Source organism: Cucumis melo, chromosome 2, assembly GCF_025177605.1.
Source record: "Cucumis melo cultivar AY chromosome 2, USDA_Cmelo_AY_1.0, whole genome shotgun sequence".
Classification (NCBI taxonomy): Eukaryota; Viridiplantae; Streptophyta; class Magnoliopsida; order Cucurbitales; family Cucurbitaceae; genus Cucumis; species Cucumis melo.
Genome location: NC_066858.1, coordinates 17,431,229 through 17,503,317, shown reverse-complemented (window position 1 = coordinate 17,503,317; position 72,089 = coordinate 17,431,229). Strand labels below are relative to the sequence as shown.

At 33.5% G+C, this 72,089-nt stretch overlaps 2 protein-coding genes across 2 annotated transcripts; both read left to right on the top strand.

Moving 5' to 3' along the window:
- The first annotated feature begins 24,465 nt into the window (after positions 1 to 24,465).
- Positions 24,466 to 28,060, top strand: LOC103501546 (aldehyde dehydrogenase family 2 member C4). Its single transcript, XM_008465154.2, has 9 exons — positions 24,466 to 24,758; positions 24,843 to 24,985; positions 25,774 to 26,157; positions 26,364 to 26,453; positions 26,724 to 26,897; positions 26,969 to 27,106; positions 27,177 to 27,314; positions 27,428 to 27,489; positions 27,580 to 28,060. The coding sequence occupies exons 1-9, from the start codon at positions 24,638 to 24,640 to the stop codon at positions 27,851 to 27,853; spliced, it is 1,524 nt and encodes a 507-aa protein (XP_008463376.2). The 5' UTR covers positions 24,466 to 24,637; the 3' UTR covers positions 27,854 to 28,060.
- Positions 28,061 to 54,618: 26,558 nt separating this feature from the next.
- LOC103501694 (uncharacterized) lies at positions 54,619 to 61,675 on the top strand. Its single transcript, XM_051081774.1, is given in 5 exon segments — positions 54,619 to 55,296; positions 55,298 to 57,629; positions 57,921 to 58,035; positions 58,277 to 58,875; positions 58,878 to 61,675. Coding segments are annotated over 5 exon segments (6,522 nt in total).
- The last annotated feature ends 10,414 nt before the right edge of the window (positions 61,676 to 72,089 follow it).

Below are 72,089 nucleotides of genomic sequence, written 5' to 3'. Positions count from 1 at the left end.
TATTTACTAGTTTAATAACATTAGACATGGACGCATTTGAGATAGTAAGTCAAACTGTTACAACAAATTTTCAACGCTTTCGTAATAAAACAATATGCAATAAGAATTTTTTTTTTATGTACAATGTGAATTGGAAAAAACATTAATAAGTACAAAAAAAAATTGTAACTCTACTCACATAATCCTTCCCTCAAACACATCTTATCATAAAATTCTCATAAATCTACCCACATAACCCTTCCCCCAAACATATCTTATCATAAAATCTCCATAAACCTACCCACATAACTCTTTCCCCAAACACATCTTATTCATAATACTATCATAACCCTTCCCCTAAACACCTCTTATCATAAAACTACCTTTCTAAATATTTCCCCCAAACAAGGGTTATGATAAAACATAACCCTAGTTTCATAACACTAACCCTTTCATAACCCAACTCTTCCCCCAAATGGCTCCTTAGTAATTACATGAGATGTAGACACCTAGTCAATTAAGTTCCACTAATGGTTAGTGGATTATTAAGCGTAGAGATTTAAGAAATTAATTACATGCAATTTTGCATGTAATTAACTTATTTAAATGGCAATTTTCAAAATTTTGAGAACTTTTTGGCAAATTTTATTTTTAAAATTTTTACAAAACTTTACCAAACTTTTCTCTCAAACTCAACCTAATTTCCACCTCCAAATTTCATCTCTCTCTAAATTTTCCTTCAATTAACGAGTCCCACAATCTGGTTCTAAGTCCGGAGAATAGCAGGTCAACACTAACTTCATTTGATATGTTTCTTAATTTATTCCTAACTTCATTTGATTAGGGTTCTTTAAGCATGATTAATCTCTAAAATGTTTAGATACAATTAGAGTTTTTTTTTATTCTTAATTCCACTGTGCATATACTGTATTTCATTAAAGAATACCCATCAAATAGAAATTTGTTTACATACAACTATATTTTTATTTATTTGAATTCACATATGAAATGAGTGTTAAAGGTTTTGAAAAAAGTATGTATATAATTGCATTATGTTGGAAAAACAAACAAAAAGAACAAAGAACAAAAAAAATACTCATAAAATGAAAATTTGTTTTTTTAAAAAACATTTTATACTAAGAATTAGTGAAAATAAATATATATTCTTTGATGGTTCTCCAAATTTGAAGGAATTGAATGCACGATTGTTGAAGAAACGTGGTGGCATTTCATTGACTACTAAAATAACGAGGGAGATTTAATTAAAAGAAATCATGAGAGAGGAAAAATACAAAACAACAATAGGAAGGAAAAAACGAAAATAAAAATCATGAAGTTTACAAAGAAAAATTAAGAGTCATCTTCGACCTTTTACTATATTTTGTAATTAGATTCATTTTTTTTCTATCCATAACAACTTTTCATATAAAATTTTGATTTATAGTTTTTTTTTTCTTTACACTTTATTTATCTATGTTAATGCAAAAAATGTAATGGTTTAAATTTTACCAAAAAGGAAAGAAAAAATTTAAAAAAATGTAATCCATATTTAATTCAAGCAAAGATAGGTAAAATTATTGAATAAAAAAATTTAAAAACAAAAATAGGTATGGAAAAAAGATGACAATTCAAAAATTGACACCAGATATCTCAACATATGAATTCAGTTGTGTACCTAAAACACATGCATATGAACTCAAGCAAAACAACTATGAACTCCAAACATAAATATATTGACTCGGACAAAAACTATGCACTCAAACACAGACATATAAACTCCTCAAACACATAAGCTCCAAACACAAATGAACTCCAAACGTCTTATCTCAACTCAATGTCTCAAAGAGCTCTTCATAGAGATGAGATCAAACAACTAACCTAAACAGAAAGTATATTCTAGTTTTTACCTAATGTTTTTTTTTTAATTTAAGCACAAATTAGTATAGTCTAACGAACTTAATAATGCTTGTACTATCAATTTTGATGTGAGGATCAGTTCGGTTTTCCCACTCCATATTTAATATATTGTATTGTTTTGGTTTTTTCAAACATCCACATTTGTTCAATTAAATTTTTTATTTCTAAATAGACTTGAATGAAAATGAATGATCTCCCTCTGATAACCTTTTCGTTTTTTGTTTTTTTTTTTAAAAAAAAATTAAGTCTATTGATACTACTTTTAATTACCTCCAACTTTCCTCCTTTGTCATTTGTACTTGATCAATGGTTAAAAAAACCCAACCAAAATTTAAAAACTAAGAAAAATAATTTTCAAAAAGTTTCCTTTGCTTTTGAGATTGAATAAGATTCAATCATTTATATTTAAGAGAGATACAGATGATTGTAAAACAGACTAGTGGTAGAAAAAATATTTTAAAAAGGGTGAAATGAAACGTAAAAAAAAAAAAAAAAAAATTGGTATAAATAATAGTTAGACCGGGATTAAGTATAAAGGTTATTATATTGAATAATGTTATAATAAACCATTGTATAATGAATGCATTTTGTTGAAGTCAATAAGAAATTTTCTTTTTCTTTTTATTTCTTTAATAAACTGACTTTGCCCTCCGTCGTCCACTTAATACTCTATTTTCTAATAACGTTTTTAATCTCTTTTCTTTTTTGTTCGTTTTGGAAAATATGGCATTTTCAATCTTCATTTACTATTGAAAGAAAAAAGAAAACCAATTATCATATATGAATTTAATTTAGAACTAGTTTAGTATGATCAAGACTCTTTGTTTATTATTATAAATGTTTAGAAAAGTAGTATAGTAGAATATTAAAAGTATATAAAAGGAGAAGAATAACACTAGTTTTTTAAAATAGAGTACACAAGTGTGGCCTTTGTTCTTCAACCATTGAATTAGTCCAAGTTGATAGGCAAAGCCCATTAAGGGCCAAGTTTCCATTCAACGTATGCCTACAAAATTGGTTCTCTATTTTAAATTTTTATGCAGTGTTGTCAATCCAATACAATAAACTAGAGCTAATAATCAAACCCAAATGTCAAATCTACCATCAATTCTAAATAAGCTATGACATTTTATTATATATTTTTAATAATTTTGTTATTTAAAATATTTTTTGGTAGAGTAATAAATTATTAGATGTTCAAGATATTGATTTACAATGGGTGTTGTGTGTTCATTTAATATTAGTTCTTCACATGAAAGTTTTCTGTACTGAGCATGATAATTAATTTCATTTTATATACTTATTTTAGTCCGTATATTTTTAATAAATGGTTAAATTTAATTAGTCATTGAAAAATAGAATGATTTATTCAAATATTGCATTTTCAAAAACTTATTAATAAAATAAGGTTGTTTAAAAACTTATTAAGAATTTGTTGTGATTCAGAAGGACGAGTGTTGCACGTGTCCTATGAAAGAGAAAATGAGATACTCTTGCCACATGTGTACACTCAGTTGATAATTTTTCTTTCTTAATTTTTTTTCAATCTATTTCATTTTGTTTATTTTTAAGTTTGTTTGTTGTTTTTCTCTTCAACGATGTTTCTTTTTCCACTTTTTATCTTATTTTTAAATTTTATTTTATTTTCATTTAAGATGACAAATACTTTGTTAGAAATTTAAATAAAAAATTAAAGAAAATAATCATTAGATATACAAGATTAAAATAAAAAATTAGAAAAAAGAACCATGAGTAAAAATATGATTCGTAGCTGTTGAACAAAAAATTTTGACCAACTACAATCGTGCTACATCATCACAGCAAAATTGTGATGATTATAATTTGATTGGATTTTAGTCGTCAAGTTTCTCATATCCAACCCAGTTCAAGCCCCTTATGAAAAATTGAACCAAATAAATAATAGACCTGAATTCACCAAACAAATAGGCCCGAGTCCAAAACCACTAAGCAAATGGGCCCAAGTCCAAGAGACAAATGGGCCCAAGACCACCTAAAACCCATGGAAATTCTCTATAAATAGAGACATTCCCATTCATTTTAGAGATCTTTTGGTTGGAGGAAGAACTGAAGATTCAAACTTCAAAAAGCTCTTAAGATGTGTACGTTTTTATCAACATCGAGATCATCATCTTCTGAAAGATTGAAAACTTGGAAGATCAAACTTTCCTTGAATTCCAGAAGATTGAAGCTCGAATTGACTTGCAACTACAAATTCCTAAAGATCAAAGATAAAAAAGTTATAAGTTTAAATTGTATTTAAGAGAAAGCATCAAAGGACTAAATACTGGAGATCGAACCACATCGCATCAAATCATCATAAATACAACATCAACATATGTTCAACTCCACGAAACAAATTTCTCCAGAGATGTCGTGTGAACAAATTGGCACGCCTGGTGGGACCTCTCTACATTTCATCTCTTTCTCCTCATTTAAATCTACAAGCAAACCAATGACATCAAAGAAAGTTGCATCTAAATCTTCTATTGCAAGCGACGCTTACATGAGACCTGTCACCTGCAATCGTTCAAAGAGGATCATATAATAGCAGGATCAAGGTTTTGTCATCGCGCAAAGCATCCTTAAGCAACTGATGGAATGTCTTAAAGGTAGGATCATCATCAGAGAGAATCCTTTGTTTGAAAAATCTACTCATGTTTCTAATCCATCAGAGCAAGAATCATACCTTGAAGTGGTGTCTATCATGATGGCAGATGTAACAGCTGAGGCAGCCATGGCAGAGATGGAGAGAAAAATAAATTTCCCAATGAAAACTGTTGAGGAGCGAGATCATGAAATCGCTGCCTTGAAAGATCAAATGAAGGTTTGTGAAACGGCTGAGTCGAATAAAACTCTTGTTGTCAAAGCTGATGATAAAGGAGAAGTTGAGTTGTAGGAAAATCACACGCAACAATCCATCTTTATCGCCTCCCTATCAGTCCAACAACCGTAAGATATGATTACAAGCTCCATAAGAGCTCAGTATGGAGGACCACCACAAACTTCTTTCATGTGCTCCAAGCCATACACTAAGAGAATCAATAACCTGTAAATGCTCGTTGGGTACCAACCTCCAAAGTTCCAACAATTCGACGGAAAGGGTAATCCAAAGCAATACATTTCTCACTTTGTTGAGACATGCAAGAACGCAGGATCAAGAGGAGACCAACTAGTCAGACAATTAGTTCGAAGCTTGAAAGGAAATGCTTTCGAGTGGTATACTGATTTGAAGCCAGAAGTAATTGACAACTGGGAACAACTGGAAATAGAGTTTCTCAACCACTTCTATAGCACTAGGCGTGTCGTCAACATGATGGAGTTGACAAACACCAAACAGCGAAAGGGAGAACCAGTTATCGACTACATAAATCAATGGAGAGCTCTAGATTGCAAAGGCAAGCTCATAAAACTGTCTACAGTGGAGATGTGCACCTAAGGAATACACTGGAAACTTCTCCATATTTTGCAGGGAATAAAACCTTGTACGTTCGAAGAGTTAGCAACTCGCACTCATGATATGAAATTGAGTACTGCCAACAGGAGAGCAAAAGATTTCTTGGTTCAAAAAATGAGGAATGACAAAAATGAAAACAATGACACTAAAAAAATCATAAATAGTGTCATAAATGAGTATATGGTTGTTCATGCGACTCTTTTGAAATCTTTCTCTAAAAGGACATAAACAAATATTGAAAGAAAGCATGATGGCGACAAAAAGAAATGCCCAACTCTTAGAGAAATACAAGAAAAAAGTTTATCAATTTCCTAACTCTAACATTGCAGATATGTTAGAGCAGCTACTAGAGAAGTAACTTATTCAACTACCAGAATGCAAATGCCCGGAACAAGCAGGAAAAGTAGATGGTCCTAACTACTGTAATTACCATCGGGTCATTAGTCACCCTATCGAAAAGTGTTTCATATTGAAGGAGTTGATTCTAAAGTGAGCTCATGAAATGAAGATCGAGTTGGACATTGATGAAATAGCTCAGACGAATCATGTTGCAGTCAAGTTGACTTCAAGTGTTTCACCGTCAACATTGTATTATGATCAAAGGAAAAACTTGATTCAATTTGGGACTTTCGAACCTATACTTGTTTGCTTCCAACAAAAGATCATGATGACATACTCTCAAAACAAAGAAGAGTCTGTTGAGGATGATGACGAAGAATGGATAGTCATGTCTCGTTGAAAAGGGAGACAAACAAATTCAATTCAAAAGGAGTCGCACTTCGATCAAAACCATGGAAAATAAAGCAACCCTCATAAAAAGAAAGGGAAAAGGAACAAGAAGATGTAGAAGTCCAAGCCTATCAAAGAAAAAGACGAGGACTTACTCCGACCTCAACAATCGATAGCTTTGACAAAATTCCTTTCAAGAAACTTCCTTGATGATCATCCAAAGGAAGTATTAAAAGTCATTTCATGTCATGTTGTCAACATAGTAGAAGTTGACAACAACTATGCATCTTCTGAAGAAGTTGACAATTCAAATGAAATTAAGCAAAGGACTTCTGTCTTTGATCATATCAAACCTTCAACTACTCGATCTTCAGTTTTTCAAAGATTGAGTATGGCCACAAAAGAAGAAGAAAACCAATGTCCAACGTCCATTTCCACTCGAACTTTTGTTTTCAAAAGGCTAAGTATCTCCACATCAAAGAAAGATCAAGCTTCAACATCGCTTTTGGTCGTTTAAAAATGACAAGCGATCAACATGAAAGAGAGATGAAAACTTTGAAGGCAAAACGATTTTATGAAGAAAACAATGACGATAAGATTTTAGGCCCAAGTCCATAAAAACTCTATAAATAAAGGAGTTCTCCTCGTTTGGTTCATGGACCAATTAGGCCTAAGTTCATAAAAACTCTATAGATAGAGGAGTTCTTTTCATTTGTAGGAGTGAAAAATTTTTGACTCAGAAAGTCTAGAGAGAATTTTCTGCTCCACTTCCTCAAATCAAATGTAAGCATCCAGCCGAGAGAGAATCAGATGATCAAATTTCAGATATCGAACCACATCACATCAAATCAACATAAATACAACATCAACACAAATTCAACTCCACGAATCAAAATTTTCCAAAAATCTCGTGTGAACAGTAGCAATATTTCAATATTAAAACAAATTAACATAAATAAATTCATAATACACTTCAAGTTTTAATTTATATATATATATATATATATATATATATATATATTGAAACTGATATGAAATGAAAAGAAAATGAAAATAAGTTTTTTTTTTTTTTTTTGTTATTAGTTTTTGATACTTAAGAGGATTAGTGTACAATTTTAGGGGTTTTTTTTTGTATTTTTGTTTTTTGATATTTGATTCGATCAATATTAGTTTTTTAAATTAAAAAGATTGGTTTTGCTATTTTTTTATTTTTCTAATGTGAACAATGAAATGATACAATATATGGTCGAATGTTTTAGTATTAAGAGTCATGCACCATATAAAGTGGCAATACAAAGCATTATATAAGGGGATTATATATTTTAATGTAATATGTTATGTTACAGATTTTTTGGGAGCTACAAAACTATCATAGATAGTTTGCTCAATATAAAATATATGACAAATGGTAAGAACAATCAAGACATACGATAGATGAAGAGCCTTCTCATATGTTTTCACGTTGTATTGATATAAAAAATTTTAATTTACCTTTAACTATTTCTCAATTATAAACAATTGCTGAAAGTACAATCGTAGATTTTCATAAGAAATGATATTAAAATACTATCTATTGCACCTTATCTATTCACACAAAACTCCCAAGCAACATTTTAATTAGAAAATTCGCTTGATGAAACAAATATCAATATATTTAGTAATACTCTACTCCACATAGTATCAAGTCCAAGACATTTTGCTGCTCGACTTAGATAATATACATTATTTGAAGATTAACCAATTTAGGTTTAGTTATGATTTCTAAATTTTTTATTTTTACTTTTTATTATTTTTTAATTTGTTAAAGAACATATTTGTTTAGGAATAGTAAAAATAAATTGGTGTTAGGTCAAATGTTTAACACTCGACCATCTAAAAAACAAATTGATTTTTTAAAAATCTTAAACATAAAATTCATTTTAATTCAAATTTAAAAACACATTCTACAAATTACAATTCTTTTGTTAAGATTGCATAATTGACACATGGTCATAACCTATTTTTATATTTACAACACGTCCTACCATTTGTAACATGTCAAGTGTCTCTAAAAGTCAAAAAAATAATAATAATAATAATAATTTGTGTGTGAGTGTGTGTAAAGTAGATTTGGGCATGAACTTAAATGTAGAACCAAGAGACCAATTGAAGAATATGTTTATGCTAATCTAGAATCAGACGTACAACTAGTGTGCGATGATGAAGAAATGGTAGCTAACAATGAATATAAACACTTTAGAATAGAGACCAATGATGAATTCGAAGAGATGGACCTCGGCATATGGTCAAACGTTTTGCTATTAAAAGTTACACACTATATGAAGTAGTAGAGTCAATAGCAACATAATGGGTCATTTCAATGTAGTCAAAAGAAGGTTGCACACTTGAGTAACGAAATTTCGATTAATGGTTTATCGTTGCAAATTTATCATGTCATGTTATAAAAGTAAAAATAAAATGAAAAATTAACATAAAAATAAATTAAAAAATTTTAAAAGAAGTTCAAAGAAATTTGGTCAATTTAAAAAATAAATTGAAAATTTCATAAAAAGCTGTGAATGATGGTAGGTATTTTTTTGTTAGTGGGAGAAAAATAAATCAGTATTAAATTAAAAGAATAAGAATCAGTTAGAATGCAAAGAGAAAATTATATTATTAAAAACGATGGCGACTTTTTTAATTCAAATCCTTGTTTTTGTAAATTTAAATTCTTATTTCTTTAATTTAAATTCTTAATTTAATAAATTTAAAACTTTTTTTTAATTTAATCCATTTTAATATTCCAATAAATAACTGTGAAAGAACGTTGATTCAATAAATAATATTTCAAAATGCTATATTAATAGAACTTTTCCCGACCAAGAAATGAAAGACAAATTTTCAATTATTAAAAAATACAACGATAAAAGAAGTATAAATAGCGGTACATTTTTTTCCTTAAAAAACTGTAGAAAAGTATTAAATTTTAGAATTTTCCTACGTATTTGTTTTCGATTAAAAAGAAAATTAAGGTAATAAACTTTAAATTAAGAAGAAAAAAGAAAAGAAAATGGATTTGTGCGAACGTAAGTATTAAATTTTTCAAAGAGTTGGAAAGTTTTTTAAAATAGTAAATCGTTATTAAATTAAAAAAAAGAATTGTTGTTTAGGTGGAGTATTCAACTCTTGACCAAAGATAGAGAAAATCAAATTAAAAAGAGAGGGAGAGAGGAAATCAAAACAACAGTGTATTACTAAATAGTTTTAAAACTCCACTGTTTTAATAAATAGTTTGAAAATGTGCAATATTATTCCAATTTTTTTCTTTTCAAAAATAGTATTGATTGAAATTGGTTAAATAGAGTATGAATAAGTTTAACGTAGGAAAAGATATTATGTGAATAGGTGGGTGGCAATTTTAATAGACTTCTCATTAAAGGAAAAACCAATAAGCTTAGGAAAAGTAGTATTTGTAAGATTTATAAAAGGTAGCAATACCACAAAACAAAGCTTTTCAAATTCCTTAACAACTATTCTTTCTTCTTATATACAAAACACATGATTTTGATTTAAAGATTGTTGGACAACTAAAATTCACATATAAACTAAAACACAAAGTAACATGTACAAATAGTTTTTTCAAGGTGTATATATATATATATATATGTAATACATGTTCCAGCTTTGTGCATCATTTCAAAATTATATTTAAGAAGTGAAAACTAAATAATAATAACCACGACGACAACTCTTGAAAACATAAATAGTAAGACGTTTAATTTAGTTTTTTTCTACTTCTAGTTTTTTTTTTTTAAAAAAAAAGAAAGAAGAAGAAAAATTTAAATCAACATAAATTCTAATTTCCAAAGAGGTTTTCTGAACCAACCTAATTTATAATTGGAATTTTTTTTCAAACCAACATATTTTTAATTGCAAAAAGTGTACATTACACACTTAAATCACCAATTCACTTAAAAACTTAAGCAAATCTAATTATATACCACTGATATTTCGCTCATAATGCAGGAGCTCAAACACATGACCTCCCCAAAAAATCTTAAACTAATAGTTGAAGACAAATTTAATTATATCTCACTAACAGAGACTTTCGATTTTTTTATATGAAAAATATTGGAACTTACTCTCATATGATTACTATTTAGTTTTTTAAAATTAAATTTATAACACTTCCACTATTTCCACTTCTATGGTTGATGTTTATATTTTGTTGTCTACTTTTGTAAGTTCTCATGAACATTGAGTTATGAATTATGTTTTGTTTTTTCTTGGAAAATTCAATTGGAAATTAGAATCGTTGCAGTGTTTAGTTAGAAAAGTTGAAAAAGAAAATTGGTTGCAAACAAACATAATTATTAAAAACTAAACTCATTAATATCAAGGTCTAATTATTAAACATACATTATTTAGCATAATAAAGAAGGGAGAAAGTTGATTTGGTATTTGGTAATAGAAGACAAAAGCACTGAATTATAATGTACAAAGGATTATTTAATTTTAATTAATATACGAATCATTTGACTATATATATAAGGGTTGAGTTTATTTATTAAAATAATGATTCAAAATAACTTGCTTGATCTTGCAGCATCTTGGATATTAAAAAACATGCAATTATTCACAATCCAAAAATAATACACAACTTCCAAACAAATTATATTTAAATGCTCAAATTTTACTCCATTAAAGCTCCACGATTTAAGTTTACTTCTCTTCCTCGTTTCAAAATTTTCTTCCATAAAAATTATCAAGCCAACCTTGACCCAGTATTTAATATTGACGAACTTATCAAAGTTGACAAATGGGTTTTTCTTTAATAAATCTTAATTATTACACAGTCCTATGAAATTCAAATTAAACAATAATCTTCCCCTATAACTTGTGTTTTTAGTACAATAATCACCATTGAAAATATCAAAATAATTAGAACAAACTGATCTGTAAGAACAACGAATTATTTCAAATAAAGAAAGCAATACATGGCCACAAATCCTTTGACTATTGGCAAGTTACGATATATATATATATATATATATATATATATATATATATATATATATATATAGACACATAATACAGAATAAAACAAGGTTATCTTTTTCAAATAAATGATGGTATAGATAGATAAATGAAATGTTTGTTTATACGTCATGTAATTTATTACAAACTTTTGTTTTAATTTTTATCATGTTCACATTATTTAAAAGTGTAATTAATTAAATTATTGGTGAATCATAATAATCACGTTGTACCTAAAATAAAGAGTAAAAATAATAAGAAAAAGACAAGAGAAAAGAGAAAAGACAAAGAAGATAAAAATAATAAAATTGATGAAGAACCGACTAATGATGATTCTTTAGATTTTATTTTCTTTGTTACGGACGGAGCCTACACCTTTAATTTGTCGTCTCAATTCATATAACAATGTGCAATTCATATAACATTTAAATTTGAATTAATGTCATTTTCATAAAGTAAACGCATCCTACGTAGCTAATCTTTTTCTTCTTAGAAAAAGAAAGGCAAGTAGGTGTGCTATATCCTCAATTTTAAAATTCAATCTATACTTTAATTAATCCATTCATTTGATACTTAATTCATTCAATTATTTTCTCTCATTTCTTTGTCACATCCATAAATTAATATGTCCAAGAAAAATCAGCACCTATTGTGTAGAGACGTTTTCACGAATTAATTAAGTAGTTGCTCCCATTAATTAGATTGACAAGTTACAAACTCTACTTAATAAGTTCTAGTCTATTAATTTTTACTTTCCATAATGTTCTATCTTGAAAAACCAAATCTAACTAACCTTGAGTAAAAAATATGGTCATATTTAATTGGATAAATTCATATACTTATAAAAGTTTAAACTTTAATTAAATTAATACAATTCTTTGAGGTTCAATTTTAAGTTTTAGTAGATATAATTTCTAAAAGTAGTATGTATATTTATACATAGTAAACTTTGACGGATGTAACAAAATACAAAAATATTTACGATTAGTTCATCTTCTCTTTCAGATTTCTTCCGCTCATCTTCCAGATTTTTTCCGTCCATCTTCCATATTTTCTTTCTTCTCTATTCTTATTCATCTTCTTTTCCTTTTTTTCTTTCTCTTTTACAACTCCTCTTCTAGAATATCAAGATCGTTTACGTTTTGATATGATCTAAATGATTGCTTACCTAGTCAATACGATCCTTTAGCATAGTCAACCCGATCATTTAGATTTGAAGCATTTTATCCATCGTTAAAAAGAACTACACGATCGTGTATTATTTCCTACATACATGATCATGCATTATGATCATTTTAGAAGAAGAATTACATGCCGACGTAACAGTCCAAATATTTGACCAATTTTATATTTTTGAAAAAGCTCCTATATAGAAATGAAATAGGTAGCACCGAAGGAAAATTGTAATTAGACAGTTTGAATTCACTTGTTTTATGCCTTTTCATCCCACCAATAATTTCCAATGACAATCCGAATTTCTCTAAGAAAGATATTTGACGTATACTCAACTATAATATCAATTCTTAGGATTAAGTTAGCCTTTTCTTTTTCTTTTTTTTTTTCTTTTTTTTTTTTTTTGAGGCTATTAAAGTGTGGAGCCTTTATTTGTATCAAAACAAAAAAGTCAGCCTCTATTTTTTAATCCGATTATTTATATAAACCACCACATAAATATATCTTTCATACAACACAAGCATTCACATTCTTTTATATTTAATTTATATCATACATGAGGATACACAACTTGAAATTGTATTCGATATCTTGTTTTGTGTTATTCAACAACTTATGATCTAACCACTAATAAATGCTTTTTCTTTCAAAGCAAAATAAGGGGAGCTTCCAATAGGATATGTGAAAAACATAAATTCAAAAACTAACACCAACCTATTTTATTTCATGTTTTCATATATTTGTTTAGTTGCTGATTCAAAATATTGGACTACAATTATTTTAAATTTGTTTGATATAATATTTATATAGACCATAAAACTAGTTATAGTTACTCGTTAAAGATGGATGGTATAACGACTTCATTTTTCAGGATATCTCTAACTTAGGATTACAACTATACATTTGTCTTTTTTTTTTTTTTAGAAAAAAACATAGTAGTTAACCCTTTTAAATTATAAAACAAAATTTGATTTGAAATCCTTAAAATATTAAAAATAAATAAATAAATAACTAAAACATTTAAAATTAAAATTACAAGATACCACAATCCTCTTTTGAACATGATAGTTCATGTTCAACAACCCCAATGGAGGAGAAGAAAAATTAAAGCTAAGTTTACATACACATTGAATAATGAAGAAATACAAAATTAAAAATAATTAAGGAGAGATATCTGTCGTTTAAAAAGTTTTTGTCAACTCATATTTTCATGTTGGCAATATTTCAACCTAACTGAAAAGTGTTTGGAAGGAAGTGAATGTAACACATAAAAGTGTTTGAAAGGAGGTAAATGATATCAAACGAAGCCTACAAAAACATAATAGTTCTAGATGCATTAAATTAAAATACAACACATAAAAGTTTTGAAATGAGGTAAAGGTAAGCAAATCACACAACATAAACTAACATTATTTCTTTACGGATAAACCTTTCATAACCTCTGAAACCCATAAACAACATGAAGCCAATTATTCAAGTTAACATATATGCAATACTTTAATAAAACAGATTCAAGACAGTTATATAATACTCACAACATGCATAACTGAAAATTATCTTTGGTACAGAGTAAAGCAAAGCTCATAAAACTTAAAATCAATATCTTTCTCAAATAAATCATTCATGCTGGTAATTAAGAAATTCTCATAATACTCATGCCCGTCTCTAAAACATTTCTACATACATGCTTGGTAAAGAATGTTCATAATACTCATGCTTCAATTCAAAAATACTTTGCTAAATCTTATATTGAAAGTAACTATGCTAAATTTCCTGATTGGAAAAATAGTATAAATAAATCATATAGGCAATAAATCATGCTCCAAATAACTCAAAGCTTCCTTAAAACACTTTTGCTAGAAATTCATGCTTAAATAAAAGACTTAAAATCATTTTGTCATTCATGGTCGAGTTTAAGTTAGATCTCCTGGATCTATAGGCTTCGTCCTATATCTTTTTAGATTGAAATAAGAGAATTAAGTCCTAAATTAATTATGTTGATCCTTAAAAATTTCAAATTTAACTTTAATAAGAATATCAAAAATATTAAAAATAAATCATTTCGGCCCAATAACATGGACTATGCATGTCTAGGCAGATGGCATGGCTGAATGCGTGTGTTGGCCTTTGTGAGAGATTGCTAGTGTGAACCTACATTTTGAAGTAGAAGAGTTGTGAAGAAAGACTTTTGTAAAGAAGGAAGTTATAAATTACTGAAGTATAAGTATTAGGCGTTCGGAGGAGGTCGAGAATATGTTCTAGCTAGACGACGCAAGGAAGGGTATTATGTGTTTTGAGCTAGGTGAAGAAGAGCCAAATGAGAAAAACAAAGTTGAGAAGGGAAGTCGACAATGAACACTTAACCAATAATCAGGTGACGAGCTAGGCAAGGAGAAGTTATAAGGAAGTTTTAAGTGTTAAAGCTCTGCCAAGAGAATATCATGCGAGGAGAGGAGAACTTAAGTTAAGTTAGGCCTTTAGAAGGAATTAGGAGGATGAGTTTTACTTTTTGTGAGTGGCCCTTCCAAAGAGTAGATCAGCAAAGCTTTCTAAAGCTTTCTTTCAAAGTCATGTTATGTATATTGTAATACATGTTGTAATCTTGTTTATGATTCATATGAAATGTAGAATTGTCTGAAAGTATATTTACGAATTATAAAGTATGCGTTCTCGTGATGCTTGTATGCGAGTAAATCATTAGTTTTATTCCTATCATGAGCTAGTTGTTATATGCACATAAGATTAGTGGCAACATGCGTTAAGTGGTCCACATGGTAAGAATGTTGTTAGAAGCATTGAGAGGTCTGTATTCGAGCTAATTGTCAGAGCAACTTAAATTGAACGAGGTTTTGCAGAAATGTTGGTGGTAAAATGAGAATAATCACAGTAATCTATTTGTTGAGGAAGTTCAATGTCTAGGTGAAAAGAATAAGTAGAGACTAATGTATTTTTTGTTCTCAACGCGCATAAAGGCATTGAGGAGTTGACATGTAAATGATTGTATATGAATGTATTTGTATTACCCAAAAAAAATTTCCTAAATTGTCACTCACTAAGCATTAGGTTTACGTTAAAGCTGTTTCCCTTCCTCAAGTAAGTGAATTGAAGAATCCGCTGAGAGAAGGTGAATCGTTGCATTGTGCCAGACGATTTAAGAGTTATGCAAGATGTTAGGAGTGATGTTAATGAGTTGGAATTATTTAGAAATTTAGTTTTAGTTTTTATTGAAGTATTGTCTTGCATTTGTATCAAGCTTGTTAAAGAAGAAATAAAGTTGTTAAGTTCTCTCAAGCTTAAAAATTTTGTGTTTAGAAGTGTTGCACATTCTTTTTCGTACAACAAGTTCTTATTAAATAAAAACTAAAGAGCACATTCTCGTTTAAGTAAGGTTCAAGTCTAAGTTTAAAGTTCGTGCATTCTGACGCTTCGCGTATAGAGAGGCATTGGAGTTGTCCAAGTTGTTTCCACACTTAGAACGCATTCTGGGTGGGATCGTGACAGCTAGGATGTCTGCTAACCTTGCCAGCCACGTTGCTCCTACCACCTCAAATTTATAGATACATGTTTTAAAATTAAAAAGAAGTATCGGAAACAAGGGTTTTTTTCAAAAATGAAAAAAAATGACAAATTATTTATACTTCCTTAAACAAAATCACTAAAAAAAAAAATTTATTACACCTAGATATTTTTATGAAGTATAAATATTTTGTCAAATGTACATTTGACAATTTTCCTAAAAAAATAATCTAAGATTTCAATTTTATAACTGTGTTCATACTTGAATTCTAAAGGTTCCTCCAATTATTTATAGAACTACTCAAAGTCATCCCCTTGCAAATGGACGATCTTAAGCAACAACTTAACATTAACATGTGCAAGGAAATAAATATTCAATTAAACAAACAGGCATGCTTTGATGCAAAAGGTCAGTTGTAGCCCTGCCTTTTTGTGTTTTGTTTTCAATAGGCAATTTTTAAACACTACACGACTATACTCTCTTTTCATGCCAATGTATGTATTTGTTTATATAAAATATAAGTGATCAACCTACACACAATAAATGAAATACGATTTCTTTTTTTGTTACTATAGTAATACGCCACCAAATACAAATACTTGATGTGAGACAAAAAAAAAAAAAAATATATGTATCGTATATCCATATAATTTTCATATACTTCTTAGATATATACATATCTAAACAAGCAATTAGTGTATTTGTTTTACGCTTAAGTATCCGACAGACAAGTGACTCAATATATCTATTTTTATGATAGACTCTTCTTAAGAAAAAGATAAACAACTCATCTAATATTTTTAAACTCAAACTATACAACCTATTTAAAATGTTAAATCGATTCCTTGTCCAAACCTAAAAGAAAAAAAAATGAATAAATGAAAGATTGGATTTTATAATTATATGATCTTTGTCATTACATTTGAGTCTCCACAAAGTCTTGTAAAATATAACCATCTTGGATATTTTCAACAATTCAACGAAGAAGTTCTTCTTTGATTTTCATATTTTTCCTCTAATCTTCTTTGTCTTCTTTAATTAATTTGTGTATATTTTCTATTGCATTATATTGATTATCTTGTACTTTAATATCTCTAATGTTGTTCTTTGTTATTGTACTTCAGTGTTTATATTGTATTTTATACCATTGTTATTAACATGACATATATTATGATTTTTTGTGGATTTAGTGAATTATATTTAGCATCGGAGTCCATCATTGATATAATCTGAAATATTTTTCCTATAGTTATAAATAATCTTAAATTTATTATTTGGAAAAATTTTACATATATATATTTTTAGTTTTCTATAAAAGAAAAATGGCAAAAGAGTAGAGACAACATAACATGGAAGAAGTATAGAAGTGAAAATAAACTTTACAAACATGATGTTTTTTTTAGAAAATTAACAAATTGAACCCATATGATTGATATATCCTTTCTCTTCATTCTTTAGTTTTTCCACTTCCTCTATTTTTGTTTACAAATACTTTATGAAAAAGTTCCCAAAAGCATTCTAATTATCTTTGAAATTACAGATGTATAAATATAATATTAGATCACCATGCTAATACACCAATAACTGGAAGTTAATATAATAGCATCACATGTATTTGAATAATTATACCATCTAACTGTCCCATCCAAATTGAACAATATGAACTCTTTTTCTTGTAACAAAACTCTAACCAATTCAATTCATTTTGTATGTACAATTATAGAGAGAAAGAGAGAAGGGACAAGTAACTATGGTTGCCTCCTAGAAGGGATATGAGGCTTAACAACTTGATGATAATTCAATACCTTCAAAAACTAAAATCTTGTGAATTTTTGTTTACCACACATGGACTGATCTCGTAATTTTAGTACTATCATTTTGGGTAGGGGTTGTAAGAAGCATATTATTGTAAATTTTGGAATAGGTCACATATATGAAAGCTTAATTGGATATATCAATGGTTGGAATTGTGCAACTCTTTATTACAGGATTCCAAACATTCATAATCTGTATGTGACTGAGTCGAATTACTTATCCCTTGGTCTATTAGTGAACTATCTCTCCATGGATTTTGAAAGATGTTCCACTACAAATATTCTTGTTATTGCTTCGACCCATATGGTTGAAGAATGGAATTATTGCTGGAGAGTTTACGCTGATGAATGTATCCTATATGAAATGAAGGCAAGGTAGGAAATGGAAAATGAAAAATGAAAAATTCAATGTATTTAATATGTTAATAAAAGGTATACTTGAAACTAAAAATATGTCAATAGTTAAATCATGTATCCATTCTTTTCGTGTCAAGTATCTATATATTTGACATACTTAAAATGTTAATAGTAGTCAAATATGATATAGAATCTACGTCAAGAATCTATCGACTTAACATGTAAAAAGAGTCAAGCATACTATCTTATTTGACATAAAAAGTATGTTAGAAAATATATGACCTGACGTTTTTTTTTTTTTTTTGTATCAAAATGATCAAAGTATACATAACAGTCAAATACTTGACGTTTTTGAAAATGTCTAGCATACGATGTAATGTCAAGTAAATCAATTTCTATGTAGGATCTAGTCAAGATAGAATGCCAAAGTGGTATAAACTACGAACTAGCTTTTACTTTAAAAGTAATATCAGAGTTTTCAGAGTTCTTAAACCCACAAATTCAAATCCTACCTCCTCGATTAATTTTGCACAATCTTTTAAACATGCATTTTCTAAAAGAAAAGAAAACTGTAAAACAACTGTAGGAATAAAAGCTTGAATGTTGGACCTACAAATAAATATTTAAATTATGTCCATTACCATTAAGGTAAACTCACTTTTAATTTGACTATTGAAATTTAAACTAGCTGAAGAGCTAATTTTTAACCTTTTAAAATTTCACGTTTTCTAATTATATATTCAAATATTTCTTTTTTTCTTTTCTAAATATTAAGTATAAATAAAAATTCTATAATAAGTAAATATACAGGTTATTTTCCAATATAGTAGCATAAACTAAAATATTTACAAATTATAAAAAATTTTAGATTCTATTAATGATAGAAATTGATAAACTTTTATTATTGTTTATCAATGTCATTGATAGAAGCGTATCAATATCTATTATTAATAAAATCTGAAATTTTGTTATATTTTGTCAAAATTGTCAATCGACAATTTTCCTAAATATAAGAAGAATAAAAAAAGTGAAATTATTCTACCATATATTTTAACTTTTTTTCAATCATATAAGACTTTAGTAATTATTCTTTTTTATAATTGTTCTTTTTTGTTTCAATTACATGCGACTAAACCATACAAAATATCAAAGCGAAAATAACTCAAGTTAATATATATCTATACTAGATATAGAAGTTTTTGTTTGGAGAAACTTTTTTTTATCTCCATTATATTTATTTTATTAATACACTATCTATGTTACTACTTGGGTTTATAGTAATTCTCTTTTTAAACTTTGTATTTTGTTTTTACAATAAAATAATATACTTTTTGTAACGCCCCAATATTTGGAATTTAATTTATTATCTTAAGTGTAGTCATTTTAATTTTGGATGTTTTGAATTAAGTGATTTATGAACATTTGATTTTATTAGACATCAAGAAAATATCTAATGGTGATATTTATTTGAGAAAAAGATTGAGGTGATTGGTTGATTTTGATTTTTTTAATGGAGATTGTTGGGTTTAAATAAGAAAGAGATTAAGTGAACATAATTGATTAAATTAGAAAAAGAGAAAAGAAGAATAATAATAAGTATATTATTATTAATTTTCTTTTTAAAAAGACTATTGGGACCTGTACAAACCACTATCCCCTTCATTGAGAAAGGAAAGAAAGAGGAAAAAAAAGAAACAAAAGAAACAAAACCCTAGCCGCCAGATCCGCCGCCGACGCCGTCAGCCGATCGCACAGCCCTAGCCGCCAGACCCACCGTCGCTGTGTTCGTACGACCGCCGTCGGAAGTGGACCGCGACCGTCCATCAAAACCGAGAGCCCGACCCGCACGCCCGCGTCCCTTCCTCCGCAATCCGCCCCGATCCACCAAACGTCGCCCCGTTCTGTCGTCGACCATCGGAGCTCGCCGCCACCTGGTCAGCGCCGCGTCGTCAAAAGACCAAGCCCCACCGTCTCAGCCGTCGCTCGAACCTGGAACCCGACCTACGCACCTGCGTCTCTTCACCGCGTGAAGCCGGTCGACCCGCATCCCTGCCCTGAGACCCGAGTCGCGCCTACACGACCCGCGCCGAGTCGCACTCGCACAATCCGTGTCGGGCCGCGCCCGCGCATACGCCGTAGCTTAGCCGCACTCACGCCGCGCCTGCCCGAGCCGTCCTGTACGCGTGCGAGCCGCCTGTCCGAGCCGCCTTCTGCTTTCTAGCCGAGCCGTTTCACCTGTCTTTGAGCCGCCAGCCTGCTTTCGGTCCTTTTCACCTAGTTTGGTAAGTTTGATTGGGTTTTAGAATACCCAACTAAGATTTGAATTTGTTGGATCTCAAATAATTTAATTTTGGGATTAAATTGAATTATTTCTCTTAAGGAACATCTTGGACCAACTGATTTTTGCAGCGTGGAATTTCTTCAGTTAAGGGCTCAAGCGTTGCAACCTCGACCTAGGGTAAGTTACTTCAACGGAATGTCTGGAGTCTTTGGTCGATTGGTGATTAAGTTATGAAAAATTTGTGTTTCTAACCAGTAGGACTTCGCTGCTGAAAAAGCGTGACCTTGCGGTTAGGACTCGTTGAGCAAATCTCCAGGTAAGAGATTCTCCTACTAGACCTCCAATTATATTACAGAGACCGCATGTATGAGTATATGGTTACGCACGATTGATAGCTAAGTATATAACTCGAGGTTTTGAGAGAGAGACTGATATTGAAATTGTGCTTACCGGTTGACTCTATAGTTAGTGTGATTAGTACGTCGAAGCTATCGCCTTCGCTCTAATAACATAGTTTTTGTGGTTGAGAATGACGTGATACAATATGTTATGGTTTGATATGTTATAGCATGATTTGACGTAATTATGACATGTTATGATAAGTTATGATGTGATTGATGAGATGTTGTGTACATGCTATGGGTAGGGTGTATGTTAGCTTCTTATTAGAGTCATACCCACATGGATGTCCTTCGGGATCACCACTATTATGACACAGACATGATGGAGAGACTCGACGGGGTAGTTCACACTTATGACTGCGTAGTCTAACGGGATTACCAGTCTGACATTGACATTGACATAGACCTGACATGAGTGATCCGACAGGACCACTCACAGCCCGATCGTCTTAGGTGTTTCCTTGGGAATCACCAAGGACCAGCTTGTTCCTACGGGGGCACAGATTGCACGTGTTCGGGGACGTGCCAGTCCAGGGGTACTACTTTTCAAGACTCTAATATAAAGTTAACAGGCATCTAGTAGGACTAATAGTGGGTCCCTTACTGAGTATTTTTATGCTCACTCTTTCCATTTCCATTTTTTTCAGGCAGAGGTAGAGGTAAGAACAAGGACAAGCTGGCGAGTGACCAGAAGTGATCGTGGCGGACCATAGATGCTTGCTTCCGCTTATGCCAAAATTCGGATTTTAGTATTGCATTTTCAGTTCATTCTTTATTGGTTATTTTATTTCTTTAAAACTAGATAGAGCCCGAGTTAAGACTTTATTTTATACTTATTTCCTATTTCCCTTGATTATGTTTTTTTTAATGAAAATTTGAGGTTTTGTCTTATTCTATTTTTTAAAAACTTTACAAATTTATTTATCCTTTTTAAATAGTAATGGCTTCGACTTAGTACAAGGAGTTGGGTCGTTACATTTTTAACGAGTAATGGTTATTAAATATAAAATAATAGGCTTTTAGTGAATAATGAGTTATTAAATATCAATCATGGGTTTTGCTATTGAAATTTTCTTTCAGGTTGAAAACATTAATGTCTTTTATTATTATTTTTTTATTTTAAATTTGAGAAGTTTATGTCGAGAATTATTGGATGAATTAAAACACGATTCTTTCTTAGTTGGTTTCAACTTCCTCCCTCTTTACTTATATATGAATCAATTATCTCTATGGAAATAAAACAATAGAAGGCACTGATAAAATCTAGAGATTAGTCCATCAATAATGATAAAGTTTTTTAGTTTGTATCTTATTTTATCATTTATTTTGATAAATTTTAATAAATAATATATTATTTGAGAAATTTATTAGGTTTTCCTTTCCTACTTCAGTTCCTTTCTCCATAGTGTTATTTTTAAATGTTGAATTTACTTAGTTACAACTTTGGTTTTATTATAATTGTTATTTTCATTTCATTTTATAATATTTATAATTAATTATTGGAAGAATTGAATATTAAATATTACCACCACATTTACTTTCTCAATATCCAACAAATAATTAATAGTTAATTACTTTTATCTTTTTTTTTTCAAAGATTTATTTTAAATAATTAATACTTGATTGTTTTTTCATAAACTAAGTGCGATTCCTTTTCCATTATTCAAGACTACTAACTACTAATTATTTACAATTATTTACTATTTCTATGAAAATAACAATAAAAATTATCCCAAGCATTCTAAGTTCTTATTGTTTATTTATTATGAATTTACATAAATAGATTCTTAAAAGTAAAAAAGACATGCAAATGTATGCCTTAAAATTTTTATTTTAAGAAAATGATAATGTTTATTTGTTTAATAAGTAAATTACATGTAATTAGATTTTTAAATAATACAACATTTCCATGAATGAGTAATATAAATAAAAGAGATAGAAAGAAGTAGAAAGGAAGTTTTGTTGGTTTGAATTTTCAAATATTAATTATATAATTAATGATTTTACATTTCATTATATTTAATACATGAATTTCAACAGTTATGTAATCCCTCCGAGTCCTAGCTATATAAAGAGTTATTCTTTACTAATTTTTTCGAAAATTTTAATTCATTATTCTTTTTTTTTTTTGTATTTTTTCTCTCAATTTTTTTCAAGAATGCATAGCAATATTTTTGCATTAATGAGAGATGTATATATGTTTTGACAAACTAGGGTTTCAATCCTTTCGAGTTCCATAGGTATTTTCAAGTTATTTTATATAATGGTCTTATACCAATAATAAAAGGTTCTGTAGTATTTTAACTATTTCGTTATAACATTTTTCGATACAACTTCTAGCTATAACTATGTAAAGTCAACATTTCTTTTTATTCAAAAAAAATCTTTTTTTTCTCATAGTTCACTTGATGGTAATTTTGTCATTCAATAATAAGTACGTGAAAAGGTTTCTTCCATAATTTTATTTCTAAACAATTAATACAAATAATTTTATGTAGTTTTCTGAATTTTTAAAGTAGTTGGAATGACTTTTAAATTTAATTGATAATTAATGTTATAACCATTTATTATTGCATTTAACTAAAGCAAATTAATGAATAAATTACGTTACTCAAGAATCAATTTACAAAATCATTTATTCTTATTACAAGTAAAACAATAACCTGACCAGATTTCAACCTCGATCAAATCACATCTATAAATAGATCATTGGATTCAATCAAAATCAAATAACATAGAACAACATCGAACAATTGGGTATACACGTGCATAGAATTATGGAAGAATTCACACTAGAGCATTCTTTTTAAGAATTTTTTTTTAGCGTCTTATTAGCTTGCAACCTTCAAATTGGTAGAAAACTACAAAGAAAAATTAAATACAACCATGGAAGTGAAGAAAAATGGAAGTTTATCAGGTATACTCTCTTATTTCCTAACTTTTCTCTTTTTCATCGTGATAAAGTTAAACATTAAAATGATATTTTGTTAATTTATGTTTTTCAATTTCAGTTAGAGCAAAGTGGAGAAGGGTTTAAGATCAAGAAGTGATCAATTATGACAAATTAAGAACAATTTAATGATACTAAATTTGAAAAAAATGTGTATTATGAGGTTGTTAAAAAGTGGTGAGTCTAGAAGAGTTAATAAGAAATAAATAAAGAAATTCTAATGTTAACTAAGTTTTGAAATGACGGAATCAAGTCAAAATTTCAATTTGGTTGTCGTTGAAAGTTTGTTAAAATGAAATTATTCATCTTTGAGATGTGAAATATAGTGCATGATTTTAATTTACACATTTTCAAATTAACCACGTTAGATTAGCATGGTTGTTATATATGTTTTTTTTAATTATTAATTTAAATAATAAAGTCATCTAATATTTAGAATGTATATGGCTAATATTATCTTGTGTGTGTTCACTTTCATTTTCATGTTAATAGAAATTATATATGTTATGGTAATATGAGATCACACGATATGAGATTCTACTATGTTTGAATATACAAATTGATAATAGGATATTTATACAAATTTGATAAATTTAATTGTAGAATGCACGTATTACTAATTAATCATATAAAATTAGTAATTGTAGCCAATTTTCAATATAGTCACGTAAGATGAACTAACAAACCCAAAATAATGAGTAGCTACGTTGATGAAAATGAGAGGTTTTGTGTTTTGTTGTTTTTGTTTCTGTTTTTCATAAAAAAATAATAATAATGATAACAATAATAATTAATAATTAAAGTGGACGTTGAAATTTATTTAAATGAAAGTAATCCACACACGAGGAACGTATAGACGTTGGACTTCATGTTCCACAGCTAGCGGTGCTAAATTTTCCCCTATAAAATCCCCTTTCTCTTTACCCTTTTTTCTCTCAAAAAAATGCAAACTCACCCTCTCCTCTAAAACTTCTTTTTTCCCGTTCACAATATTTAAAACCTCTCATCACTTCTTCCCTCCCCCCACCATGGACCATAATAATAGTCATACTCACTCCAATGGAAAAAAATCTGATTCTCATCTCAATATACCTCAAATCAAATTCACTAAACTCTTCATCAATGGACAGTTCGTTGATTCCGTTTCAGGTATTATTGAGTTTATTTATATCGCTCTCTCAGAAATTTAAATTGATACCAATTTACAAAATTGTTTTTGATTTTGTTGAACAGGAAAAACTTTTGATACCATAGATCCGAGGACTGAGGAAGTTATTGCCACGGTTGCCGCCGGTGACAAAGAAGATGTTGATCTCGCCGTGAAAGCCGCCCGTCAAGCCTTTGACCATGGCCCTTGGCCCCGCATGTCCGGCGCCGTATGTATTTCTATTTTTCCTCCTTTTTATTTAATTTATTCCCTTTTTTCAATACTACTAATTAATAGCTCTATCTTCTTTTTCCTTTTTTTTTTTTTTACTACACTTTAAATGCTAGGATTTTGTACACAGAAGAAAAAGGGAAAACAAAGACGAAAAGTTAGATTTGACTTTTTCCTTTTTTATAATGTATGAAAAGGTGTTTATAATTCTACTGTAAGTATTTATAGAAACGTATAATTTAATTTTGAGGGATAATTAAAAATTTGAAAAGTCGGTACATAAAGTTTCCTCACGTATTTGTGAGAAGGCAAGAAATGAGCTTTTATCGGTGAGAATCATTATAAGTCGGCGTAATTTAATCGGTTAATTCATGTTGGACATTACTTCAACCCCATTAATGAGAAACCGTCTGACAATGACAGCCATATTATAGAAACTAATGATTTGCACAGTTTTTTCTTTAATAGAAACTGGAGTTAAATTTTTTAACTATGCAATTACTAATCATTAATCACTATATAGAATTCAGCTGAACTAAGTTGTTCTCCAGTTTAAATCGACACATTTAAAGCAACCAAGTAAGTTGCTACAAAGTCGAATTTCCCATCCATTTTGTACCGAAAAAACTGAATTAAAAATTCTAATTAGTCTAAATTAGAAAAAATATCAGAATGATTTATCTTGGCTTTTTTCCTTTTTCACTTTTTTTTTTTTTTTTAACTCCGGTGATAATAGTTAATAGAAAGGAAAATGAATGTTTTGGAATTTTCGGTAATTACGTGCAGGAGAGAGGGAGGATTATGACGAAACTAGCGGGATTGATAGATGAACACATGGAGGAACTGGCAGCGTTGGATACAATAGACGCTGGAAAATCGTTTCTGTTAGGAAAGATCGTGGATATACCGGGAGCTGCAAATACACTAAGGTACTACGCAGGTGCAGCGGACAAATTCCACGGGGAGGTGTTGAAAATGGCAAAACCGCTTCACGGTTACACGTTAATGGAACCCATTGGAGTGGTGGGACACATCATACCCTGGAATTTTCCGACCACCATGTTCTGGCTTAAAGTCAGCCCGGCCTTAGCCGCCGGTTGCACCATGATCGTCAAGCCCGCCGAACAAACGCCTCTCTCCGCACTCTTTTACGCACATCTTGCTAAACTGGTCCGTTTTTGTCCTACATGTCTTTTTGGTTTTTTTTTCATAATAGTAGTATTTTGTGATGTTTAGGTAGCACATGTGGACTTTTCTAGTCCAATCATATGGTTTCTCTCAAAGTGTATTTTACTATCATTATTATATATATATATATATATATATTTTGTCTTATGAATTTAATATTTATTTTGGACGTATTTATATTTTAAAAGGCTGGTATACCCGATGGAGTACTCAACGTTGTGACTGGATATGGGTCGACAGCAGGTTCAAGCATTGCCAACCACATGGACATTGACAAGGTAACTATTATATTCCATAAGAATTTACTATATACAACGTTTTAAATATATTTATCACTCCTATATTTTTATTAACAATCTAAAGCATCTATTACAATTAGACTTTTAAAAGTTTGATTTAAATTTTACCATGTTCAGTTCTTTTATATTATATTATATTATATTATATTATATTGGCTAATGTAATTTTTTCTAACTAAACGTGTGGAAAGGAGAGATAGTGTTACGACGACTTAGATTAATTAATTGATGTTGTATTGAACTTTTCAGGTGAGCTTCACAGGATCAACCAAAGTGGGAAGATTGATAATGCAGGCAGCAAGTGCCAGTAATCTGAAGCAAGTGTCCTTAGAATTAGGAGGCAAATCACCACTTTTGATCTTTAATGATGCCGATCTCCAAAAAGCCACTGATCTAGCTCTCCTTGCCATCTTTTACAATAAGGTATATTAAAAACAATCACTTCCAAACATATCTATAATTGACTTGAATCTTAAAACGTTATACTTGTACAGGGAGAAATTTGTGTGGCTGGCTCCCGAGTTTTAGTTCAAGAAGGAATCTATGACGAGTTTGTGAAAAAGATAACTGAAAAAGCAAAATCTTGGCTTGTAGGAGACCCTTTTGATCCAAAAGTTAAATATGGACCCCAGGTAATAAGGGTAGAAGTTTTACATAAAAGAATCAAATTCCCAAATGAAACTAATTGAAAAAAAAATGCAGGTGGATAAAAAGCAAATGGATAAGATTTTGAAATACATAGAACACGGTAAAAGAGAAGGAGCGACATTGGTAACTGGGGGCAACCGTATAGGCAATGTGGGCTATTACATTGAACCCACAATCTTTACAGATGTCGAGGTCTGCCGGCTGCCCTTTAGTTCATAAGATCCTCTGTTTTTCTACATCATTTATTTATTATTAATTATCTATCTCACTAGACTTTATGTTAATTAGTTAACTGTAATCCTCAGGAAGACTCACTGATTGCTCAAGATGAAATATTCGGACCGGTTCTCTCCGTCATTAAATTCAAGTAACATCAAAATCTGTATACCAATTCAAGATTAAATTCACACACGCTAATCTATCAACTTAACACTCTGAGATTTGTTCTGTGTGATAGGACAATTGAAGATGGAATAAGGAGTGCAAACAATACCAAGTATGGGCTAGCAGCTGGGATAGTGACCAATAGTTTAGACATAGCAAACACGGTGTCAAGATCGATCCGAGCGGGTACGATTTGGATAAATTGTTACTTTGCTTTTGATCCAAGCTGCCCATTTGGAGGCTATAAGGAGAGTGGGTTTGGAAGGGACTCTGGAATGCACGCAATTAACAAGTATCTTCAAACTAAGTCTGTTGTGACTCCATTGGTTAACACTCCTTGGCTTTGATCTATTCTGTGTATGGACAACGACCATACTGTTATAATTTTTTCTTGTTCCTTTTTCTTTGTATTTACTAATAATGCACGTTTGTCTTTTTATAGATATATGTGTAAATTATTTACGGCTACAAATTTAATGATTTTCTTCTAGAAATATCCTTAGAACATATAAAAGTGTTACATTTTATATTTAATAAAATTATGATTTTGTGCAGATGTTTTTAACGTATTTATTTGGACAATACTTATTAGATAAAATAAAATATTATAGAATGTAATGAACAATTTATGTTGATTTATCTGATAAAATGAATTGTGTCCTTACAATGTAAGAACAAAAGATGGAATGAAACAACCAACAAACAACTCAGAACCAATTGAAAAGGGAAAATGTAATGGCTGTGTCAAGAAAAAAAAAGGTTATTTTAGTCTCATCTGTTAATCCAACCATAATTACTATATATAGACTTATGTATTCATCGATAAAACAAATAGAAATGAACAGATATCACGATACAAATCATTTTCATGTATCACATTAAGATAAAATTAAAATTAAAAAAAAAAAAAAAAAAAAAAAAAAGAAGAGAGAGAGAAAGAGAGAGAAACATTTGTGACGTTACAAATAAAGATTAGACAAATAAATAGATGGCAAATAATATATAGTCGAAAATGCAATTAGTGATAGAAGGGCCGGGTCCCAAACAATTAATGGCATGGTGGCTGTAACAGCAGGCAGTCACTCACGATGTGAACATTGCGAAGGACCTCCAATCTCCAATCTCAGCAACATATTTTGTTTTGTTTGTATTCTTAGCTCGATTGATCTAGAATCTCCACCATGTTATCACTCGGTTTTCTGGCCGACATTTTTCTTTTCGTTTTTCTTATTTTTTTTTATATTGTTTTTGTAACGACCCAACTCCTTATACTGAATCGAAGTCATTACTCAATATAGAACAAGTGGTTTAAGTCATAAAATTTTATTAAAAGCATACGGTTCAAGAAATTCATTTATAAAAGCATAAACAAGGTAGTCGTGCAAAAATGTAAAAACGTTCTGAAATCCTACTCGGGCCCTATCTACATAAAAGATAGTGAAAAATAAAAAAAGTACTCAAACTCAAATGCTAAAATCTGAAATAAGAAATAAGCGGAAGCGGTAGTCCCTATGGCCCTCCTCGGTCTCACTTCGGGTCGCTCGCCAGTTTGCCCTTGCCCTTGCCTCGTCCTCTACCTGAAAACATAAAATGGAGAGAATGAGTATAAAAATACTCAGTAAGGGACCCACTACTAGTCCCACTAGGTGCCTGTTAACTTCCTGTTAGAGTCCTGATAACTGGTACCCAATCTCTGGCACGTTCCCGAACACGTGCAATCATGCGCTCCCGTAGGAACGTAACTCTGGTCTTCGGTGCCCGGGGACACCTAGGACAGTCGGGATGCGAGGACCCCGTCGAGTCACTCGAGTCATGTCTATATCATGCTAGACTGGCGTCCCGTCGGACCACACAGTCCTCAATAGGTGGTGATCCCGAAGGACACCCATGCAGGTACGACTCTAACAGAATCAAGCTAACAGGTACCCTAATTGCAGTATACATACACATGGCATCAGCATATAACATGTCACATAATCATTTCTACATTCTCCGTCCCGACATTCGTCGTAAGCATAATGGATCTTGCCACACATAACAGGCTATAGCACAACTATATCGTCATTTGCATCATACTAGCGTTTATTTCAGGCATCATACTGTCAAATCCTCAATATGCAACATAGGGCATACACAGTCTCATACTTCAAACATGAAACTAGTAGTAGAATCTCTTACCTGGAGATTCACTCGACGAGTCCTAACCGCAAGACACGTGTGCTTTCCAAGCAACGGGATCCTAAATATTTAATAACGCCAAAGTTCGTAAATAAGTCACCAACGGCTAACGGTTAAAACTCGGTTGAAATAACTTACCCCAGAAAAGGTTGCAGTGGTTGAGCCCCTACTGAAGAAAATCTCCCGCTGCAGCAGTTACTCGGTCCAAGACGTTCCTTAGGAAAAATAATTTAATTTAGTCCAAATTAAATTATTTAGCGCCCAAAACATTGGGTCGTATTGGGGAAATGCCCAAAATAAATACTTAATTTACCAAAAATAGGTGGGAGGAGCCAAAATAAGCTTGGCGGCTCGGCTGGAAAATAGGGCAGGAACCGGCTCGGCTTGGAGGCTGGAGATCGGCTCGGCTCGCGGTGCAGACAGGCGCGGCTCAGCTTGGACAGGAACTACGCGTGCGGCTCGGCTTGCAACAGGAGGGAGACGCGGCTCGGCTACGCAGAAGCGCGCGGCGCGGCTCACACGCGGGTGCACGCGGGCGCGGGTCGGTTTCCGGAATACGGCGCGCGTTGGCTCGGGTCGCGGAGCGGGTCTTCGGTCGGGTCTGATCTTCGCGCAGAGTGACGCTGACTTCCGGACTCGGGTTGCGCGACGGGTTGCGGTGGTCCGGCTTAAATGCGGCTTCGCTCGGCGGCTGCGGACGGGGGCTGCTCGGCGTCGAAACGAAGCGACGCGATTCGGCTTCGGCTGGCCGCCACGATTCGGCTTGCAGACGCGATGGGCTTCGGCTTCGGCTTGCGACTCCCGACTGAAGGCGGCTTCGATCCTTGGCGTGCGGCGGCTTCGATCCTTGGCGCGCGGCGGCTCGACGTGGACCGATCTTCGACGCTGCTGGGAGACCGGCGTGGTGACCTACGGCGGTTGACTAGCGGCGGCGGCGGCGGGGGAGAATGGGATTTAGGGTTTTCTTCTTTTTTTTTTTTTTCACTTCTTGGGGAAGAGGTGAACTACACGCTTTCCAAAGCCCCCTTTTATAAAAGAATTAATACTAAATAAAAAACATAAATATTATTTCTTTTATCCCCCCTTTTTTTTTTCTTCCTACTTTAGTCCAAATAACAACCAACTTAACAAATTAAATCACCCACAAAAATCTCTAAATCTTCATTAATCACAAGTAAAAATTTCCTCAATTCGAAAGAAATTTCAAGAATTTTACTCTTAAGACGATAAAAAGGGAAGACAAATTTGGCGGGGCGTTACAATCTCCCCTCCTTAGAAAACTTTCGTCCTCGAAAGTTCTAATCCTCGAACAGCTCGGGGTACTGGGCTCTCATGTCCTCTTCTTTCTCCCACGTGGCCTCTTCCACTCCATGGTTCTGCCAAAGGATCTTGACCAGTGGGATTTCTCGACTGCGAAGCTTCTTGACCTCTCTTGCCAAGACCTCGACAGGCTGCTCCTCGTAGCTCAAGTTCTCGCTAAACTGTAGTGGCTCGAAGTCCACCACGTGTGTTGGGTCTGCGACATATTTCCTCAGCATGGAGATATGAAATACGTCGTGCACTGCAGCAAGGGATGGGGGTAGCGCCAAGCGATAAGCCACGGGGCCAATCCGCTCCAGTATCTCGAACGGCCCTACGAAGCGTGGACTCAGCTTCCCCTTCTTTGCGAACCTCAGAACACCCTTCATGGGTGCAACCTTCAGAAAGACCATATCTCCTACTTCGAACTCGAGATCCTTACGTCGTACATCAGCATAACTCTTCTGTCTGCTCTGTGCTGTCAGCATACGAGCTCGGATCTTCAGTATGGCTGCGTTGGTCGTCTGCACTAATTCGGGGCCTAGCATCCTCTGCTCTCCAACCTCGCCCCAGCAGACAGGGGATCTACAGCACTTGCCATACAGAGCCTCGAACGGTGCCATACCGATAGTAGCCTGGTAGCTGTTGTTATAGGCAAACTCCATCAGATGCAGATGGGAGTCCCAACTTCCTGAAAACTCTAGTACGCAGGCTCGCAACATGTCTTCTAAAATCTGGTTCAATCTCTCTGTCTGACCATCAGTCTGAGGGTGGAATGCCGTGCTGAAGTCCAACCTCGTACCTAATGCAAGTTGAAGTCCTTTCCAGAACTTCGATGTGAAACGGGCGTCTCTGTCTGAAATGATGGATACGGGTACTCCATGTAGTCTCACAATCTCTGTCATATATAGCTGCCCCCACTTACTGGCAGTGTAAGTGGATTTCCCTGGCACGAAATGGGCCGACTTCGTGAGTCTGTCGACCACGACCCAGATCACCGTGTAGCCCCTTAGGGTCTTGGGCAGTCCCGTAATAAAATCCATCGACACACTCTCCCACTTCCACCCTGGCACACTCAAGGGTTGCAACAACCCTGCTGGATGCTGCCTAGGTGCCTTCACCTGCTGGCACACCAAGCATCTACTGACAAATTCTGCCACATCCCTCTTCATGCCCCTCCACCAATAGACACTCCTTAAGTCCTGGTACATCTTCGTACTCCCAGGGTGCATGGTAAACGGGGAACTGTGAGCCTCAGTCAAAAGCTCCGTCTTAACTGCGCTGTCTTCCGGCACACAGAGGCGTCCTTCAAACATAAGGCCATCGTCAGAGGATATGGAGAAGCCTTCACCTTGCTCTGTCTCTACCACGCGACGCTTCTCTGCCAGATAAGGATCATTCAGCTGAGCAGCAATGATCTTTTGCCTCAAGGTTGGCTGGACTGTCAACTGAGCCAACTGTGCGGTAACCTCACCTACTGAGACTGCAATCTCTGCCCTCTCAAAGTCCCTGAGTAAGGGGGTCTGCTTGGTGATTAGCGCTGCTGAATGTGCAACTTTCCTACTTAGCGCATCAGCCACTACATTCGCTTTACCTGGGTGGTATAGGATCTCGCAGTCGTAGTCTTTCACCAACTCAAGCCACCTCCTCTGCCTCATGTTCAACTCCTTCTGGGTGAAGAAGTACTTCAGGCTCTTATGATCGGTGTAAATCTGAATCTTCTCACCGTACAGATAGTGCCTCCATATCTTCAGTGCAAAGACTACAGCTGCCAACTCCAAGTCATGGGTAGGGTAGTTCTGCTCATGGATCTTCAACTGGCGGGAGGCATAAGCAACTACCTTACCCTGCTGCATCAGGACACAACCTAGTCCCTTCTTGGAGGCGTCACTATAGATTACAAAGTTTCCCGAACCATCGGGCACTGTCAGGACCGGTGCAGTCACTAGCTTCTGTTTGAGCTCCTGAAAGCTCTTCTCGCAAGCTGGGCTCCAGACAAAAGGGGTTCCCTTCCTGGTCAACTGGGTCAACGGGCTGGCTATACGTGAGAAGTCTTCCACGAACCTCCTGTAGTAACCCGCCAAGCCCAGAAAACTTCGAATTTCACTAACCGTGGACGGTCGAGTCCAGTTGGTCACCGCTTCAATCTTTGCGGGATCTACTGAAACTCCCTCACTGGAAACCACATGGCCAAGAAATGTCACCTTCCTTAACCAGAATTCACACTTGGAGAACTTGGCATACAACTTGTTGGCTCGAAGGGTCTCCAAAACTTGGTGTAAGTGCTCCTCGTGCTCAGCCTCAGTTTTTGAGTAAATGAGGATGTCGTCAATGAAGACTATGACGAACGAGTCTAGAAACTCCTTAAACACCCTGTTCATCAGATCCATGAATACTGCAGGAGCGTTAGTCAAGCCGAAAGACATCACAACGAATTCGTAATGTCCGTACCTCGATCGAAAGGCCGTCTTGGGGATGTCACCGTCCCTAATCCTCAACTGGTGATAGCCTGATCGCAGGTCGATCTTGGAGAAGACGGTGGCTCCCTGCAACTGATCGAACAGGTCATCAATCCTGGGCAAGGGGTAGCGGTTTTTGACTGTCACCTTGTTCAGCTCTCGGTAGTCAATACAAAGGCGCATTGACCCATCCTTCTTCTTCACGAACAATACTGGGGCTCCCCAAGGCGACACACTGGGCCGGATGAAGCCTTTGTCCAGCAACTCCTGTAATTGGACCTTCAACTCCTTTAGTTCGGCTGGAGCCATTCTGTAAGGGGCCCTCGAGATAGGAGCAGTGCCCGGCTCTAACTCGATGGCGAAGTCTACCTCTCTGGGGGGCGGAAGTCCTGGGAGTTCGTCTGGGAAAACGTCGGGGTACTCTCTTACCACGGGTTCGGAGGATAGGGAAACTTCTGGCTCTCTCACATCCACTACGCTTGCCAAAATACCCCAAGTACCCTGGCTGAGTAGTTTACTGGCCTTCATGGCTGAGATGACCTTGGGTATACATACCATACCTGCCCCCCTGAATTTGAAACTAGCCTCGGAGGGAGGGTTGAAAACAACATCCTTGCCATAACAGTCTATATTGGCATGGTTGGCTGACAGCCAATCCATGCCTAGTATCACATCAAAATCCTGCATGTCTAACACTAGCAAGGTCACGTCTAACATACGATTCGCTATCTCTACCCGACATGCCTTTATTTGTTCTTTGGACAACAGGACCTCCCCAGATGGAGTAGAAACCGACAAAACACTACCCAAAGGCTCTACCTCTAAACCCACATGCTGAACGAAAACGGAGGATATAAACGAGTGGGATGACCCAGAGTCAAATAGCACAAAAGCATAGTGCCCCAAAATTGGGAGCGTACCTGTCACCACAGTGCCAGCTCGCTCGGCCTCCTGCCGGGTAGTGGCGAAAACTCTCCCCTGCTGGGCCGCAGAAGGCTGGGGCGGTGTCGTCTCAAAGGGTTTCCGAGGACACATATCAGCAGTGTGCCCCGGCTGTCTGCACCTAAAGCAGACTCCACTTCCAGCCAAGCAACGACCTCCGTGGACTCTCCCGCAGGTAGTACAAGCGGGTAGCTCTCTCAGAGTCCTCCCGGCTGCTGCAAGCTCCCGTCGGTGTCTCTGGAAGACACCTCCTGACCTCAGTGTTCGCTGCGGTGCTACGTCAGGCTGCGTCTCAACCTTTCTCTTCTGTCCCAAGGCTGACCCTCTGCCGGCAGCCTTAGACGCATCGGCTCTCTCAGGCAGGCTCAAATCCAGTGCTATACGTAGTGCATCAGCATGCGTGGCTGGGCGGAGGGCTCTGACAATGCCCTGAAGGTCTAGCCTGAGTCCTCTAACAAATTTCTCCGTCCTGGCAGCCTCATCTCTTACCATATCGGGAGCAAAGCGGGACAGCATATCGAACTCGGCGTCGTACTGCTCCACCGTCATGTCGCCTTGCTCCAAGTTTAGGAACTCTTGCAGCTTGGCGTGCTTCACATTGGCGGAGAAAAACTTAGCATAGAAGTTCTCCTTGAACTGCTCCCATGTTATTTTGCTTACATCGCCCCCTAGCATTCTCTCCGCGGTCTCCCACCAGGCGGTGCCCCTGTCCTCCAAGAAGAAGACTGCACACTGCACCTTCTGGTCTTCTGGGCACTTCATGTACCGGAAAATAGTCTCTATGGACGTCAACCACATTTGGGCCTTTGTGGGGTTGTCCATGGATCCGTCAAAGGTCTTGGGATTATACTTCCTGAAATCCCGTAAGTGTTTCGCCTCGGCCGACAGTTGAACTGGTACTGGTTGAGCTTCCTCAGGGGCTGGAGGAGCGACGGCCTGAGCCTGAACAGGGGCGGCCTGGGCCTGAGCAGGGGCGGCCTCGGCCTGAACAGGGGCGGCCTGGTTCTGCTGGGCGGCAAGGAAAGGCGCCAAAGCAGCTTGCAGCATGTCCTGATAACGCTGCTCCATTGCGGCGAGATCCGCCTGGGTGACCGGTGCGTTTGGGTCGACTGCCGGTGCAACAGGTGGCGCCTCCGGCTGGCCACGACCGGCTCCTCTGCCTCCCCTACCACCTCCTCGGCGTGTACCTCTACGTGGCGGCATTCTCCCTAAAATTCACCAACAAACTTCTCACCACAAGAACTTAACACCCTATATCTAGGTCTTAGACTATTCAGGCAAAATTGTAATCTTAACATTAGCAAGGCTTTAGACATACCTGGCGAGTGCCGAAGGACCGTATAGCCATAGGGTGAAGTAAAACCAAAAACAAAAATGACTTACATCGTAGGTCAGTCTACAGAACCTAAAACACTGTGCTCTGATACCAACTGTAACGACCCAACTCCTTATACTGAATCGAAGTCATTACTCAATATAGAACAAGTGGTTTAAGTCATAAAATTTTATTAAAAGCATACGGTTCAAGAAATTCATTTATAAAAGCATAAACAAGGTAGTCGTGCAAAAATGTAAAAACGTTCTGAAATCCTACTCGGGCCCTATCTACATAAAAGATAGTGAAAAATAAAAAAAGTACTCAAACTCAAATGCTAAAATCTGAAATAAGAAATAAGCGGAAGCGGTAGTCCCTATGGCCCTCCTCGGTCTCACTTCGGGTCGCTCGCCAGTTTGCCCTTGCCCTTGCCTCGTCCTCTACCTGAAAACATAAAATGGAGAGAATGAGTATAAAAATACTCAGTAAGGGACCCACTACTAGTCCCACTAGGTGCCTGTTAACTTCCTGTTAGAGTCCTGATAACTGGTACCCAATCTCTGGCACGTTCCCGAACACGTGCAATCATGCGCTCCCGTAGGAACGTAACTCTGGTCTTCGGTGCCCGGGGACACCTAGGACAGTCGGGATGCGAGGACCCCGTCGAGTCACTCGAGTCATGTCTATATCATGCTAGACTGGCGTCCCGTCGGACCACACAGTCCTCAATAGGTGGTGATCCCGAAGGACACCCATGCAGGTACGACTCTAACAGAATCAAGCTAACAGGTACCCTAATTGCAGTATACATACACATGGCATCAGCATATAACATGTCACATAATCATTTCTACATTCTCCGTCCCGACATTCGTCGTAAGCATAATGGATCTTGCCACACATAACAGGCTATAGCACAACTATATCGTCATTTGCATCATACTAGCGTTTATTTCAGGCATCATACTGTCAAATCCTCAATATGCAACATAGGGCATACACAGTCTCATACTTCAAACATGAAACTAGTAGTAGAATCTCTTACCTGGAGATTCACTCGACGAGTCCTAACCGCAAGACACGTGTGCTTTCCAAGCAACGGGATCCTAAATATTTAATAACGCCAAAGTTCGTAAATAAGTCACCAACGGCTAACGGTTAAAACTCGGTTGAAATAACTTACCCCAGAAAAGGTTGCAGTGGTTGAGCCCCTACTGAAGAAAATCTCCCGCTGCAGCAGTTACTCGGTCCAAGACGTTCCTTAGGAAAAATAATTTAATTTAGTCCAAATTAAATTATTTAGCGCCCAAAACATTGGGTCGTATTGGGGAAATGCCCAAAATAAATACTTAATTTACCAAAAATAGGTGGGAGGAGCCAAAATAAGCTTGGCGGCTCGGCTGGAAAATAGGGCAGGAACCGGCTCGGCTTGGAGGCTGGAGATCGGCTCGGCTCGCGGTGCAGACAGGCGCGGCTCAGCTTGGACAGGAACTACGCGTGCGGCTCGGCTTGCAACAGGAGGGAGACGCGGCTCGGCTACGCAGAAGCGCGCGGCGCGGCTCACACGCGGGTGCACGCGGGCGCGGGTCGGTTTCCGGAATACGGCGCGCGTTGGCTCGGGTCGCGGAGCGGGTCTTCGGTCGGGTCTGATCTTCGCGCAGAGTGACGCTGACTTCCGGACTCGGGTTGCGCGACGGGTTGCGGTGGTCCGGCTTAAATGCGGCTTCGCTCGGCGGCTGCGGACGGGGGCTGCTCGGCGTCGAAACGAAGCGACGCGATTCGGCTTCGGCTGGCCGCCACGATTCGGCTTGCAGACGCGATGGGCTTCGGCTTCGGCTTGCGACTCCCGACTGAAGGCGGCTTCGATCCTTGGCGTGCGGCGGCTTCGATCCTTGGCGCGCGGCGGCTCGACGTGGACCGATCTTCGACGCTGCTGGGAGACCGGCGTGGTGACCTACGGCGGTTGACTAGCGGCGGCGGCGGCGGGGGAGAATGGGATTTAGGGTTTTCTTCTTTTTTTTTTTTTCACTTCTTGGGGAAGAGGTGAACTACACGCTTTCCAAAGCCCCCTTTTATAAAAGAATTAATACTAAATAAAAAACATAAATATTATTTCTTTTATCCCCCCTTTTTTTTTTCTTCCTACTTTAGTCCAAATAACAACCAACTTAACAAATTAAATCACCCACAAAAATCTCTAAATCTTCATTAATCACAAGTAAAAATTTCCTCAATTCGAAAGAAATTTCAAGAATTTTACTCTTAAGACGATAAAAAGGGAAGACAAATTTGGCGGGGCGTTACAGTTTTTTCTTGGAATTCAGTAAGAATAATCCAAAAAATCTGACAACTCAATCTATCCAATCCGTATCATAAAAATTAGTTTAAATTGTGGGTTAATTTTTTCTTACTGCTTTTTCATATGCTTCCTTTCCCTAACTTAGCTTTCTAACTTTTTGGGTTTGGACTTGCCAACTTGGGTTTGCACTCGCTTCCCTTCTGAGTTGAGCCACTTGCGCTAAGGAGCGATACACTTACCAACCAGCTCCTTAGATGCAAGATAGGATGACACAATTATCATGTCATACAAGGCTATAGACTAACTCTGTCTTCCCTCCTTAACTAGGCTACAATGCTTGAGATTCATCCTTCTCTTGTCTTCAACGCTTGACAACTTGGGGAGAAAAAACTTAAAACATAAGTCAAACAGACTTAGTGAGTGACGGGTTTGAGAAAACCTTTTGGGGGAATTCACAAGATATCTACGATAAAATAGTAAGTCATAAAACATGAAGTTTGTTGCAGCGAACAGTTAATACAAATCGCATAACAATCACAACTCAAATAACTATTCAACGAGTTATCAATTGGACCACGATCACTAACGTAGGGTCATTCTAAGACCAGGGAATCTCACCTTGCTGACCTGGAATGCACTCTCATTAGTATTACGTGAATTAACTGAAATATCCAATAACGTCTCGCCATATTCATATTCTTAGACCTGGGAGTTACACTCCACCAGCGTCCCATCAACATCTTTCCCACAGTGAGCGCTACAACGCCATACATTGGAATCATTTCGCAATAAGCCCATTTTGAGACCTAGGAATCTCCTATCGCTGATCAAGGATTCGCACTTAACCAACGTCACGCGAGTTATTTGAGATTTACACAAGCGCCTCGTCACATTCAGTCTTTCTCAACCTGGGCTTCACATTCAACTAGTGTCTCATTATAAGTTAGCCTAGACTTGTAATTCTCCCCTTGCCTAGATCTCAGATTCACACTCAACTAGTGTCACCCGAGTTACTTGGGATTTACACCAGCATCTTATGATAGATCTCTTCTTCTCTCGTTAGACAACCAATAAAAACAGTAAATAGAAAGGTTAGTTTTTCCAATCTTAATTTCCTTATATAATATTTCAATAGTAACAATGTCATAGAATAAGAATCAATGAAAGGATACTTTCATCAACAGAATACCTTTTTCACGTATCAAGTTTACAAACACACCATTAACTAATTATGGAAGTCATTCATAAAACATTTCTTCCATTGATGAAAGATTCACAAATATTCTGCTTATGAGAGTTACTCAAAGACAATATTTGTTATAGAGATACTCATTTTGTTTAGGAAAAATCACTCACAAACATTTATTCATAATTCACATGCAAGAAAAGAAAGACTTAATCATACATGATAATTTTAAAAATCACATTGAAACCTTGTTTTTTCACTCACAAATATACTTAGTCTCAACATCTTCCTTCTTTGCTTTTAGATTCATCTTCTTGCCTGGCGGTTCTCTCATCCTGTCGTTTGGCACTACAAACTTCCCCTTGTCACTTTCATCAGAAAAACTAACTCTTTTGAACAAAAGATTTCCATTTCCTTTGGCCTTTGGCCCTATTTATAGTGGTCTTTCACATCCAAGGGTCACTTTCACGCTTTGCACGTGTTGCTTACCGATTATGTCACGCCATGCAGCCAACCTAAACTTGACGCTTAGGTTACGAGCTAGTGGCGATTAGACATTTCCTTGAGATTCAAACCTTATCTCTTTGAGAAGCCAAACTCTTTAATCGCCTAACTCTCTCTATCTTCTCGGGAAGCCACAAATACGTACTTTTGGGTCGTCCAGTCATGTCAACAGGGAACCTACTTCTCGCTACACTCCATTAGGCATAGGTACTTCTTCTTATATTATTACATTAAATGTCTAACTTTTGACATTTGTTACAGGCCTCTTTCTCGCTACTTACTTTTATCGCATCGCTTACGTTTACACGATATGACTTAAACAAGCATTTATTTTTGCCTCGCCTTCTTCCCTTCATGTTGCCTCGCAGGATGTCCTATACTCCTATTCGTAATGACTTCCCGCAAGGATCCTCTCCAAACAGACTTCCTTTCTTCGGGTCAAGGGCTCACGCATATTCCTTTTATGGAATATATTCTACTGTGTCAGAAATCTCTTCATTCAGCATCCTTGCCGCAGGGTCTTTATTGCATTGGTGGTACACGATTATGGCCTTACAAGTAAGGGTTCCTTACTGGGTATTTTTTATATACTCACTGTTTTCTATGTTTAATATTTTAGGCAAGACGTAAAGGATCTAGAAAGTTGACGAGCGACAGAAAGAAACTTTGACAAGCCATATGGGACTTCATTTTGCTTCTGCGCCTATTTATCAGTTTTTTAGTATATTGAGTTTTAGACTTTTTATTTAAAGATTTATCTTACTAATTTATTTTTGTTTTCTTTAAATGGTTACTACCTGTAAGTAACGTTTTCAAATTATTTTATTAGTTTTTTCGAATTTATGTCCGAATATTTATTTGATATTTAATTTTATAAAAATTTTAGTTTTTTCTCATTTCAAGAAAATATCTCTTGTTATTTATCTTTTAAGTAATGATCACCTTATTTAGTTTAAAAGTTCCAGACGTTATATTAGAAATAATAACAAATTTAAAATTGAGAATATTTCAAAAAGTAAGAATTTTATCGTATTTACATAATTTTAAAACAATGTACTATACATTTGCTATATCATATTCTCAAAAGGCTTACTACAATTTTTGTAGGTAACTTCTAAAATTCATAAAAGTGCAACCAACTAATTTGTTTCCTTATTCAATTTCTAAATGTATTTTACCGTTCGTCTTAAGTTTATCTCAGATATGTTTGATTATTTTGTTTTGTTTAACTAAGATGTAATTTAAGGAACTTAAGGAATCTGATTATGGTGAATTTGTTTTTATTGATAGAATAATTATGATATTTGTAAATTAGCAATTAATGATTATTTAATTTGATTTGTTATTTGTGCTATTCAAAAATATTTTTGGTTTGCCATGTTTCTATAATGAAACCTTAAAAAATGTTAGCCTTTTTTCAATTCAAAAATAATTTGGTTTAATAGACCTGTGTTTGAAGTCATGTTCTATAACTTAAAAGGTACAAATATGGACTTTTATTTCCTTTTTTGGATTAATATGTACTTCGAGATCTATACTATTAAAATAATAATAAGCTTTGGATTCTATTTTAGTACATAAATTTTATATTTTATTCGATTATGTTCTCTAAATTTATAAAAACATTTGTTTTAAGGGGTCTTTTCAAAAATATAAAAAAGCGGCAAGATATTTATACTGTATAGAACAATTCCAAATATAGAAAAAATTCAGAGGTCTACCGTGTAAAATATCGAAAATGCCCCATCAACCACGCCGTCAATAACGCGCGCGTATTATATTTGCGATCGTTTAGATATGACTACAATTTATACGCGATCGTTTAGATATGGTTCAATATATACGACATCGTTTAGATATAACTATAATTTATACGCGATCGTTTAGATATGACTACAAGGCGATCGTTTATATATGGTTATAATTTATACGCGATCGTTTAGATATGGTTCAATATATACGCGATCCTTTAGATATAGCTATAATTTATACGCAATCGTTTAGATGTGACTATAATTTATACGCGATCGTTTAGATATGGCTACAAGGCGATCGTTTAGATATGATTATAATATATACGTGATTGTTTAGATATAACTACAATTTATACGCCATTGTCTATATATGGGTACAATTTATCTTTTAAATTTTATCGTTTAGACTTGGAGACCCAAATCTAAATGTTTTTTTAATTTTTAATTCTTTTGTACATGATCGTTTAGATTTCTTTACACGATCATTTACATTTGGCTACTCCAATCAAAATGATTTTTTTTTCAAGATTTTTTAAAGATTTTTTATACACGATCTTTTATTTTTTTTATACGATCGTTTACTTTTTTAAATGATCGTTTACATTTGGCTACTCCAATCTAAATAATTTTTTTCAAGATTCTTTGCCTTATACACAGTCGTTTAGATTTGGTTACCCAAATGTAAACGCGTAAAAGAAAAAGAAAAGAAGAAAGACGATGGAAAGATTAAACGACGTAAAAAAGAATCAGAAAAGAAGAAGATGTAAATATTAAACGATGTAAAAAAGAATAAAAAAAAGAAGAAGAAAGACGGTTGAAAGAAATCACAAAATCAGAAAAGAAGAAATACAATGGAAAGAAATCGTAGTGAAAAAAAAATATGATGGAAAGATTTAACGACGTAAAAAAAATTAAAAAAAAAGAGGAAAAGAAGAAAGACGATGAAAGAAATCTAAGAGGAAGACGATGAAAGAAATCACAGAGAAATCACGAGGAAGAGAAGGGCAAACCTGAAATATTTAAAAAATGACTAAATTTATGGGCTTTATTACATGGGCCGTAAATATTCTGATGTTTTGTTACATTTATGTAAGTTTCCCTTGTTTTAATCTCCAAATTTTTAAATAGAGCTTAACTTAGTCTATGTCGTTAGGATTCCATTAACTCCCGAATGAAATTAGAAGGTATTTTTATATTTGGATGACTAGGCTCTAAATTCTCATATTAATTAATTTGATAGATAATCAAGAAATCTTATTAATTGATTCAACTACATATTTTTTATATCAACATAGTAGCATAATCAACACTTGAATCAAATAAACCAAAAAAACTAATTTATTTTATTTTCAAAACTGAACTCTCTTACATCTCCTTTGGGTTTCCCACCCTTTATTTTTATTTATATTTTTTAAAAAATTAGATATTGAAGCAAATTAATCATAAGAACATTGAATAGAATAAAACAAAATAAAAATGACATATAGTGTTAACATCCATGACAATAACAACCGATATAGAAAATAAACTATATGAAATTGGAGATAAGTATTTTCAAAACAAATCAATTTAATTGATATGAAGAGATCTATAACATAGTTACCTAAATATAGAAATCACATCATTATTCTATTAAAGAGTTAACAAAATCCTAATGATAGGGACCAAAGTAAGCTATTTTTTAAAATTCAAGAACTGAAAAAGAGAATAATAAAAGTTCAAGAAAAAAATAATAAGATATACATTTTTAAGGATCAAAATGAGATTTAAACCTAATAATAATAATAATCATAAATGTTGGTGGAAGGGTAAGGTGTGAGAAAAGAAAAAAAATTTACAAATAAATTTTTTTGCCAAAATAATTTTTTCTTCAAATTATGGTGTTTTGCCTAAACTAAAATTAATTTTTTTAAAAACAATATAAAATCATTTCAAATTGATTTTGAAGGAATTAGGTGATAGGAGATTTTTGTTAAGTGATTGACCAGAAATCAACCCCAAAATGATGATTGTAAAATATTGTTCGTAAGCTATTTTTGAATCATTTTTTAAATTATAATTAAATATTTGAACAAAAGATGGTAAATGTTATGTGTCAATAAATTATCATGAAAATAAAAAATATGTCTCTAACAATTTAACAATAAAATAAATAGAAATAAAATTTCACCATAATTATTTAGTTAAATAATTATTTTCTAAATAGAAATATAATTATTAATTGGATAACTCTAAATTAATTGTCAGGAATAAGCATAATAAATAAAATCAATTCTAAATATCCAAAAACTATTTCGAAGGATCGGTATCAAACATAAATTTGATTGCTTAAAAATGAATTTTACAAAATTAATTATTCACTAATCTTTTTTAAATTACTATACAACTATCCCTCCTAAGTTTAGGTCGAGCATATGATTTTTTTTTTTTGTAATCTAAGTTACATATATACGATAGTTCATATTAAAATTTTAAAATGGATCTTTTCAATAATATAACAAAGCGAAAAATTATTTATACTCTATAGAACAATTTCAGAAATCGAAAAAGCTCACAAACTCACAATGCGAAATACCAAAAATACATTAATAAACGTGCGATTAATCGTCCGCGTGCATCCAATTAATGTTAATAAACGATTATTAGACACCATCGTGTAAAATAATATATAATTAATATACGATCTTGTAAATTAATAAATATGTAAACGATAAAAAAAATGCTAAAGAATAACAAAAGACTTTAGTTATAAACAATCGTGTAGATTATTTTTAACGATTATCTCATATGTGCTTTTGATCAAGTATGAAAGTATAAACGATCGAAAACGATCATCATCATACACGATCTTGTACATAACCATATATATAAACAATAAAGTAATAAACATAAAAAAATGACAAAAAAGTTTAGACATAGACAATCATGTAGAGTAGCTTCAAATATCGTATATGTAAGTATAAACGATCATTTAGAGAAACAACATTAGGAATAAATGATCATTGCAGCCATTCCATCGACCTCCATTAAAAAACAACAATAGGAATAGACATTCTAATATAGAAAAAAAGAAAATATAATTAAGTATTTAATGGTGAAAGGAAGAATTAGATAGATATCTATCACATAATAAGAGAATAAAATGTACTAAACAATAAAAATAAACACGATGCAATAAGTAAATAAACGATCGTACAAAAAAGATAATAAATACTAAACGATCATTTAACAACAATAGACGATCGTATAAAATAAATTAAGCTATCGTATAGAATAAACTAAACGATCGTTTAAAGACGCTGGTCGTTTAAAACATCGTATTAACTTATATACGATCATTTAAAGACGCTGATCATACAAAATATTGAAAATTTTTGTGTTCATAAAGATGAACGATCGTGTTCATATAGCAAAACAATCGTCTCTATATTGATAAACAATGATGTTGATAGAGGTAAACGATCAAGTAATTCAATAAAAATTATCATGAAAAACTTTAAACTGTCGATTTTCATAATGAAATACACAATTCTTATAGTGATTCTTAAAAGTTCTAACTGAAAAAAAAACTTCAAATTCTTACAAACAAAAAAAACGACATTTATATTGAAATATAAATTCTTAGTTCGATGTAAACAATCATCAAAATCTTCAACGATCTTCATAACAAAATACAGGATGTCTTACATTAATATCTACATATTCTAAACATTTTATCTTGATGCCGAAATATATAATTCTGAACGAAGTTTTATAATCAACTAAATAGTTCAAACAAAAAACAATATTTAGAATACTCGAAACCAAAATCACTGAGACGATATTAACAGAACAATATAGATGATCTTGATTGTCCAAGATAACAAGAAGAGAAACGATATTATCAAAGATGATGAATATGAGAGCGAATGTTGTTGAAAATTACAAAAAAGACAAAAAATGATCAATATGAAAGATATATAAAAGACTAGATGAATAACTCGGAAACGACGATCGTGAAAAAATCGGAAAGAAGAAGAACTATCATATTTGAAAGATCTTTATAAAAGAGTAAGGACAAATAAAGAATTCTAAAAAAATAATTTACCTTAATAGACTTATTATACGGGCCGTAAATAATTTACAGTTTTGTTATATCCATGAAAATTCTCCATTTCAAAAAGATAATAATCATGAAAATCCAATACAAAATACACAAAAAGGCATAAAATTGAAATATGATTCTTCTGTAGAGATATAAAAGAATTATCAATTAACCAGCAATTTTTATAGATAGCAAAAATCGAAGCTACTTACAAAATATAACAAAGAAAAAAACCTAAAATGGAATACGAAGAATTTAGTAGATTTTGATATATTTTTAAATAATTTCAAAATTTTCTATATTTGGAAATGTAAAAAAAAAAAAATTTAAATTCAAATTAATTTGAACAATAATACTTTAAAAATCTAAACTATTGTTGTTGTTATAAACAATTTATTAGGTCAACTTATTCTCAAAGGGCCACGATCTGCACTGTGAACTCTAATAAGGATTATAATTCGTTATAAGAGAATACAAAGCATGGTTTGGCAAATTATGGGTCACCCTAGTACATGATCTACATCCTCAACATACTATTGCAAATTTCTTAAGCATGTTAGTGCATTTAATAACACATCCACACATTATACGAACCTACACCATTGTTCTCATGGCAAACTTTTTGCAGCCCCAGCCTCTACTCAATGCAGTTGCATCAATGTTTGAAAAACAATAATAAGAAGACTTTGAGCATTTTTGTTTATTGTTGTCAAACCCAAGCTATAATGAAGGACGACACACTGCATCGACATTAAACTTGAACACACTATTGGACACAAAACTGACAACTAATTTACATGGATGTCCAAGGATATATAGCGAGCCCAACCCAACACTTGGTAAGCCCAATACTTTTCTAAAGCATATTCTTAGCAACACCCAACAACAGCCAACAGCCAAGCCCATGAGGTTGTGGGTTTTCGAGACTTGCCACTTCCCTACCCAACTTACGTTTTTCATTGGGCTTTGTTCACTAATAGACAGACTGTTTAAGTAGGCTTATCATTTCACTAGTAACTTAAAGTCACAATATTTTTTCACTAATACCCTAATGAGTTAGGTTTTTCCCCAAATGTTTTAGTACACTTACCCTCCAACCCTTCAAATCATTAAAACATTAAAAAAATAAGAAGAAAACATAAATGGAAACTGAATGTGAATTCTTAATTAAAGAAAAAAAGAAGTATTTTGAAATCTAAACAGAAAAGGAAATCAAATTCAAGTCAATTGCATGATTATAGTTTCTGTAGAGTTTCCCTCTCAAACCTCTTCTCATAGTCGGTGAAAAAGTTTTTGGAAAGTAAAATGTTGGTAGAGAAGTTTGTGGATCAAGTCCTCTCGGTAGAGCATTCTTCATTCTACTTCCTTTTATTATTTCACATTTGTATCTGCATATACTCTATATTCCACATGCCCTTTGACTCTTCATTGCGTCTTTCTTATTAGCTTTATTCTTAAACCTATGGCCTATTTGAGAAAGTTAGCACCAAACTTATCTTTTTGTTGCTTTTATGCGAAAGTAATTGATTATTCCCAAAGGTGGATCATTGTATTTTTGAATGAAATAGTTTATATATATATATATATATATATATTATTGAATTTTTCTTTATTCAATTGTATAGTATTCTTTTCGGTTCTAATTCGATTGAAAATAATTTAAATATGTATATCATAATTTAAATTGAATCAAATTGTTCTTTATTCACCTTGATATTGATCAATGCAAAAACTCTTCGAAGGAAGTCCGCTCCTATGCATGACCCAAAGTCCTGCATGGACCTCACAGTGTGAACTCTTAGGGACGTTGAAGCTAAAAGTATGCTACTTTTTTCTAGCTGAAGTGTTCTAAGACAGTTTTAAAGGATACTCAGGAAAAATAGGATCATGTTCAGCCTAACTTAAACTCATCTTATGTATAGTGAAACATCCTGCATAACAATTATACCAGATTTTAACCTACGATATTTAAGTGGTAAATCAGTTTTGTTATCTCACATCTCTCATGCATGCTCATAAATCTAGGTTAGCTAGGCTCAAGAACTGATTACGATCTCCAAGTAATAAGTGTTCCGTAAACTATCAACTTAAGAACCTCCAACCTTAGTAATCTTATCTAACTTGTTGACAAGATTAAATTAGGTGAGCCTCTTGTAATCATTTTTACAAGATATCGACCTAATTTTATGAAAAATTGGAAGATATGTTTTTAACCTACATGGACATACAACTTATTTTTATTATAGATTTTAAGCTAAGGACAATAATTTATAACATACATTCAACGTTATATAACCATTATATAAACAATTAATTAATATGAGTTTAATTTATTTAACTTTTAATTAAATTCTATTTAATTAAGTTAAATAAATTATTAATTAACTAATAAATTAATTTTATTAAATCATATTTAATCAAAATTAATTTAACTAAACGATCAATTAATTAATTAGCATACTTTCCATGCATGAAAATGTTAACCTATAGTTGGATTTTAAATCTACATGGCATACATTATGCACATACATATTAAGCTTTAATTAAAACATACATCACACATAATTGATTAAAACATTCTAAAATTGATTGGTTTTGGCTCCTAAACTAAGCTAATAACTAAATTATTACAATAATAATATGGAAAAGTACATATATGCTCCATAACGACTTGAACCCAACTTGAAAACCACCAAAATTGCACTGCACCAGCCCATAAAGAATTGAATCGCCCTAGAATCAGGTAAACCGACCCAATCCACAAAGCGGGCCATCAGGAGCGGGTCAGCAAGATGGGTTAAAATCAGGTCACAGAGCGAGAACCGAGCGAGGAAAATCGGACCCATGGCGTGCAATGAACTAAGACATGCGGCGGGTGTGTACGGGTACAGGCAAAACCCAATCACGAATGGGGTCAGGTGAGCCTCAAATTGAGTAGGTACGCATGCGGGCAGTTGGCTTGCCTAGGTTGAATGAAATACGTGGGGCGAACTCCGAAACGGGCCAGGGCTGGAGCACGTTGGTCAAGCGAAGCAACGAATTGGGTGCAAATTGGTTTTTCTGATCGGGTCTCAGTCACAATTGGAGTCTAGGAGCCATAAACAGACCTGTCTTCCTTACTTTGACAAAAAAACCAGCTTTTCTTTCTCCCAATTTAACAATTACAGCCTACTTCTTGACTGTAATGACTCTTAAACAAATTACAGACTCTTTGCAAATTAAATTAAGTTATGAACAACGCTAATTACAATAACTAAATAAAAACATTTAATTTAATTACCAAAACCACTAATCAATTTTAGTTCATCACAACAATTTATCAAATAAATTGAAATACCTACCATATGCAATTGAGTAAAAATATGCACACTTTGATACCACATCATGGAATACGGTACATGCGCAGTAGAATTAAGATCGAATTTTTACCCTAATTCCAATTAACTAATTAGCGATTAACATGCCCTAATTAAAATGAAATTAGGGTTAATGAAAAACTCACATTTGAAGCCTCCCGATTCTCGCAGTCTCCTTCAAACTCGAGCAAGGATCACCACTGATGTTGACCCACTATGCTCTGGACTTAGAACTGGGTGTAGCCACCTATTTTTATCCTACATTTTTTAAAAGAAATTATTAATTGTAGAAATGGTTAAGATATTTTACTCATTTATTTTGTAAAAAAAGAAAAAGGTAAAATCTTTTTGTAATAATATGAAGTCTTATGTTTTTAATCTTTTTATTAAAATGGAAAATAAAGTCATTAATGAGAATATCTATTATTTACAAAAAAATTCATATTATTTTGACTTATCACTTTAGGAAAAAGGCAAATTAATTTATGTATACAAAATCTATTTTGATTTATCATATTAGGAAAAGCAAAATAATTTATTTTATACAAAATTCTGTAATACCATATTTGATTTATCTTATCACTTTAGGAAAAAAGCAAATTAATTTATGTATACAAAATCTATTTTGATTTATCATATTAGGAAAAACAAATAATTTATTTTATACAAAATTCTTTTAATACCATATTTGACTTATCTTTATCACTTTAGGAAAAAAATAAAAAAATTATTTTGGACAAAATCTTTCAATATCATATTTTTACTATTTTAGAAAAAAGAAAATTAATAAAATTACATAATATCTAATTTTATTTTATACTTATTAAATTTTCCTAATTTGTGGCACACCCCGGGTCTATAAACAGGATCCTTTGTCATTTGGAAAAAGAGGGGAAAGAAATTGTTTTAGAGAGAATCTCTAAAAAAAAAAAAAAGTGTTTAGAGAGAATTTGAAGAAACGTATTCCTCTGCAAAAAGGTGTGTCATTAGCTTTTTTCGCTTTATTGTTTTTATTTTCATATCGTCTTTTTTTTTTTTACCTAATTCTAATCCCATAGGGAAGAAAGAACTTAGTTGGAGGTTGCATTAGGTAGGGTTTACTCCCAATGATCCGCACCTCATACAACAAGTAATTTTTTTCGGGATTGAATCCTTATTTTTGTTCTTCTCTTTTCAAATGTAGAGAGAAAGAAAAAAAAATGTATAAGGAATTTTTTTTTCATTTTTACTACCTTTTTACCATCATGCCAAAAGAAAAGGTCTTTTAAAATTTTTCTTTCTCTCTAAACAGTAGAGAAAAAGAAAAAGTTATAAACAAAAAAATTCTATTATTATCATTTTTTTTTATTATTATTAGATATAATTTTTTTTCTCTTTTAGGGTGGCGGCAAACCTTGCCGTCACCCCTGTTTCTTTTCTTTTTTTTTTTCTTTTTTTTTTAATTAATTTATTTACTTATTTAAATTTAATTTTATTTGTAATTTTATTAATATTATATTATTATTATTATTATTATTATTATTATTATTATTATTATTATATATATATATATATATATTTAACCTTTTGTTTGTTTTTTATTTTTTTTATATATAACATCATTTATTTAGTTTTTTTTTTATATTTATGATTTTTTTAAACTTTTTTTGTTATTTTTATTCTTATACCATTATCATTATTTCCTTTCATAATTTTTTTTATCTCTTTTAACTTATTATATCCCTATGTCCTTTTTTCTTCACTTATTTATTTAATTTTTTTTTACATATTCATTTGTTTATTATTTCATTTAGTTTTTTTTTCATTTTTTTTCTTATTTTTCTTTATCGTTATTATGTATCTTTTCTTTTCCTTTTCTTTTAATTTATTTTTTATTATTATTGTTATATTTAGTATATGCATATATTGATATCCTAAATTATCTGTCTAATTTATTGTGTGGTATATTTTTTATTTCTATTTGACTTTCTTTAAAAATTTCTTGAAAATTTTAAGATACTTTTAATCATAATTGTATTTAATTTTGAAATCTTTTTTTTTTTTTTAATTTTTTCTCTTTAAACCATTTAGAATCTTTTTTTTCTTGCTTTAAAATTATTAATTTTAAAACTCAAAATTAAATAGATATTCCATAAGGTTTCCTAATCTACATTTTTTTTAACCACGCCGATTTCGATAAAAAAAACCTACGATGGAATCTAGAAATTTCTGGGAGTCCGTTATTTCTAGATTCTTGAGGTGAGGGATCAATATCTTAGGGAGTCCGAGATTTGATCCCAAGAGAAAATATATTTAATCAATGTTTAAAAAAAAAAAACTTTATTAGAAGACTAGCCTATGATAGAATTTGAGAAATTGTAACAATTTCTCATTCTCTTAAGGTGAGGAGTTTTCCCTAATATAGTCTAATTAATGGGTGTATCCCACTTATTTTATGGGATCATTGCTCCAAATATTGGAGTGGTGAGCAATGAAATAAGACATAGTTCTTTTTCTGAAAAAAATAAATTTTATTCAAGACATTAAATTTGGCCACCGTTTTCTAAAACAGGTGTTATGGGGTGCTAATACCTTTCCCGTACACAAATGACTCCCGAACTCAACTCTAATTTTTTCGTAGATCAGTTTTTATTTTATTTAAAATGATTCTCTTTATTTCGGTGTCCAATCACACCGTAAAAAAGATTGGTGGCGACTCCTCTTTTTTTTTTAAAAAAAAAATAAACGTTTTTAAGGATGTCGGTCGTTCCGCGTCGTCTCGGGTACGTGGCGACAGCTTGGCGACTCCACTGGGGACATAAGGTTTCACCTTGAGAGTTTGGCCTTTTCTTTTGTCTTGATCTTGTATATTTTTTTATGTTGTTATTATTGTCTCACACACAATCACAAGCCTCCTACCCGGGCTCTACCATATAGAATTAGAAACGAGAATGGAGTAGTGTCGACCTCACACGAAAAATTCTCACTCAAGTTGGTCATACAATCACATGTGACGATTATGATCAAATTGAGGACCTTTTATCTTTTAAGACTTATATTAAACTTCACTCATTATGATTCGCATTCATATGTTTTATTCTCACACACTATCACAAACCCTCTACCCGGGTTGTACCTGTAGGATTAGATTCGAGAATGTAGTAGTGTTTGACCTTCGAGGAGTTGTTGCTCCCGTGTAGGCACACGAAAAGTTCTCACTTAATTTGGTTGTATGATCAAGTGTGACTATACACCATTTTGAGGGCCTGTGTCAGATAGGATATTAGCATTAACTTCACTAAGTTTGTTTGAGTCATTGCATTAGTTGATTGTTTTCTTTATCACATTCATCGTTACATAGACTCATTCTTATTTATTCATGGTCCTAGGATGGTAGATACTCACGCGTCTGAGGTCGTTGCCCAATTGATTCCTAACGAAGACTCGTGGGAGAATGTATCTCAATGGTCAGAACATTTTCAACTAAAGTCAGGGTCGAGTTGGCCAAAGAAATTAGAAGTTCCACTTCCAAAGACTTGTCAGTTGGGATTCATCAACAATAACCTGGAAGAGTTAAAAAGTTTATGGGAAAGCTTAATGCCGGAGCAAAGAGCAGAATTTACAAAAGCATATGGAAGCATATGTGACCTTTTATACACTACCATTAATACATCAACATTGCAAGCTTTGTCACATTTCTGGGACCCTGTGTTGAAGTGTTTCACGTTCAACACGTTCGACTTAACTCCCACTATAGAAGAATATCAAGCACTTATTAGCCTACCGGTTGACAGAGGGAATAATCTGTATATCTATGATCGAAAATTGACTCTACAACGGTCACTATCAAAGTTTATGGGTGACATTCATGCATCTGAGCTAAAGAAACAGATGAAGACAAAAGAAGGTAGGAATTGTATTCCCATCAATTATCTCATCAATCTTGCGCGTGGTTGTTTATTAAGGAAAAATGGTTTGTCTCTCATCGCATTATGTATCTATGGAACAGTTATTTTTCCTAGAATTAAAGGATATGTTGAAGAAGAGGTTGTTAAGATTTTTGTTGGGATAGAACGAGGGGTAAACCCTGTTATCCCAATCATGGCAGAGACTTTCAGATCACTAAATCATTGTCGAATCCAAGGTAAAGGAAAATTCTTCAGCTGTGCTCCAATGCTCTTCATTTGGATTTCCAGTCATTTAAGGTATCCTAATAATTTTGGATATCCTCAAATAAAATTCAGCAGTCCATGGAATAAGACAAGAAACACTATCAGAGAATTCAATAGTGCACATTGGGATCCAAAGGATCCAGAATTTGGGGTTTGGATGCAGTTTTTCAGCCATTTAACGACAATAGAAGAAATTTAGAGAGCCCCTTGGATGCCCACAAGTCCTTTGACATACTGTTGTGGGAAGTTGGCTTTTATCTCACTATTAGGCTTATGGGGGGGCATTGCTTATTCTCCTCTTTTGGTATTACGTCAATCATGGTTAAAACAATTTGCGCCAGTTGTGTGTGGGTTAGAAGATTGGGAATTCTCATATGAGTCCAACATAGCAAATGATAAAATTCACGAAGCAGTCGAGGCATGGAAATTTGTAAAGAAGATGAAAAGTTTGCGACATTGTGAGGGTACTACAAAACAATATGATAATTGGAAAGCATCTAGGAATGGAATTACAATTAATCCTATGTCAGAATCCTTAGTTTCAAACATAAAATTGAAGAAATATCATGATAAAGAAAAGGAATTAAAGCGATTAAGAGAAATGAATTGTGTTTTGGCAACAGAGAACGAAAAGTTAAGAGAAGAAGTCAAGAAATGAGTCCAGTAAGCTGTTAATACTCAAAGAGATTTAGACGAGGCGAAACGAAAGCGATTGGAGTTGGAGAAGGAAAACGATTCTTTAAACACTGAGGCAATCCAAGTGAGAAAAAAGAATAAGAGGTTATTAAGGAATATTGCTAACTTACATGAAGAGATAGAAGCTAAAAAGGTATGCATTACAGATTTGAAACATGAAATAGAAAAATTGAATGGAATTGCCTTAGAATTCCAAAATGCATTACAAGCCATATCATCTCAACAGACCGCTATGGGAATTGAAGTTCTACAACATTCGATTGAAGAATACAAATCCCAACTTATAGAAGCGGAAAGCAAAAACAATTTTTTGCAAAAGGCCGTTAACAGTTCTGAAAGCCAGTTGCTGATATGTCGCAAAGCAAGGAAAGTCATAACAGATGACTATGCTCAATTAATAGAAAAATATCAAGAAATGTCGATAGATTTCATGATGTGGAAGGACGAGTACGAGACATTGAGACGAAAGTATGATGATGCTATAGGTCGGATGGAACGAGGGGCTGAAAAATTAAGACAAATGGCGAGGGTGGCAGATCAATTCTCAGTGCAAGCTAGGACTCTCCGACAAGGTGTTATACCTACCCGCGACACCGATAAAGAATTGTCTCATTTTCTAGGAATCATAGGGCAGTGCCTCGGACGTTTTAGGTGCTACCATTAGGTGTTAGAGTCATTGTACTTTTCATTTTTAAAAAAACTAAGTCTTGTTCGTGTCATTTTACATTCATTTAATAAAAGTATTCTATTTTTTTTCTCTTTCTTATCTCTCTTCTCACTCACTTGAATCATTATTTTCTTCTTGAAAAGATAAAAAGTCAAAACTTGCAAAATAGCTCAAGGTTCGCCTCCTCAGCATCCATATTGGACAAGAAGAAAGGCTCGAATAATGGATGAGCAAACCAATGATCAAGTTCAAGCAGTTCGTCAAGACGTTGAAGGTCTGAAGGATCAATTGGCAAAAATCCTAGAATTGCTCACCACCGGAAGAGGAAAGAGTGTTGCGGGGACTTCATCACAAGTGGAAGTGGATCTGAATCAGGTACTGGAGGACATGCCTGCATATCCTCCGGGTTTCACTCCTCAAAGGTCATCTAGTCCACGCATGGGGGATATAACATATCCTACATCATTTCCCGCGCCAAATCCTAACACAACCACCCAACAAGCAGCTCATGCAAACAATCCTATATCTACTCCAATTATGGAAGGTAGTAAGAAAATTTCAGAAGAGCAGGGTAGTAGGAGAAGACTGGAATTTCTAGAAGAAAGACTGCGCGTCATTGAAGGTGCAGACATGTACGGGAGTATCGACGCAACACAACTATGTTTGATATCAGATGTGGTGATCCCTCCCAAATTCAAGACTCCAGATTTTGAGAAATACAATGGAACCTCATGTCCAAAAAGCCACCTAGTTATGTACTGTCGGAAAATGTCAGCTTATGCTCATGATGATAAATTGTTGATTCATTGCTTCCAAGACAGCTTAGTTGGCCCGGCTTCTCGTTGGTACATGCAATTGGATGGTTCACAAGTGCATAGGTGGAAGGATCTTGCTGATTCTTTTTTTAAAACAATATAAGTACAACATTGATATGGCGCCCGATCGTCTAGACCTTTAGAGAATGGAAATAAAGAATGTTGAAACTTTTAAGGAATATGCACAGCGATGGAGAGAGTTAGCTGCACAAGTGCAACCTCCCCTGACTGACAAAGAATTGACAGCTATGTTCATAAACACTCTTCGGGCCCCATACTATGATAGAATGGTTGGAAGTGCTTCAACTAATTTCTCGGACGTCATAATCATTGGGGAAAGGATTGAATTTGGAGTGAAGAATGGAAGGATCTCTGATCCCGCTTCAGAAACAAGAAGAGTGATGACCCCAAAGAAAAAAGAAGGAGAAGTACACGAGTTGAGTTCGACTCAAAGAGTAGCAACACGTGTATCCTCACCAATTGTGGGGCAGACAAATTTCTCTCCTAGTTATCAGAATGGAGGTCAAAGCCCATTTGGTCAGTCAACTCAGAGAAATATAAGGAACAATTGGAAGCAAACCCGTTTTGATCCTATACCTATGTCGTACACGGAACTTTTGCCTCAACTTATAAAGAGTCATCAAGTGGCTATTGTACCACAAGAGCCTCTGCAACCACCATATCCTAAGTGGTATGACCCCAACGCAAAATGTGAATATCATGCTGGGGCAGTTGGGCATTCTACGGAGAATTGTTTTCCTTTGAAAGCTAAAGTGCAAAGTCTAGTTAAAGCCGGTTGGTTAAGGTTCAAGAAGACAGGGGAAGAGCCTGATGTCAACCAGAACCCTTTACCAAATCATGAGGGTCCCTCCATAAATGCAGTTGACACGTTCATGCAAAGACATAAGAATAAGGTGAGCGATGTAGCTACTTCAATGAAAACGCTTTTCCAAATCCTCCATGGATCTGGATATTTGTCACCAAGGTTTAACAATGATGATAGAAAGAAGATTGGATGCACCAACAATGAGCAGTGTTTATTCCATCCAGAGACAAATGACCATTCCATTGAGGACTGTTGTGAGTTCAAGAATGAGGTGCAAAAGCTGATGAACTCAAAGATTCTCTTGATAGGACAGATGAGCATGCAGGAAATCGAGGTTAATATGATCACTAATGCTTCATCTAATGAGAAAACTTCAAATGAGACGACATTTATGTGGAAACCATTAGTCATTCATTACGAAGAGAAGTCGAGTATTATGTCTTATATCCAAAAACCTAAAGCAATGACAGTTGAAATACCAGGTCCTTTTGCTTATAAGGATAACCATGCCGTTCCATGGAAATATGAATGTCAGTTCATCACGGACAATGTCGTTTCTGCAACAGTCGGAGGAATAACGCGTAGTGGAAGGTGTTATACACTAGATAATTTAAAAGATGTCTCTAAGGAGGATGAAGTTCGACGACGTAAAGGAAAAGCTATAGAAATGGCATGTGAAGATGATCTAAATGATCTGAGCAAGGTTTTTACTGAAAAGAACACATTAGTTGAGAAAGAGACAGATCACGAAGTTGTCTCCAAAGAAGAAGCCTGTGAATTTTTGAAGTTAATTAAGCAGAGTGAATATAAAGTGATTGAACAATTACATCGTACCTCTGCTCGTATATCGATGTTGTCATTATTCATGTACTCTGAACCGCATCGTAAGGTTTTGTTGGATATCTTAAATAGAGCCCATGTAGGACATGATATTTCAGTGAATGCACTTAGTGAAATCGTGGAAAATATAACTGCTACAAATTGCATTTCCTTTACAGATGAAGAAATTCCCCCTGAAGGTACTGGACATACTAAGGCATTACACATATCTGTGAAGTGTAAGGACCATCACGTGGCGAGGGTTCTGGTAGATAATGGTTCATCTTTAAATATAATGTCGAGATCCACGTTGATGAAACTCCCCATAGATCCATCGTACCTAAGACCAAGTACTATGGTTGTAAGAGCCTTTGACGGTGCACGTAGAGAAGTAATCGAGGATATAGATATCCCATTAAAAATTGGGCCTTCCACTTTCAACATTTCATTCCAAGTAATGGATATAAATTCCTCATACAGTTGTCTACTGGGACGACCTTGGATTCATTCAGTAGGGGCAGTCCCATCTTCACTACACCAAAGGTTGAAATTTAGTGTAGAAGGTGGTCAAGCTATTGTTTATGGAGAAGAGGACATGTTTGTAACAAAAACATCAGTACTTCCTTATGTTGAAGCAACGGAAGAAGCTCTGGAATGTTCTTATAGATCGTTTGAAATTGCTAATGCTACTATATTTCCGACAGAAGATTTGAGCATGGACCGTTATGTGTCTAAGACATCTCTAATGATTGCAAAGACAATGATCAAAAGTGGTTTCTAAATGCATAAGGGACTGGGAAAAGATAATCAAGGGGACTCGGAAGTGATTTCTCTTCCTAAAGCCAAGGAAAAGTTTGGTTTGGGCTATAAGCCAGTAACTTCTGAATGAGAGAAGGTTCGAGCAAAAAAGAAAGAAAAGAAAAGCGCGCTCCTTATGGGATGCGAGATGAAGGAGGAAAGAATAAGCATACCTCATTTATCTGAGACATTTAAGCTTGGAGAATTGTTGTTTGATACCCACCAGAGAAAAAGACATAACGAAGATTCTGAGATCTCAATTGCAGTTGTCTCCGAGAATACTAGTCCGCCTCATCCTTTGGTTCATAAGTGTCCGCCAGGATTTGAGTTGAACAATTGGGAGATCAAGAAGACATTGAAAGTCACTAAGGGATCGCAAAAGTAATAACTTTTCATACACCCTCTGACTATGCCTAAGGTCACAGGGTAGCTTTTTCTTTTGTAATAAAGGAATCTTTTTATTATTTTACAAATTGGCGTTTTGATACTTTAGTCATTATGTACTTCCTTTTATTTAAAAAATGAAAAACATGATTCTATCCCAACTATTGTGTCTTTTCTTTTTGCTTCTCGCTTTTCGCCTCTTGGTTCTTTTACCGATGCAATTTAGGATCCATAACAGGAACACCAGAGTGGAAGGTGACGTTGATGACGCTGTTGATTTCGAAGTTCCAATTTGTAATCTTGAGCAAAATATTGGAGAGGGTGAATCTGATATATCACCTGAATTACTAAGATTGATAGAGCAAGAAGAAAAGAAGACTATGCCATATCAAGAAACTTTGAAGGTTATTAATTTGGGAACACCGGAAGAAGTGAAAGAAGTGCGAATTGGCACTTTGGCCTCGGAGCAAGATCAATCAGAGCTGGTGGCCCTACTTCACGAGTTTAAAGATATATTTGCATGGTCTTACCAGGATATGCCCGGTTTGGATACAGAAATTGTAACACATCAATTACCACTCAAACCAGAATGTAAGCTTATACGGCAAAAGCTTCGCAAATTGAAACCTAAAACGTTGATAAAGATCAAGGAGGAAGTTAAAAAGCAGTTTGATGCTGGATTCTTAGCAGTAGCAAAATACCCAATTTGGGTTGCAAATATTGTCCCAGTTCCAAAGAAAGACGGGAAGGTTAGAATGTGCGTAGACTATAGAGATCTTAATCGAGCAAGTCCTAAAGACAACTTTCCTCTTCCTCACATCGACGTGTTGGTAGATAATATGCCGGTTTTTCCACCTTCTCATTTATGGATGGATTTTCAGGATACAACCAGATCAAAATGGCTCCAGAAGATCAAGAAAAAACGACATTCATCACCTTGTGGGGAACGTTCTGCTATAAAGTAATGCGTTTTGGGTTAAAAAATGCAGGAGCAATTTATCAGAGAGCGATGGTTACATTATTCCATGACTTGATGCATAAAGAAATTGAAGTTTATGTTGATGATATGATTGCCAAGTCCAGACTCGAAGAAAAGCATGTGGTTACCCTTCGTAAGCTTTTTGAACGTTTGCGAAAGTTCCAATTAAAGTTGAATCCAGCAAAATGCATATTTGGAGTTGCTTCTGGGAAGTTATTGGGTTTCATTGTTAGTCGTGAAGGCATCAAGGTGGACCCAGACAAAATCAAGGCTATAGTTGACTTAAGGCCACCAAAAACACAAAAGGAGGTTAGAAGTTTTTTAGGAAGGTTGAATTACATTGCAAGATTTATTTCATACCTTACTCAAACTTGTGAGCCAATTTTAAAATTGCTTCGAAAAAATGAGATTTGTCATTGGAATGAAGATTGCCAAAAAGCTTTTGACAAGATCAAAGACTACTTGCAAAGCCCTCCTATCCTCGTTCCGCCAACTCCAGGACGACCTTTGATCTTATACTTGACAGTGAAGGAGGGGTCAATGGGATGTGTGCTGGGACAACATGACTCTACTGGAAAGAAAGAGCAAGCTGTCTATTATTTGAGCAAGAAGTTCACGAATTATGAATCAAAATACTCATTGTTGGAAAAAACATGTTGTGCTTTAGCATGGACGACTCAAAGATTAAGACAGTATATGTTATACTATACTACATGGCTTATTTCAAAAATGGATCCTATAAAATACATTTTTTAAAAGCCATCCTTATCAGGAAGGATAGCTAAGTGGCAAGTGTTGTTATCAGAGTTTGATATCGTTTACATTACTAGAAAGGCCATAAAGGGTAGTGTGATTGCTGATTGCTTAACGGAGTTACCAATTGAGGACTATGAGCCCATGAAGTTTGATTTTCCAGATGAAGATATCATGGCATTAGTAAATACATCATCGAATACATGGACAATGATGTTTGATGGAGCCACGAACGAAATAGGGCACGGTGTGGGAGCAATTTTGATGTCCCCCGATGGGAAGTGGTACCCTTTAACTGCTAAGTTATATTTCGATTGCACCAATAACATGGCTGAGTATGAGGCATGTAGTATGGGAGTGCGAATGGCATACGAGATGAAAGTAAAAAAATTACGAGTCCTTGGGGACTCCCTGTTGGTTGTACATCAGCTGAATGGGGAATGGGAGACAAGGGATGCTAAATTGATCCCTTATAACGATTATATTCGCACAATAGCGCAAACTTTTTATTCAATAACTTTTGAACACGTCCCACGCGAAAGCAATCAGGTTGCAGATGCATTAGCCACTTTTTCTGCCATGTTTAATGTAGCTTACAGTGAAGAAGTTCAACCCATAAGGATGGAGAAGTATAAGACACCATCCTATTGTATGAGCCTCGAGCGGGAACCTGACGGTAAATCTTGGTATCATGATATTAAGCACTACATCGCATATCGGGAGTATCCACCAGGGGCATCGGAAAATAGTAAGCGCACCATTAGGAGGTTAGCCATGAAGTTCTTTCTAAGTGGTGAAGTATTATACAAAAGAAATTATGATATGACTCTACTGCGATGCGTTGATGCTTTGGAAGCCAAAATTTTTTTGGAAGAAATTCATGAAGGAGTGTGTGGGACGCATGCGAATGGACACATGATGGCGAGGCAAATTTTACGTGCTGGTTATTTTTGGTTGACCATGGAGTCAGACTGCATCAAATATGTGAGAAGATGCCATAAATGTCAAATATACGCAGATAAAGTGCATGCTCCAGCCTCTCCATTGCATGTGTTGACGGCTCCATGGCCTTTCTCCATGTGGGGCTTGGATGTAATTGGACCCATTGAGCGAAAGGCATCAAATGGCCATCGATTCATTTTGGTAGCCATAGATTATTTCACGAAATGGGTAGAGGCTGCTTCCTACAAAAGTGTCACCAAGCAGGCCGTTGTCAAGTATGGTTTACCTTAGCGTATCATTACCGATAATGGAAAAAACCTGAATAATAAATTAATGGAGGAGTTATGCAATCAGTTCAAGGTTAAACACTCTAATTCCACTCCTTATCGCCCTAAGATGAATGGGGCAGTGGAAGCAGCAAATAAAAATATCAAAAGAATTCTCGAAAAAATGTCGGTCACTTATAGAGATTGGCATGAAATGCTACCTTTCGCATTGCATGGATATAGAATATCAGTCCGCACGTCAACAGGGTCAACCCCTTTTTCACTAGTGTATGGTTTCGAAGCAGTTTTACCTGTTGAAGTTGAGGTGCCATCCCTTAGGGTAATCCAAGAGTTAAAACTAGATGAAGCAAAGTGGGCTCAAGTAAGGTACGAGCAATTGAATTTCATAGAAGAAAGGAGACTGACTGCATTATGTAGAGGACAGTTATACTAAAAGAAAATAGCACGAGCGTATAAAAAAAAAGTTCGACATCGCCATTTCCAAGAAGGAAATCTAGTGTTAAAAAGGATCCTGCCTTTTCAAAAGGATCATAGAGGAAAATGGACTCCTAATTACGAGGGACCATATATAGTAAAAAGGGTTTTCTCGGGAGGAGCTTTAATTTTGACAAATATGGACGGAGATGACTTGCCTAACCCAATAAGTGCAGACTATGTGAAGAAATACTATGCATAAAGCGACGATTAGCTTTTGGTTATAACATTTTCTCGTCAAGTCACTAATATTTTAAGGATCTGAGCTTGTACTTGAGATTTCAATACTCAGAACGTTATTGGGCTATTACACATGTTTTGTTTTTTTTTTCTTTCTTGAGAAAAGTAAACAATGATTTTTTTTTCTTAACATTGTTCATGCACACATGACTTTTCACATTGTTTGCATTTCCATAGGTGGCATGGTATACATTATTGATATAAAAATTTAATATATGACGTTTAGCTTGATTATTCATTCTTTTGTCATGAGGCGCTTGTTTTATCCCTGGCCCTTGACACCATATTACTGAGATGGCGTTTGTTTTATCCCTGGCCTCCAGTCTATTTATTCATTTATCATGAGGCGCTTGTTTTATCCATGGCCTCCAGCTTATTCATTCTTTTGTCATGAGGCGCTTGTTTTATCCCTGGCCCTTGGCACCATGTCGCTGCGATGACGCTTGTTTTATCCCTGGCCTCCAGCTTCTTCATTCTTTTGTCATGAGGCGCTTGTTTTATCCCTGGCCCTTGGCACCATGTCGCTGCGATGGCGCTTGTTTTATCCCTGGCCTCCAGCTTCTTCATTCTTTTGTCACGAGGCGCTTGTTTTATCCCTGGCCCTTGGCACCATGTCGCTGCGATGACACTTGTTTTATCCCTGACCTCCAGCTTATTTATTCTTTTGTCATGAGGCGCTTGTTTTATCCCTGGCCCCCAACTTATTCATTCTTTTGTCATGAGGCACTTGTTTTATCCCTCGCCCTTTGACGCCGTTAATTTATTTAAAATATCTTAGTTTGATATGTTAGTGGCTACACCTTCGTCCACCTTCTAATTCTATAAGGATGCACGAAGGGGGGCATGCTGTAGCCACCTATTTTTATTCTACATTTTTTTAAAAAAAATTATTAATTGTAGAAATGGTTAAGATATTTTACTCATTTATTTTGTTAAAAAAAGAAAAAGGTAAAATCTTTTTGTAATAATATGAAGTCTTATGTTTTTAATCTTTTTATTAAAATGGAAAATAAAGTCATTAATGAGAATATCTATTATTTACAAAAAAAAATTCATATTATTTTGACTTATCACTTTAGGAAAAAGGCAAATTAATTTATGTATACAAAATCTATTTTGATTTATCATATTAGGAAAAGCAAAATAATTTATTTTATACAAAATTCTTTAATACCATATTTGATTTATCTTATCACTTTAGGAAAAAAGCAAATTAATTTATGTATACAAAATCTATTTTGATTTATCATATTAGGAAAAGCAAATAATTTATTTTATACAAAATTCTTTTAATACCATATTTGACTTATCTTTATCACTTTAGGAAAAAACAAAAAATTTATTTTGGACAAAATCTTTCAATATCATATTTTTACTATTTTAGAAAAAAGAAAATTAATAAAATTACATAATATCTAATTTTATTTTATACTTATTAAATTTTCCTAATTTGTGGCACACCCCGGGTCTATAAATAGGATCCTTTATCATTTGGAAAAAGAGGGGAAAGAAATTTTTTTAGAGAAATTCTTGATAAAAAAATTGTTTTAGAGAGAATCTCTACAAAAAAAAAAAAGTGTTTAGAGAGAATTTGAAGAAACGTATTCCTCTGCATAAAGGTGGGTCATTAGCTTTTTTCGCTTTATTGTTTCTATTTTCATATCGTCTTTTTTTTTACCCTAATTGTAATCCCATAGGGAAGAAAGAACTTAGTTGGAGGTTGCATTAGGTAGGGTTTACTCCCAATGATCCGCACCTCATACAACAAGTAATTTTCTTCGGGATTGAATCCTTATTTTTGTTCTTCTCTTTTCAAATGTAGAGAGAAAGAAAAAAAATGTATAAGGAAATTTTTTTTTCATTTTTACTACCTTTTTACCATCATGCTAAAAGAAAAGGTCTTTTAAAATTTTTCTTTTCTCTAAACAATAGAGAAAAAGAAAAAGTTATAAACAAAAAAAAATTCTATTATTATCATTTTTATTTTTATTATTATTATTATTATTATTAATATTATTATTATTATTAGATATAATTTTTTTCTCTTTTAGGGTGGCGGCAAACCTTGCCGTCACCCCTCTCTTTCTTTTCTTTTTTTTTTTAATTTATTTATTTACTTATTTAAATTTAATTTTATTTGTAATTTTATTAATATTATTTTATTATTATTATTATTATTATATATATATATATATATATATATATATTTAACCTTTTGTTTTTTTTATATATATAACTTCATTTATTTAGTTTTTTTTATATTTATGATTTTTTTTAAACTTTTTTGCTATTTTTATTCTTATACCATTATCATTATTTCCTTTCATAATTTTTTTTTATCTCTTTTAACTTATTATCATCCCTATGTCCTCTTTTCTTCACTTATTTATTTAATTTCTTTTTTACATATTCATTTGTTTATTATTTCATTTAGTTCTTTTTTTTCATTTTTTTTCTTATTTTTCTTTATCGTTATTATGTATCTTTTCTTTTCCTTTTCTTTTAATTTATTTTTTATTATTATTGTTATATTTAGTATATGCATATATTGATATCCTAAATTATTTGTCTAATTTATTGTGTGGTATATTTTTTATTTCTATTTGACTTTCTTTAAAAATTTCTTGAAAATTTTAAGATACTTTTAATCATAATTGTATTTAATTTTGATTTTTTTTTTTTAATTTTTTTCTCTTTAAACCATTTAGAATCTTTTTTTTTTGTTTTAAAATTATTAATTTTAAAACTCAAAATTAAATAGATATTTCATAAGGTCTACATTTCTTTTAACCACGCCGATTTCGATAAAAAAAACCTACGATGGAATCTAGAAATTTCTGGGAGTCCGTTATTTCTAGATTCTTGAGGTGAGGGATCAATATCTTAGGGAGTCTGAGATTTGATGCCAAGAGAAAATATATTTAATCAATGTTTTTTTTTTTAGAAAAAACTTTATTCGAAGACTAGCCTATGATAGAATTTGAGAAATTGTAACAATTTCTCATTCTCTTAAGGTGAGGATTTTTCCCCAATATAGTCTAATTAATGGGTGTATCCCACTTATTTTATGGGATCATTGCTCCAAATATTGGAGTGGTGAGCAATGAAATAAGACATAGTTCTTTTTCTGAAAAAAATAAATTTTATACAAGACATTAAATTTGGCCACCGTTTTCTAAAACGGGTGTTATGGGGTGCTAATACCTTTCCCATACACAAATGACTCCCGAACTCAACTCTAATTTTTTCGTAGATCAGTTTTTATTTTGTTTAAAATGATTCTCTTTATTTCGGTGTCCAATCACACCGTAAAAAAGATTGGTGGCGACTCTTTTTTTTTTTTAAAAAAAAAATAACGTTTTTAAGGATGTCGGCCGCTCCGCGTCGTCTCGGATACGTGGCGACACCGAGTTGTGGGACCTGTTTAATGTAGAAAATAAAGAGAAATGGATGGAAATTAGGGGAATAATTGGGGAAAATCTTTGGTGATTTTAATTTCTTTAAGTGAAAATAAAAAAAGTGGCAAAAGTTTTCGAAATTTTGAAAACAATATCTTTTTATAAACAAATTACATGCAAAATTTGCATGTAATTGAATTACCAAAGCCCAACACCCCACAATCCAGTAACCATTAGTGGATTTATTCACCATTCCTTTTTTTATTAGTGGCCTTGGCGTCATCACCATGAGTTTCCACTTAGCCCACTAAGAGTTATTGGGATTATTCAACAAAATGTTAGATTTTCCCACTAACTTTAGTCAAATGGTCATTTGACCATTCTAGTCAATGTTAAACTTGAACTTTTCAAGTCAAAAATCAACATTTTGAGTTTTTACCATTTTATCCGTTTTGACTAATTTCGACCTCCTGAGCACGGATCTGTATTCATTTTCTTTTTAAATTCAAATCACATTTGAATATAAAACCGGTCAAAGTTTGACTTTTCAAAGTCAAAAGTCAACATCTTGATTTTTTACAACTTTGACCATTTTCATCAATTCTGAGCTTCCAAATATGAATCAGTATTCATATTTTTAGTATTTAATCACATTTAAACATAAAAATCTATCTTAAAGCTATAACCAACGACTATGTCATATATACATGTCGGTTTCTCTCTCTTTACCTAATTCGAACAATTTGAATTATTCCAACAAATTGTTATAAGTTAAATCCATATGAGCTAGCAGGAGAAGCTAATGAACCTATAGATCATGGGCTCCAACAATCCGAGATTAACTGAGTAAACTCTTTTAGATCGAGTTAATCAACATTCGTTAACTAACGGGTCATTCTACTAAAGTCCCATAGTTGCACTCCCCTCAGTGTATATATATATATATATATATATATATATATATATATATATTTGTGTCCATCAGATATGACCACGATCAGTAAGTTAATCCTTCATAGGTTGCTCGCATTCTTGCTTGAGTCAAAATACCGTTTTACCCCCACATTACATATTGCTCCTTAAGTCCCACTGATCTACTATTGAACAATTGGTTTAAGGTCCAACCTGTAAACTAAATCCTTCTCGAGCCAATGAGAGAGGTGGACCCATTGTTCAAGACTTGGATTCAGTTCTTAAGGGAACAACCTATCTACTAACCCTAAAACGAGTAGAGTGAATTCTGTCTTGCACCCTATGTCCCTAGCCATCCACCTAGTCTTACCCCTGAAATGGGAGGCTTATTGGACAAGTGTCATTAAGCTTCTCTCACTTATGCAAATCTAAGGATAAATGTCTTCACTATGTTATCTCAAAATTTACAAATGTCTTTACTATGTTACCTCAAAATTTCAGCCAAATATTTAAAGTATTAAGTTATTTAGCTCTAAAATACCAAACATTACCCAGTTTTTCTTTGAGAATGACCTTTGTGGTTTTCTTCTCTTCAACGCTTCCCTCCTTATTTGGCCACCTTGAGTATGCTAAATGCTTAACAAACACTTAACCAAACTTTAAACTTTCCTCCAACCCACCTTGCCTACGATGAAACTTACCCCTTTGCCCATGATATTAAAACAATGATATACTATTCATAACACTTAACAACCACCAAACCTTAGAAATATTCCTTTCTAATATTTCTTGGAATAACAATTTTAAATTATTTTCTCCAACTAAACTCGATCCCTATTCACCTCTTGAGTTCCTTAGAAGACTTAGGGATTCTTGTGTTTTAAGGTTTACACTAGGTCACAGAATCTATAGGCTTTACTATTGACTGCATATCCTATAAAAACATACTCATAAGTCTTACTAGCAAGCTTTCTTCTTTTAGGATCTGCAATTCTAACCAAGTTCTGAAATATGACAAGTTTGGTTTTTTATTCTTAAAGACTTCATAAGGTGCAGTCGTATTCTTAGACTTTGGAATTCTATTAAGAACATAACACACTGATTGAATAATTTCACCCCACCAATATAGCACAGCTCCTAAATCAAGTAAAATAACACCTACAAATTCATATAGAGTTTTATTTTTCCTTTCAACTTTACTGTTTATTTTAGGAGAATAAGGTGTTGTCTTTTCATGAATTGTTCCATGTGTGTTATAAGTTATTAAAGGTAACTAAATCATATCTAGTTCCCCTATCACTATGAAGTCTCTTAACTTTTTCATTAAACTAATTTTCTACTTCATTTACAAGCAACTTAAACATGTCAAAAGTATCACTTTTATTTTCAAGACATAAATAAAAGTGCAATCATGATAAAAGTTATAAAGTGTCTTTTAATGTTAGTCAATACCTCATCAAATTCACATAACTCTGAATCTATTTAATCCTGAGACTCAGATTTCCTAATTACAGATTTATATGAAATCTTTTTTATTTTAACTTGACTATAATATTCACATTTATCAAAATCATTTATTGATCACTTAGGAAACATATTCAATCTACTCATGTTGTTAATTATTTGTTTATTAACATGACAAAGTCTAACATACCAAGTATTAAAAGAAGACAATATGTGAGTAGAAGACTCGAGTTTATTTATTTCTAGATTAAGCTTAAACATTCCATTAGTTTCATAACCCTTCCCCACAAAGACATTATTCTTAGTAAGAGTAAACAAATATGCTCCTATAGTCTAAGTGAAGCTGCTTGTTTAGAAGATAATTCAAGACCAAATTTTTCCTTATTTTTGGAGTTTGTAGAACTTCCTTCAGTATCTCTATCTTGCTGAAGATTAACTTAAGCTCCACTTCGCCGATTCCAGCAACTTTTTTCGTTTAGTGATCCCCTCGAAGTATTTTTCTATCCTTAGTTTCATTATAATTATCAAAGAGATTAATGTCATGATGGACATGGTGTGTCGTGTCTTGCCATGAACCTTTAGAATTTCTATGATCATGGCACAAAGTTCTTGGTCTATTAGGTTTGGTTGCACAGTAGAACGACTATTGTTCCTACAATTTCTAGCTAAATGACCAAGCTTATTACAATTGTAGTAGACATGTACCTACTTTAAAGTGAGGTTTCTAATTTTTTGGTTTTTCTTATTGTTGGGACCTCAATTCTGAACCTTCATCTTGTTTCTCATTGGCTTGAACCCAGATTTCAGAATGACAGTGGAAGTCCTTCTGGGAACAACATTCACCTCCTTTTTTTAGTCATGTTTTAGGTTTTCTCTTCAATTCTCAGGAGTCTTATTAGACTTTCCAAAGAAAATTCTTTGGTCTTATGCCTTAGGGATTTTTAAATTCCTTCCAAATAGGAGGTAATTTTTTGATAATAAAAGCTTGGGGTTGTTCATCTGAAGTTTTACCTTCTCTCATTATTTCAAGAGCAATTTTTGCAGTTCGTGGGATTGTACGTCTACTGATTTTTTATTGTCATCTGGTATCTTAAGTATCAAACAATTGCATACTTCTTTGAATCAACCTCTTAGGTCTCATACTTATTTTGTAAAACATCTCATATTTCTTTTGATGTGGACATCGTACTTTAATAGTCATATAAATCATTAGATAACCGTTTTATATAGGATATTTATAGATAAATTCATTTTCCTTTCCATGCGACGAGATTTCTAAGTTAACATGCAATTCTCTAATTAAATGAAATTAGGGTTTATTGATCATACCTGTAGCTCTCGAAATCCTATAATCTCTATATGAACTCGTAGTTGAACCACCACTAGAGTTGACACGTTGTTCTTTGAACTTAGAATCGAGTTGTGGGACCCGATAGGTGAAGGATTTGAGAGAGAGAGAGAGAGACGGAATTTGGAGGTTGAACATATGGTTGAGAGTTGGGAGAGAAAAGACTGGTGAAATTAATTTCAAGAAAAACCCTAAATTACCCAAAGTTTTTTCATATTTGAAAAATTATCCTTTAAATAACCTAATTACATGCAAATATGCTTTTATAATTAGTTCACCAAAGCTCAACACCTCATATTCCACTAACGATTAATGGACTTTAGTGGGCTAGGTATTTACATCTCATGAAACCACATATCCAACAAAATGTTGTATTTCCTTCTAACTTTAGTCAATGGGCAAATTAGCCTTTTCACTATTCAAGTCAAAGTCAAACTTTGACTTTTTAAGTAAAACCATTTTGTCCATCTTGAATAATTCTGACCGCCAGAGCATGAATCCGTTTCATTTTTAACTAATTTAATTAATTTTGGTTAATATGATTTAATAGAATTAATTAATTAATTAACTATTTTATTTATTTATAATTAAATATGATTTGATTAAAGTTAAATAAATTAAAATTCATATTACTTGAGCTTTATATAATGTCTATATATATACAATGATGATTGGACGATGAATGTTCTATGTTAGTCTATGGTTTTATAAGAGTTATAGAATCAATTAGACATTTAAAATCTATAACAAAGATAAGTTGTATGCTCACTTAGGTTAAACAGATCAACCAAATATTCATAAAAATAGGTCAATATCTTGTAAAATTGGTTACAAGAGGCTCGACTGATCCGAACTTATCAAAAAATTGGATAAAATGACTAAGGTTGAAGGTTATTAAATTGATGGGTTACGGAACACCTGCTACATGGAGATTCTAATCGGCTCTTGAACCTAGTTAGCTTAGTTTTATAAGCATTCGTGAGAGATGTGAGGTAATAAAATTGATTTTGTCACCAAAAACATCATAGGTTAAAATTCAACATGAAAGTTATTCTCAGATGTTTCACCTAGACTTAGAATTTGTTTAAGTTAGTCTAAATATATTCTTGAAGCAAAAGAATAACCTTAAAACAACTATAGAGTGCTTCAGCTAGAGAGAAGTAGCGTGAACTTTTAGCTTTAGTATCCCTAAAAGTTCACATGACGAGGTCCATGCAGAGCTTTGAGCCATGCATAGGAGCAAACTTCCTTTAGAAAGTGTTTGCATGGATCAATATCAAGGTGAATAGGGAAATTAGTTCATAGTAAGTGGGTGAGGGATAAGTGACAACATATCCTGCAGTTTCTTCCATTAGGTCGCACATTGAGATTTCTATAATGCGACTGCGTATCTATCCTAGAGAGACGTTTCCTTTGGAGGGTTGTATTATAGAATTTGGCACACTGCGAACTCCAAATATAGATAGACTCTCTTTGTCACGCTCCGCTTCAACTCACTCTACAATAGGGATGCAATCGCCCAAACATTTTATGCTAGATTCTCCGTGAAGTAATGCATCGAGCGTCTTCATTGATACTTTGAATATAATTTTTTAACCTTCATCACAAAATTACGATGAAGAAAAACTAAATACAAAAAATGAGGAAATTTTTTTATTCAAACGCAGTTGGTGATTACAGGCAAAACTATTTAATTGTTATTTTGTATTTAATTTTATCTCGTCATCAATAATGATACTAATTGCTATATATCCAATTAAAAGAGAAACTAAGTTGCTATTAACGAAATTAAAAAGAAAACATTCGACCAAATTTTTAAAAAAGAAAAAGAAAAAGATAGCAACAATGTTAGAGAGAGCCCGTTGATAAAATTAAAAAAAAAAAAAATCCCTAAATCTTTTTAAAGCTTGTTAATTTAAGAGATCAGTTTAATCTTGCAAGATAGTACTCATTCAACAAAAGAAATAAAAATCATTAGTTCAATAATAAGATGCAATTGGATAGGCTTATGCCATGTTATCCTTAAGGTACCTACATGGTTGCCTCCCTAACAAAACTTAGCCCCTGAGCAGATGAGAATTAATAAATTTCATTAAATCCAAACTCGATTAGGTTACAATATAATGTAGAAAATAGAGAATTTATTAAAACTAAGTAAGAAAATCATCAATTAACTTAAAAAAAAGATGGTACAAATGATCTTCAAATCAAGCCTACACAACGAGGGCACCCTCTCCGATGAATTCAACAATTTTCTACGTGAATCCCAACCCTACAACTCATTACACAGGTAAAGCTGACCTAAACAAGCCTAATGATCTTCTGTGTGTTGGTATACGAGAAGTCCTAGGTCAACAATTATGATAAATGATCTTCTCGTATGCCAACAATTATGACATTTATCAACAATTATGACATTTATCAACAATTATGACATTTTATTTTTGTGTGTTGTAAAGATGATAAATGATCTTCTCGTATACCAACAATTATGACATTTATCATCAACGATTATTTTTACAAAGGCTTGATGATCTTATCGATTTTATTCTTTCTTCGTTGCAAACTCATGTCTTTCTAACATTTGTTCAAGGACTCGCGACTCTAGTTAGTTATTATTTTGTTATAAGTTGTTAAGATGTTGATAGAGTTTGTTTATTTCTTTTATTAAAGTAATCTAATTTTACATTTTTTTAATATATTTTTCATAATTAGTGTTGAAGTCAATCTTACAACTGTACACAAATTTTACTCTCACATATTAAATCTAAATTTATTAAATCCTGCAGTGTACCAAACACTCTCTATTTATACAATCTACACTAAATTAATTGAATGGAAGATCAAATTAATATATTCTTTTTAATTAAACACTATATAAAAAAAATTATAAATTGTATATTTCAACAACACACTTATAGCAAAATCGATCTTATCGTGTTTATGTTTCTTTTATATTTCTTTTCTCTTCTTTTCTTTTCTTATTCTTTTCTTTTTTTTTTTTTTTGGACATCTTATGGTCTCTCATCATTCTTATTTAATATAAATATATATATAGTTGATGATGATGAATAACAAAATTCATTACTTTTTCCTAACAATTGGATTTTCCGTAGACCCAAAGGCCAAAACTATAACAATAGACGAAGTAAAATCAAATGAACACTAACCATAATATGATTGAATTAATTGAATTCAAAACTACACTGTTTAATTAGATTGGATTTCGGAAGGCTTTCAAATAAATTAAGAAA

Bases quoted from the DNA above. Each gene is read 5' to 3' on its own strand.
- LOC103501546 (XM_008465154.2), top strand. From the start codon at position 24,638: ATGGACCATAATAATAGTCATACTCACTCCAATGGAAAAAAATCTGAT. The intron at 26,454-26,723 runs GTAACTATTATA...TGAACTTTTCAG, and splicing joins ACCACATGGACATTGACAAG to GTGAGCTTCACAGGATCAAC. The intron at 27,107-27,176 runs GTAATAAGGGTA...AAAAAAATGCAG, and splicing joins AAGTTAAATATGGACCCCAG to GTGGATAAAAAGCAAATGGA.